Genomic DNA, 72,089 nt, shown 5'->3' on the forward strand with positions numbered 1-72,089 from the left:
ATAAAAGGTCACTTTATTTTTAGAACAGCCAAAGTCAGACTCCAAACCTTGCATTTATTAAATAAACAAACCTTTGTATATTTTACAAAACCTTTTCCCCAACTGGTTTTTGCATCACCATTCCCCAACAATTTCATCATTTGCCAAAACTCCAAAACTGTTTAATACCAAACCAATGTTTTTCCTTCCAACTTTTCCTTTCCCTTTTCCACCTACCCTCCCCCACCCCCCAGAGAGAAAGGATACGTCCGCACTAGACTATCCTATCCCCAAAAACACGCCACCCAGGAAAACCCAAAGTGTTTTTCTGCCCCACCCCCTCCCCCTCTGCAATAGAGGACAGAAATCAAACTTCCTTGCTAGAACACCATAAATCAACCCCCCGCAACTTTGCCAACATATCCCGTAGTTCCATAAGATAATACGCCTGCCCCATCTGCGACAGATGCACCCCATCGCACCTGAACAAATGAAGCTCCTTGCCTGAAAGATTTTCATGAACCAATACAGTAATACCCATTGCTGTGCAGTATAGCTTCATCGTTCTGTTCAATTTCCGGCGAGCTCTTTCAACTGCCGAATGTATACGAGCCCCCTTCCATTGGTGCCTATACACAAATTCTGTCCACACAATCGTCGTTCCCACCCAATTGTTTTTTGGTACTGCTAAATCCAGCTTCATTTGCTTTATCAGGGATATGCCTGATAATTCGACAAGGTCCTTTTCCCCCAGATGAATGATTAAAAGATCTGGAATTCCCCATTCCGTAGCCAGTTTGGACAACAAAGGAAAAAGGTCTCTCCACTTCATACCCCCAACCCCCTTCCATAATACCTCATGGTCTTTTCCATGCAACCCCAAACCCCTTCCACATATTTGCTGTTCCGCAAACACTGATGACCATTTGACCAACGAGTGGCCCACAATCCATGTCCTCTTTTTTCGTGAGAAATGCAACACTCGACCTATGACAAGAAACAAAAATTAACTAGCATAAAAACAAAACATACTGCATTCATTGACGAACATATCTATAACAACAGACCTATTTCCACCGCGCAATGTGCTGGATCTCCTCCCTCCCCCAACCCAATATGTCAGCCTCTGTAGCAGCACCTATTCGAAAAGAATGGGTCCCATAACATTGTGGATTTCCCCCCGCCAAAGATAAAACTTTTCTCAGAACCGCTAACAACTGAAAACAAGTCACCTGACCCCCATTAGCATGACAAAATATGACCCCAGGACGAATAACCGTAGACTTTAGAAATGACCTCCACTCCTCCAACGGACAACATCCCACCGCTCCACTCCCGCCCAACTGTATCCAAGATCCTACCCCTTTTTGGTCTGTCTTTGACTGTTGTAACCTGATCCGTAAAAATTTCTCATTCAAAATTTGTATATCAGACGTCTGGATCCCCATCTGGTTCCTTAAACCCAATAACTCCGAAACCCGGAAAGCACCAAAGAATATCCATACCATGCACAACCTGAACCTAACTAATCCCATTCACTATAGCAACAACTAGGAAGAATACTTAAAAGGCGACGTAAAAGGTCAAACGTAATAGGCTCACGCAAAGCCAAGGAATGAACTTTGCTTCTCCCAAAACCCTTCAGCATCTTGCGCAACAAAAACCTAACTTGTACTACCTTACCAAACATTAACTGGCTATAAAATGAAATGCCCGCAAGTTTGCCCGAAATAGTTGTGTGCGACAAACCCTTGTCCATTAAATGTAATACAAAACGTAACATGAACTGTTCATTTTCAACTGCTGCACCATCCTGATCCTGTGACAAAGCATAAGTCAAAAATTCAGACCACGCTTGCTGGTAACTTTTCCGCGTGGACCTAGCAATGGACTGTTCCACCAATGCCGCAATCCTCACTCCCCCAGGTCCCAGATGTCCGAAGGAATCTCCGTCTTGCAGCAGTCCGCTTTCGGAGCCAACGCTCGAAACTTCTGCCAATTACAACGAGACAGAGCATCGGCTATTGAGTTGTTCACACCAGGTATATGTTTGGCTTTAAAAACAATGTTCAGCTTAAGAGTTTGCAACATAAATGCTCGTAATAAGTGAAATACCCTCACATCTTTTGTCCTCTGCCCATTGACCAAGCTTACCACTGCCATATTGTCAATGTGAAAGAGCACACAGCGGTCCCTGAACTCCTCCCCCCACACCTGCAATGCCACCAGTAGAGCAAAAAACTCCAAAAAGGCGATACTACGGCCCTGCGATAACCAATGTGCCGGCCAACGCTCAGCGCACCAGCGCCCCTCCCAAAACAGCCCAAATCCTTGAGCCCCTGCAGCATCTGAGAAAATCTGGACCTGCCACACTGTGTCATCCTCCACAAAGTTGATAGATACCCCATTAAATTCATCCAAGAACCTCAACCAAATGCGCAAGTCCTCCTTCACCTGTCTAGTCATTCTGATGCGGTGATGCGGCAGGGAAGCTCCTAACATAGCCAGCCCAAGCCTTCTGCAAAACGTTCTTCCCGCTCTCACCACTCTACAGGCAAAATTGAGATACCCTAGCGCCTGCTGAACCCGTCTGAGCTCCAACTTCCGTGCCCCAAGAACTTCCCGCAAAAAGGCCCTGATCTCGTGAACCTTATCCAAGGGCAATCGAGTCACCATGGCCTCTGTATCAATTTCAATACCCAAGAAGACCAATTTCGTCGTGGGACCTTCCGTTTTGTCTGGAGCCAATGGCACTCCAAATTCTTCTGCCAGCTCCTGAAAACAAGACAACACTTCACTGCATTGCTCACTTCCTGCCTGCCCAATAAACAAAAAGTCATCTAAGTAGAGACAAACTGCTGTACGTCCAGAGCTCCTCACCACACACCACTCCAAAAACGTGCTGAAAGTCTCAAAAACAGAACAAGAGATGGAAAAACCCATGGGTAATACACGATCGACATAGAATGCATCCTCAAAAAACATCTCAAGCAGTTCAAAATCCAAGGGGTGGATGGGCAGCAACCGAAACGCCGCCTGAACATCACTTTTTGCCAGCTGCGCCCCCACCCCAGCCAAGTGAACCAGACGCAGAGCATCATCCACTGAGGCATATGACACTGCCGCGTCTTCCGGAGAGATGAAGTCATTTACCGACTGACCCTCCATCCACGACAAATGGTGAATGAGTCGAAACTCGCCCTGTGCTTTCTTTGGAATAACCCCTAAAGGGGAGACCATCAAGTTGGGCAGGGGACACTGATCAAAGGGACCCGCTATTCTGCCCAATTCCAATTCCTTACTCAGTTTAGCTCTGACCACCTGAGGTAATTCTTTGGCCGATTTTAAGTTGTCAGCCCACCGCTGCACACGAGGACCTTGGTATCCAATCCGAAATCCTACTCTAAAACCCCGGAACAACTTAACCGCTGCTGCCCCATCCGTGTAGTCTTCCAGACAGGGGAGCATGGCCTGAAGCCTAACTGGGGTAGGCGCCTTTTGGTATAAGAGGTGGAAGGGTCCCCCTGCCTCTCTGCCCCCTCCCGAGATCCCCCTGGTGATGCTTGGGGAAGCACTGGAATATGGCATGTCTACCTCCACACTGAGCACACTCGTGCTTGAATTTGCAGAATTGCCTGACACCGGAACCCCAATTGAAGTTCCAACACGCTCCTGTGGCAGGCAACTGCGCTCTTCCCATTCCACCCTCCCCCAATGGAGCGTGACGCTGGAGAATGGGCCGATATGTTATAGGGAGACCACTTGCCGTATGTACAGTCGCTGATGACTGATGCACCGACATCCATTGGAGCCAAAGCTCCTGGTCCATATCCCCCCACGGCTTGTCGTTGAACATGCTTACTCTGGCCCTAAACTCTTCGTCGTAATTCAACCAGGCATAGCCTCCCACCTGCAAATGTGCCCGCCTAATAATGTCCATATATTTGAACAACGCCACTGCCCTCTTTGGATACCGCTCACAAAATACACTGGCATAAATTAGAAAAGCGGCCGTCCAGTTTTCTATGGTCTTAGGCACTTTAGGGCGGCGGGACAACTCCAGCTCTTCTTCCTTCGATCCCTCTCTAGCCTGCAGATCTCTATGAAAAAGTCGGAACACATCCACATAATCATGGTTCCAAATTTTCTGCCTCGTCCTTTGCGACAAGTGTGTGCCCAAGGGCATGGCCACACCCATATACGGTAATCGTGTCTGACCACTCCCTTGAACCCCACTCAGCAAAGAACTACCAACTGACGAAACCGGACTTGCCCACCCGCCCCCCTCCACCTGACCACCTGCCCCCGTACTTGCCTGAGGCGTGGCCTGTGGAAACCTATTTAACTCACCCTGAATTGTTGCATTGCCTTCATTATCACCCTCCCCAGGCACCACACTTGAGCCGCTCACCAAATGCCGCGTCCACGCAGCCCACCAGTTCTTCTTACCTGAAGGCAGCTGTGTAGCCCTTTGCTGAAATTCCTGAACATCATCATGCTTATGGTGTCCGCCACGCCGCCCCCACTCTGCAGAGAAGTCCGCTCCAGCTCTCTGTAAGACACCAGAAGATGTGAGATGAGCCCGTCCCCCCACACCAAACTCTTGACCGCCCAAGCCAGGAGCCGCCTCACACGACCACCAATTCCTTGAATTATCCACATTTTCTTTATCAACCCCATCATCATCATTTCCATAATCATCATGTACCGTATTATCCACAAAACTTGTGCCCGGCATTGCGCCATCTCCAATACCACCATCATATCTCCCCCAATTTGACACAGGCCTCTGCTGCGAGCACCCGGCCGTTGACCCGAAATCCGCACCAGATCCGCCTCGGGCAGTCTTTGACTTACCCAAAGCCGCTCCCTGCTTCGCCACCATTGAAACAGAACTCTGAGAAACAGACCTATGACCAGAGTCCGCTACAAAGTTCCTGCGGCCCCGGCGAGGAACCGCCGACAACTTACCCTTTACCTGATCCTTATTTGCTCCATATAATACCTGCTTGGGCAATTCAGCGTGGTCCACCCATATCCACTGCCCCTGCTGCGGACCCATATCTGAGTCAAACTCTACCTGTGGTTGACGAGGCGGTGGCCGAGGCTCCGGAAAAACCGCCACCACACCACCGTCCCTAACCCTAAACCCACTCAAACCTTGACCACCCTCCCACAAAACACCTGCCCCTCCACCTACACCCAAAACCCCCCCATCCTCAGCCTGAAAGTCATAGGCCACAAAGTCAATGCTGTCTTCCTCCTGCATTGAGTCCACGTCCACATTTGCCCTCGGGGGGCCTCTTGGTTGCGGCATTAAAACGTCTTGAAATTCTGCACACTCTGGCTTCTGAATGCTGTGTGCCGTAAAAGCTGGTTCCACACGCTCAGCACCTCCAACCCCTACCAGTTCCACTTGTCCCACTTCTTCTTCTTCACTGTCGGTGGGGTAATCCACCAGAGCATTCACAGTGCCCCACCCCAAACTGCTGGCGCAATATCAATTGTGCTGTTGTCCTGATGTAAAGTATAGGTCCCTGAGGATAAACCTCCTGAAAATGTTGCTTCATTCCGCCTTAATGTTCCTAAAGACTGCGCAGCAACTCCGGCTCCTGCCACATAGTCCTGAAACCTAGCCTCCTCTCTGAACTCCAACTGCTGCTGTCTGTTCTCACAATTAGTGGTGCCTTTACTACCTCTCTTGCCACGTTTCCTCCTTATCTGTGGCGCTAGCAGTACCTGGCCTCCCCTCAGTACACCCGGCACAGATGTGGAGCGCAGCGTGACTTTTTTGCCTCTAGTACTCCTTCCTGAGGAGCGCGCTCTGCGAAGTTTCAAAGCTGTACCTGTGGCCTCACAAACAGACTCAGCCTGACGACTTGCCAGCGGCATACATGCGGCCACAGCACGACTCACCCCTTCTGCTGCAAGCCGCCTCGGATGCTTCACCTCCTCCGCGCAGTCTAACGCGGCTCCGGGACGCAATAAATCTGCACGCCTGACCGCCACCAGCGCTCGCACTACTTCCCTCGCGATGTCATCCGCTGACATCTCCGCTCCACTCGTCCGCCCGCTGTTGACAAGGCAATTACACTTCAAATTGCCCAAATGGTGACAGGACCCGGCAAAAACGACGATGCCACAGCTCCCTCACTCTTCTCGAGTGACGTCACCCTCCCGCTCCCACCACGAGCACAAACCAGACCCTACCACTCCCCAACCTGACCAATCGCGCCGCGTGGGAAGTCCCATCGCGCAAACTATCCCAGAGGGACACTGGCTCGTGCCACGTCCCACCGGGACCCATTCCAACAGACTCACTAAATGGATATGGGTCCAAAACCAAAGTACCAACGGGACAAATCATGTTATAGGCACCAAGCTTCCCATTAATCACGGAGACACTGTGAATAAAAAATGAAGTGCAAAATGTATACAATGCAATGAAACAGTGAAACTGTTAGAGTGTTAAAAACACATGAGGGTACATGAATGAACCTTAATGATCAAGTGTACACCAATGCAGAGCCAAAAATGTCAAGGAGTAAGAGTACAGAAAAAGAATCAATTATCCACTATGGGCGCAAAACATCCCAGTAATCACGACTAAATCAGAGGAAGTGCAAGATGCACAGATTAAAATGCAAATAACGGCCCAGCACAGCAATTAAGCTGTTAGAGTGCTGCGATCAGCCACTGAATAAGAAGGAGGGTACAACAAAATGGAGCACAAAGTATATACTTGAAAGCTCTAAAACCAGATCATAGGTATGGTAGAAACAATACATTATACTCTATAGTCATCTGAATGTCGCCAACGTATGCCATTCAATCAAAGAGTTCAATCCATTTTCCACTGTGTTACATGACCAAATCCATTTGTTTTCTTTTTGTGTGAGCAGTCTGTCAACATTCTGTCGCCTCTTGGTGTTTTTAACAACTTCTAACACAAACCATTTCATTTCAGACGGCATGTGTGACAATTGTTGATAATGTTCAACAAGGGGAGCAGTAATGATGTTACAGCGAATGCGTGACTGATGTTGTAAGATACGTTTTTTAATTTCTTGCGTAGTTTTTCCAATGTAAGTTAAGGAGCAAGGACACTGTATGCAGTAAACAAAATTTTTTTGTCAAGCAATTGGAGTGTTGTCATAGTATTATTTGTCTACCATTCAAAATGCAGCTTTTTACTGTGTTGGTGGTTGCACACGCAGCACAATTGCTGCACAGGTAGTGTCCTACTACTGGTGCTAAGCCCCATAGATTTAAAATTGTGTTGGGTGCTTGTTCGTTATAGGCCCTAACTAGGTGGTCACGTGAATTCCTGGCCCTCTTAAAGGCAAACCGTGGTAATTGTAACTGTGGTTCTACCTTTATAATGAGGTGGCAGTTTTTCTTTATTATGTTCTTTATTTGGTTGGACTCAGTGCCATACGTCATTACACATGTGATAGGTTGTGTTAGGTTTTCAGCCTCGGGTTGACGTCCGTCTTATTGTAAAAGGGCTTGCCGGTCATAACACCATACCCGTTTCACGGCAAGCATGGCTGGTTCCTTCTACGAGTCTACAAAATATAGTGCTGCCATGATTTTTCTCTTGGTGTTATTGAAGTGGGACTCCTCATGTGAGACAGAAGATCTAGCTACAGCTGATGACATGAATCAATAATAATTTGCATGTGCTATCGTATTGGTTTGTACATATCATCTTCTTCCACATCTGCAAGGTCTTGAGCTGGATATGTGCCAACTGGCACTGAATATTAGTGTAACGTATGGATTGTTATGTTAGTGGAAATGTTGACAGACAAGAATATATATGACGTTACATCACATGCCAATACAATGTGGTTGTAACAACGCAAGTGCTGTTACAGTGTGCTACCATTACAACACACTTTTTTACCATACTCACCATGAACCCTAAAATTACACTTGGCACCCCAAAACCCATACCCACCCTGAGCTCTAAATTTACCCTTGACACAGCAGAACCCATACTGAACCCTAAAATTACCCTTTGCACCACAAAACCCTTACCCACCCCAAACCCTAAAATTAACCTTGGCATACCAAAATGGTCGACGTCAAAGCTAGGGAACCGGGTTCAACTCTCCACAACAATGCTCAACATCCTCTGATTCTGGGCAAATCACTTAGTTTCCTTGTGGCAAACAAAATCTGTAACGAACCTGGTGCTCATGTAAAGAGCTCTGATACCCGATGTCTCGTGTCTAGTTCGCGCTATATAAAACTCTGTAAAAAAAATAAAAAATGCTAATAGCCACCCTGAACTCTAAAATTATCCTTGGTGCCCTAAAACCCATACCCAACCTGAAGCCTAAAACTACCCATGGTATCCCAAACCCCATACCCAACCTGAACCCTAAAATTACCCTTGGTACCCCAAAACCCATATCTACCCTGAACCCTAAAATTACCCTTGGCACCCCAAATCCCATACCCACCCTGAACCCAAAATGTCCCCTTGGCATCCCAAAACCCATCCCCACCATGAATACTAAAAGTACCCTTGGTACCCCAAAACCCATACCCCCTAATATTAGAAAACTACACTTACCACCACAATACCCATACCCCTAAAATTACCCAGGTCACCTCAAAACCCATACCCACACAGAACCCTAAAATCAACCTTGGTACCCAAAAACTATGCACACCCTGAACCCTAAAAGTACCTTTGGTACCCCAAAACTATTCCCCACCCTGAACCTTAAAATTACACTTAGCACCCCAAAACCTATACCCACCCTGAACCCTAAAATTACCCTTGTGGTACAAAAGGGGGTGGTTATGGATGGAGCATCTGAACCAATCAAACACTCACACCCAGTCAACAGATCTGGGTTTAATCCATCACCGTTCTTTAGCCCACTCTGCCACCCCAGTTCAGACATGGCCATTGGCAAATCAGTCTGACCCTGTGCCTCATGGGAACAGTCCAGCCCGAACTGCCAAGCCATGCCTTCCCTGGACCGGAAACAAGCTTCCGGGGACCGGTTTCTGGCATTTCAGCCGTCTTCAGCCCGGCTTGCTTGAATCCAGTGGCAAAGTGAGCAAGGGACTCCCGTCCATCACCACCCCCTTTTGTACCGATTCTGAACTGGGGTGGCAGAGTGGGCTAAAGAACGGTGATGGATCAAACCCAGATCTGTTGACTGGTTGTGAGTGTTTGATTGGTTCAGATGCTCCGTCCATCACCACCCCCTTTTGTAACCCTAAAATTACCCTTGGCATACCAAAACTAATAGCCACCCTGAACCCTAAAATTATCCTACGCACCCCAAACCCCATACCCAGCCTGAACACTAAAATTACCCATGGCAACCCAAAACCCATACCCACCCTGAACCCTAAAAGTACCCTTGTCACACAAAAACCCATACTCACCCTGAACCCTAAAGTTACTCTTGGCACCCCACAAACCATACAAAACCCTGAACCCTAAAATTACCATTGGCATCCCAAAAACCCATACTCACACGGAACCCTAAAATATGACCGCTAAACCCCAAAACCCAAACCCACCATGAATTCTCAAATTATCCTTACACCCTAAAACCCAAACCCACCCTAGGCCCCAAACTTACCTTATACTTACATGTAAAACACATATGCCTTTACAATGAAATTTGTTGTAAAGCCATGCGTGGTAGAGGCATAGGCATTGTAATGCCATGCGTTGTCATGGCATTGCGATGTGATGGTACTTGCGGTGTGATAGAATGCTTTGTAATGGCATGCACTTCCACAGTTTCCTTGTAATGGCTGTTTCCTGTCAGTCAAGTATTGGTGAAATGAGATAGACATAGTAGATGATTGAATAGTATGACTTTTTGGGAGTCATGTTTGGGAACTTGAAATGAGCATTACCTACTTCCAAATCACCCATGTTTACACAATATTTTGATGTTTTGTCATTGTCTAGTTATAAGGGAAAAACATAAATGCATTGATAGTGTTGGGATAACACCAGTCCGTGACTTTTTTTACTTTAAATGTAATGTACTAAACGTGATGAAATTAAAGAGGGTGAACGTAACAACAGCATAGCAAATAGTGATGAAGTCAATCCTGGTGAATAAAACCATAGTTGGCGAACTAAGATTATTTGAATTCCAATGTCCAAAAATACTACTAGCATCAGAAAGGCAAATGTATCTAGAAATAGTCCACATAGTGAATGGTAGGCACAGACTGTAGGAAGTTAGTGTTGAGGTTTCTTGCTGGCGGTGGCAGAGGTCTTCCCATCCTCACCTCCTGGTGATCTGCACAGACAATTGGGGGGGATCCACAATTGCAGGGGTTAGTGGGATTGCAGGTGCTTCTTCCAGTAGCAGGGCCTCTCTTCCGGTGGTTGTGACCAATGTAGATGACTCAGATATTGTAGGACCATAGGAAGCTATATATGATGGTGGGAAAGCCGTATACATGAGGGTGCAGCAACCCAACTAGGGAGCCCATGTTTAAGTTATGGGACTCCATCTGCTTGTTGTGCTCCCTCTGCAGCTGCTTTATTTCCCAGAGCTCACTAAGTACCTGGCCCATCATGTCTTGGGACTGATGGTAGGCTCCCAAGACTTATGCAATTAGTGGTCTGGGTGTCAGTGACCCTAGTGTACTCAGTATGCTAGTACACAAACACCATCCCATGACCCTAATCCCTCTAACCTGTGCCCTTTCCCCAGTGTGCCCCATCCAACTGGTTCCTGGGTGAGCTGAAGCTGATGGTGGTGTGGTCCCGGCATCCCCGAGACTGGGGACACTTGATCAGTTTTATAGTGGGAGGTACAGAGGAAGTGCAGTCTTTGGATTGCTGAAGTTTCACAGCTGGGGTGGGAGTGTTCAGTGTGGGCGAAGGGAGTGTCACTGGAGCTGTCTTCCCGGAATAACCAGATGTACTAGGCTCCTCGAGCTCCTCCATATTACCAGGAGTGCGGTCTCTTGATCCAGGGCTGGATTGGAGGTTTCTTCAGTGAGTGGAATCCGCCCATGTGTCCGGCCAGTTTGACTAAAGGAGAAATGCAGAACATTCTTATTAGCAAAAGAGTGTATTGTCATTAAAATCTTCAGAGTCAAACAATGTAGATACCTAGAAGACAAAATAGGTAGAGAATAATGTGATGATAGCTTCCAGGGGTACTGCACATATTACCCTAATTTTTATCAATTTCAAACAGCACAACTTCAAATCAGGAGGTAATAAAAGGTCCTGATTTGTTCATGGAGGGATTATGGAGTATACCTACCATCGCCCAGACATTCAGCCCAACACAGTGGAGAGGTGAAATGCGTAATTGGCAATTTGAAGGCCTAGCTGACTGCAAAACAGATATTTCAATTACTTGGGTGGATGTTTGGCATTAGTCATCATGTGCAGTGTCGAAATTTGCAAGTATCACATTTATTCAGCATGGTAAGTTGCAAACCTGACAATTTTTGTGTCAACACAATTTGATTAGGGAAACTCATGACACCAATACAATTGGTTCTGATCATCAGGACACCATTCAGAAAACAACACAGACCATTTTCAGAAGAGAGCTTTGAAAAAGGACATGACACTTGAAATCTGTTGGGGAAGATAGAATGAGCAACATGACCCAGCAATATTCTTTTGAGTAATAGAAACAGAGCATTCCTGCAAAGACAAATACCCAACACTTGCACAAAGGTTACTGAAACATGCCTGTGGAATATATGCTGTGGAAAATGGGCCAGTGGGTTATTTGGTGTTCTAACACTTACAAGCACCATAACATCATGGGACATGTAATGGAGATTGACACCTTTGATCCCAAATGCAACACAATACATTTACACAAACAATTTCAATGATCTGATACTGATAATTTGAGGTTTGTATTTTTTGTATTTTTTGGAAAATATATGCAGGACCCATTGGCAACAACTGACTTGAGATCAAACAGGCCATTGAGGTTTATTGATACTCTGCAAAGTGTAACTTACTAGACTTCACTCCACCAGGTATTCCTATCAAGCATTCAGGATGAAGGATCGACAAGACATTCTCCTCCCAGGGCATTAATGATATTAAGGGCCTGAGAGAACCACCACCAGTCCTGTTGGCCACCATGGGAAGCATGCAGACCAGGGAACTCACTCTTCCCCCCAGGTAGTTCCACCTCTATCTAATTTTCTCTTGTGAGTGCAAATTGTTTGCTAAAGCATTCACTATGTTGACTATTCTGGACCATATTTGACTTTTCTGGGAAAGGGTATATTTTGGACTTGGGCTCCAAACAACTGTGGCTCTACTCTTAGGATTTCATCCACCATGACTGACAATTCTCGTTCATTAAAACGTGGATTTTTGTGGCCTGTGCATTGTACAAAACATAAGATTGAATTTAAAAAGAATGAGACAGGGTGCTAAGTGAAAGGGGATAAAGGGAAAGGTGAAAGTCAGAATGAAAAATACCAACACCTGAATGGCAAAACACTCTGCTAACAAAAGGCATGGTGGAGTTGAAATGACAAAGGATCGTGGTCTCAAATGAAGTGTGTTTTATAGTGTTGTATGTGGGCGTTTACATTTGGCCAATGGCATCAGGTGTGTTCTACTGGCTTCCATCCAATAGCCACAGCGACGGTGTTGAGCAAGTACTACCACAGACTCACTCTGCTCGGGAACCGCTGCTAGTAGAACGCCAGCACAACTGCTAAATCTACATCTACTGGATTAGACCCCGCCATCCAGATTGGGACGGAGTAGTATTCGGCAGCATTGAATACCACCGCATCAGCAAAGGTGTGAAGCACGGGCAGCAGGAAGCACTCTGTGGATGCAGACTGTGAGGTAGCCTGCTTGCATCTAAACACAGCAGGCAAAAGACTGTCAACTTGGCAGAGTACTGGGGACCGCCACCTAAGTGGGACAGTGGTATGCCCACTAAGATCTAAATCAGCCCCAAATTCTTGTGGAAGACACAAAACTACCGACTTGCTGAAAGAGAAAACATTGAAGGCATTCCAAGGATGAGAACTTGCAAATGAAGCATAGTGAATCAGAAAGAGATCAAGAGAGACAGCAGATTCCAGAAACTAGTGGAAGTGATTCACAATAGCTAAAAGATCAACCAGAAGGAGAATGTTGGTTGAGGTTTCTGGTATTTTACTCATCAGAATGTTCAGCGAAAATCCTTCAAACTGAAACAAAATGTATACAGTGGAAAGTTTCATTCACAATGCACCCTAAGACAATCAACATTTATGTCATAGCACTCTTTGCTCTAGGGAAATTGTGAGGTGAGAAGACTTGCAGTGGGTCACTGATAGGGAGGGGGGATGAGCAGAACACCATCACTAATCTATATTAGTATTAATCGCACTTCTAACCAATATAATTAAGTTGTTTCAAGTTCATCTTCAGTAGTTGCACTTCAGTACTGGCTACGCTGCGTCACTGGGAACGGTCAAGAATGTGATGTATTTAAGGCATATAGAGCATTCAGGACTTTTCAACCTGTGCTGGCATACAATGGCCTGCCTAGTGGCGATGCAGGCACCCTTGCACCTTCCTGCACAAGAACAATCCTTAACCGCATGCGTGCTGCCGTCATTTTTGCGCTGTGCGGCTTTTTTCAAAAAGCCGCGTTACATGACGAGCTGAGCTCGTCATGAGCATGCGAGCGGCGCAACTCATGACGAGCTCAGCTCGTCATGAGCATGGAAGGGGTTAAAGGCATTTTCCTTTTTTTATGTGTTGCAGAAAGAGGAAGTAACAAGGAAAAATAAAAATATTTCTCCTAGTTTCACCTCTCCTGTGGCGGCATATCTTTATGGCACATTCCTGGGTTTACAATGTCTTGTAAATCTGGGAATGCTTCAAAAGCCATGGTAGTTGCATGGGAACATGCACACAAACCCCATAGAATGCCTACCTAGTAAACACAATGCAGCAATGTGTGCTGTGTTGTGTTACTCCAGATTTTTAGAGCCACTCAAAGCCACACAAAGTAGCTTTGCGTGGCTTCAAAAATCAGATTTAAGGTTTGCGTCACTCTTTGCAAGGGCAGCGCAAACTGGGTCATAAATATGCCCATTAGTGCTGCAAACAGCATCAACATGCAAAAGCTCTTTTGCACAGGCTCTCACGATGCACCCTATTCCTTCATTCGTCCATCCCCCTATTAACATATGGAAGAGGACATGCCTGGGGCAGGCATGAGTATCGTGAATCCCTTGCTTTATCAGCTACAGCAGGATGGAGTTCTTGATGGACCTCTTCTGCCTGCAACTTGGCAGACAAATGCTCGGAATTAACATGGAAGGTGAGTGAGTAAAAGGAAGAATGGATGGATGTGTGAGTGAAAGGGTGGATGACTGAGGGAGTGAACGGCTGGATGGATAGATGGATAAATGTAAGCATGGATGAATGCATGAAAGGATGAATATAAGGATGATGAGTGAAACAAATGGATGGATGAGTGAAGGAGTGTGGATGATTGAAAGGGAGCATTGATGGAGGGACACATGAAAGGCTGGATAGATCCATGAATAAAAGGGTGGGAGGATGGCTGGATGGATGGATAGATAAGTGAACAGGTGGATGAATGATTAGAGAAATGATGGATGGGTGAGTGTAAAGATGGATGGTTTAATGAAAGGGTAAATGGATGGATGGATGGATGGATGGATAGATGGATGGATGGCTGCAAGGATCGATGTATAGATAGAGGAGTGAAAGGGAGGGTGGATGGAAGGATGAAAGCATGAATGATTGAATGATTGAATGATTAGAAGGAAGAGACAAGCGAGCTCTTCCAGGGTCCTTTGTGATGAATTGCTTTGTTTCCTTGATGACGTAAGAGCTTTATTTCAAAGTCGGGGTCCTTTAGGTTTTCTGGTTACTCCCTTCAGGGCAGGCCCATAGAAACACATAGGTCATGGTGCAAAACCAAATTTACTTCATCTGTCCACCCCCCCTGTTAATATATGTAAATGGGCATGTGTTGGGCATGCCACACAAAAATCATAGGTTATGGTACAAAACCAAATTTACTAAAGTAGTGTGATCTGGATTTGAACCAATTTCTAATGCCAAAGAAAAGCAGTCAAGGGGTATATCTCTGATATACCTACATCTAAAATGTGTTCTTTACCTTAAAGCACATATCCTTCATGCTTGACTCTTTCCTGAAATCTGCAAGTAGTCATTTGTACTGGATATATCTCCAGTTGAAAGCCTACACAAGACAGTGCAGCCTCACCTTTGCACCACAGTGTGAAGTTCTGCCACTAATGATGTATGTGTCACAGTTATGCTTGTCAAAGAAAAAAAAGGTTTTTGTATACATCATCTAACATGATTTTGATGACATCACAGGATCCTGATAAGATAGCAAGGATTGCTGACATATAACTACCAGATCGGCACCACAGAAATGGCATGCTTCCACTTAAGAACCGAGGGCCATATGTATGAAGGTACCCATTTGCGAATCTCAAATAGCGATTTTTTTTAAATCGCTATTTGAGATTTGCAAATTGGTATGTATGTAGAAATTCGCATTTTTTTTGCGATTTCTTAAAATTCCTTAATTGCGATTAGCAAATTCCGAATCGCAATTAGGGAAAACTTTCCCATTCATTTCTGTGGGCCAGGAGGCCCATAGGAATGAATGGGAAGTTATTCTCAATTTGCGATTCGCAATTTAAGAATCGCAAATTGAGAATAATTTCAAGGGTGCAGTGGTGTCCAAAGGACACCCTGTTGCACCCCTGAAATTAGCATGGGTGCACATGTGGTGCATGTATGTGCTTCACAGTGCACTTTGAAAAATACAAAAAGGTGCATTTTTCAAGGAATTCGCAGATTACCACCAACTTGAAGTTGGTGGTAATTTGCGATTCCTTAAGGCCAAATTGCATTTTTTAAATGCTTCATACTTTGCATTTAAGGAATCGCAAAATTTAAGATTTCTTAAATGCAATCGCAGAATAAGGAATCGCAAATTTTGCGATTCCTTATTTTGCACGCAGATTTACTTTATTTATTTATTTATTTATTTATTTATGTAGCGCACTACGACCCGAAGGCATCTAGGCGCTGGCCTAGCGAAACAAATCACAACTGCCACATAAGAAAGAACACAGATTAGATGGTAAAGAGCCAAGTTTTTAAATTTTTTCTAAAAAGCAAAAGATGTTGAGCTGATTTCAGATGAGTGGGAAGTGAATTCCACCACCTGGCCGTAATGTGATGAAAGCTTTTCCCTCCCCACCTCTGTAGGTGGTAGTTGGGAATCTTAACATTATTGGCCGAAGAGGAACGAAGCGTCCTAGAGGGCAAATACCATTGAAAAAGATTCTGCAAAGACTCCGGGCCAATACCATGTAAAGCCTTAAATGCGATGCACAGGGCCTTAAAGCGAATCCGCTTTATAATAGGCAGCCAGTGTAATTCATTTAAGGCATGTTTTGCAGAAGAAAACGGGAAAGTCCAAACAAAAGGTGGGCCGCTGCATTTTGGAGAACCTGTAACTTAGCAGTCACAGATTTGCAGGCGCCCACCAACAGCCCGTTACAATAATCCAGCTTGGATATGACCAGCTCTGCCAGGAAAATTAGTACCTCGGTCTTATTGGAGTTAAGCTTTAAACAATTGGTATCCATCCATCTGCTGACATCACTCATACATTTTCGAAAATTAAAAGCTGACTCAGAGATATTTCTAGAAACAGACACAATGATCTGTGTGTCGTCAGCATAAGAAACTAAATTAAAACCATGACCTCCTATTAGGTTAGCAAGGGGGGCTACATAAACATTAAAAAGAGTAGGGCTCAAGGAAGAGCCCTGGGGAACCCCACAAGGAAGTCGAAACTCTTCAGACTTAAACCCTCCTGCTTCAACGTACTGACGCCTGTGGGTTAAGAAGGAAATCAGCAGAGCAAGAGCAGTGCCTTCAACACCTACTGCTTGAAGACGATGGGTAAGAACATCATGATCCAACGTGTCGAAGGCGGCCGACAAATCAAGGAGAATCAATACAGCAGTACCTCCTGAGTCGACCGCCTTCCTAACATCCTCAATGGCAGTAATGAGAGCCAGCTCAGTACTGTGAGATGTTCTAAATCCAAATTGAGAGGGATCTAGTTTACGATTTTTCTCGAGATGGAGGGTAAGGTGAGAATTCATGTGTTTTTCCAGAGCCTTAGCCGGAAGGGGGAGGCGAGCAATAGGACGATAATTACCTGTCTGTGCTTTATCCAAATTGGATTTTTTTAAAAGTGGTAGGATCGGGTTTCTGTTTCCAAGCTAAAGGAAACACACCATGTTCTACAGACAAATTCAAAACTGGAGTAAGTTGCTGTGATACCAATTCTGCAACTATGCCAATCACCCTGGGAGGACAGGGATCTAGGGGAGAGCCAGATTTTATCGTAGCTAGCAGGTTGTAAGTTTGCTCAATTGATAGTGTGGGAAACACATTGAACATAAGACCAGTTTCAGTATAATTAAGGCCTCGAGAGGGAAGGGGCATTAAGATAGTTAAATCTATGTTGGGTTTTTTGTAAATTTGAAAGGCCTTGGCTAGAAAAGGTGTCGTAGATATTGGATACTTTCTTACGAAATGCTAAAGCTAGTTCATTACAGAACTGCTGATCTATTGCGTTATCTTCGATAATTGGAGCATTACTTAACTTAAGCACCGTGGTAAAAAGTTCCTTTGAATTATTCTTTGCCTGAATTATCCTTTCCGTGAAATATTTTATTTTAGCATGTTTAATCAGGACGTTATATTCAATCAAACGTTTTTTATAAGATTCTTTGTCACAGTATTTATAGAATTTACGCCAGCGCCTCTCCGCTACACGACAATGTCTTCTAGAAAGTTCTTCTGAGAACCAAGGTTCAATAGGTACTAGTCTGCAATTCTTGCACCTTTTTAGGGGGACTGCTATATGTACCACATTTCTTAACCAATCATGAAATTGCAGTGATGCAGATTCAGTGTCATCAGCCCCTAAAGGTAGGGTAGATGTTAAATATGAAAGAAACAGCTCCTTGTCCAATTGGTTCCAGGAGTAACAACTAGGGGCGATCCTGCTCTTATGTCCCCTAGATTCACTAGGTTGTGAGAGGGCAAAGGATACAGCCTGATGGTCAGACCAGTGAAGAGTCAGAAGCTCCCGAAATTCAAGCCGAGAAGAGTCGGTAAAAACTGCGTCTAATAAGTGACCGGCTAGATGAGTAGGCCCTTGTACTTTTTGTACCATACTTGCCCTGACATCAGATCCAGCAAGGCAAGAGAGTCTTTATCTTCTGTATTATCTAAGTGATAATTTAAATCCCCTAGGATAGTAAAATCTTGAGTCAGAACCTTGGCTTCAAGTAGATGACCTAGGGTATTTAGGAATTTGGAACGCGGTCCAGGAGACCTATATATTAATAAACCGCTGAAAGAGTAGGTGGGGCTAGTTGCGATTTTGAAGGCAAGGATCTCTGCCTCCGAGTCATCAGAGGAATCTTTGAAGGAGGCTCTAAATTGTTGTTTATAAATAATCGCTAATCCTACTCCCCTTTTTCCAATTCTATCCGTCCTGGCAATTCCATACCCTGGTGGGATGGCAATAGCCATGTCCGGACCAGACACTTCGTCCGCCCAGGTTTCAACAACAAAGATCAGGTCAAAAGAAAAAGAACAAATGAATTCATTTAATTCAAACTTATGTTTGATCATTGATCTTGCATTTAAAAGGACACAAGATCATTTCGGCGAGAAGCTAGGATTTGCTGAGCCCCGGCTGTCGTTCGTATGCTCCGTTCTACTGCCTGAGGCTGCCTGAGGCTGCGCAGCTGTTTAGCGTTCAGCGCGGAGGTGGATGCAGTCCTGAGTGAGCTGATCCAACGGGAGGAGCGGTGTTGGAAAACGGCTACGGCTGCGGCTTTTGCTACGGCGGTGTTGGTCTGCTGATGCCCGCTGTTGCTGCTTCGCCATTTGATGAGGCCCGGGCTTGGGCTCCTTGAAGGCTCCCGGAGGTAACCCCGAAATAGCTTGCTGGGGATGATAACGTGGAGCTGAAGTGCAGTAATTGGGCAGCAGTCGTGACTGTGGCTGTGACTGTGTGGACTTATGAGGATTGGTCACGGGGAGAGAGGCTTAATAACTATTTTGTTGCTGCTTGTGGCGGCTTCTGGCTGTTTGTGGCTCACTAAGGAGGCAAAGCGCAGCCACGATGACGCGTAAAAACCCAGCACGGCAGAACCGAGTGATGAAAGGCGCCCCCTTGGGGCAGAGTACAGAAGAAGGAGCAGCTTTGGTATTTAAACCAACTAAACCAATTAAACCAATTTCACCAGCGGTAGTTGCAAGGATGCCGCGGCGTACTGTCAACGCTCCTGAAAGCCCTGGCGACACAGAGGGAAAAGTTAGTAAATCTCTGCCTACTCCCCCTTTTCCACGCCTTCTAAAGATAATAACTTCTTGATAACCCCAAAGGATAGAGATAAAAACAGAAACCTATCTACCGGGATTGCTTTAATGAGTACCATGGACTTAGAGGGGGCAGGCTGTCACATTCCAGCTGCGGCTGAGACAGATATGGTGGGGACCGCTGCCTCTAATAGAAACCTAGGAATAGATTCTGAGGTGGCTTTGGAATATCTGGTGGCCCCAGGGGAACCGGTGGGACCAGGGAGGCCAAATAGAACACTGGTGGAACAAGAGGGAGAGCAAGAGGGAGAATTGGATATATCCCTAGTAAATGCTTTTCCTCCATCTCCTCAATTTCCCGAACTGACTAAATCTACTCAACTTGATAACAATATAATCGCAGAGATAACCAAGGAGTTTATTCCGGTGGAGGTAGGGACAAGGATAACAGTGGTGGCTGGTGTTGTAACAGAAATAACAACCGAAAATATAAACATTTCCCTGCCAGCTCTTGCTCAAACCCTAGCATCTGATCAGACCCTGGGAGAACTGAGAGCAGATAGAGATGGCGCTGCGATGCCAGAAGAAATATTGGATAATGATTCTAATGACGAGTATGAGGAGCTCTTCGAGGAAGAAGAGGGGTGTGAAAAGAGAGAATATGCTACCTCTGAACCCAAGAATAATAACCCCTCAGGTCTTAAGAAGTGGGGAAAAAAAACAAAAAAGAGAATGACAAAAGGAGGAAAAAAATTGAAACCTGCAATTTTACCTTCCATATCAGTACCAATAACTATTGCAGGGAAATTGAAAAGAGACCAAACACCTCTGCTCAAGTGGATGCAACCTTGTGGGGGCATCAAGAATATGGCTCTGTGCTCTTCAGGAACTACTCCCATAGAAGGGGATATATTAAAAAACCAGCAAAATTCTCCAGAAAAAAATGTGTCTTTACTAGACCCAGATTCAAATCTAGAGTCATTGGAGGTACTTTCGAATGCTGCCACTGAGGATAGTATATCATCTACTGGGCATACTCAACTGAATCCCAAAGATAAAGATAAACCTCTGCTTCGTAATGCATCCGGCTGTGAGGCACTGCCTGTGCCATCTGTAACAATCTCCAATTCTCCCAATGTATCCTCTGAAGCTTCTTCCCTGGATCTAATTTTAAAAACTCTAATGATACATCGCCAAGAGACTCAACAACATTTTCTTCAACTTAGGGAAGATAATAGTAAGATGCAACTTTGTTTGCAGGAAGTTACTAATAAATTGAATGGGGTTACAGTGGAGATTGAAGGATTACAACAGAGGGTTTTCGAAGTGGAAGAAACACTAACTACTACCATAGCTCAAACAGGTCAACATAATGAAGCAATAGGGTCTTTACAGAATAAAGTGGAAGAATTGGAAAATAGGCAGAGGCGACAGAATTTGAGACTTTTTGGAATACCCGAGGGATCAGAGGGTTCAGATGCTAGGGCTTATTTGGTCAAACTATTTGAAAGGGCATTCCCGAACCTGTCCGATTGGGACTGGGATTCCCAACTGCAGCGATTGCACAGATTGCCTATTACTCCAAGAAATGAGGAAAGCAAATACCCACAACCAATCATGATCTACTTCGGCAACTATCTGTTAAGACAAGCGGTCTCAATTAAAGCTAGACCAAATACCCCTGTGACACTGGACAATGTGACTTTTTTTGTTAAATCGGATCTTAGCAAGATTACCATGGATAAAAGATGGGGGTTGCGCAAATTGATCGATCCTTATAAATCTAGGGGGGCAACGGTTTACCTTCAAGAACCTGCTCGTCTCAAAGTTATGAAATCTGGTCATACTTATTTCTTCACTGACGTAAATGAGGCTGAGCAACTTCTTGCAAAAATGAAATCTAATACTTAAAAGGACTGGTGAAGGAGGGGAAGGGAAAGAGGGAGAGAGGGAGAGATGAGGAGATGTAAGGAAAACGGAGAGAAAGCAATTTAAGTTTGATTACCAAGTTTATTGAAAACTTACTGGGGCACTTTCCTTTTCGTTTATGATTTCTGATTTTTACGTATGAGTCTAATACGGAGGGATGTGGTTCCCGGGGAGACCTCTCTGATTCGCTGCCCTTCGAGCGGCAGCAGAAGATAGGGGTAGGCTTCCGGGTTGATACTGGGAGGGGTGCTTTAGGGGTGGGGGGATATGGTTAAGGGGTGAATGTGGGGAGGGGAAGGGACAACAGGGGAAAGGGGAGGGTGGGGCAGGGGTCTGGGGGGGCTGTGGTGGGGAGGGGAGGGGAAAAGATAGAAAAGGACAAGACAAGATTCACGGTGACTAATTTTGTAGGCTGCAGACAGGCAATGATGCGGCAATTATTGGAAGATACAGAACGATTTGTTTTATTAATCATTTATAATGTTGCAATTTAGGTGTCTAGCCTGGAATGTTTCAGGCCTGAACAATAAGAACAAAAGGCGTTTGGTGAATGAAGAACTGAGAACGTACGATCCACATTTGATTATGTTAACGGAAACACATATATGTTTTAAAGATAGGAAATTATTGAGCCAATTAGGATACGAGCTGGTGGTGTGTACTACCTTAAATGCTCCCATCTGGGGCGTTGCAATTCTGAAAAAAAAGCAATTGCGGGGCGAAGTGACTAAAATTGCTTCTGATAGCGGAGGTCGATGGGCTATTGCTCAAATGCAGGTTGAAAATTGTAAATATGTTTTCTGTGCTATTTATGGACCTAACACTGATGACCCACGTATTTTCGATTGGCTGAACATCGAGTTACTTTCGTGGGAGGGAGAACTTATTATGATGGGCGATTTTAATTGTGTGTTAAACTATGACCAGGATGTGACTAAGAGAGGCTTATTCCGACGGATGCGCAAAGTTAGGGCTGCGATTTTAGAATTAGCAAGGATACATAATGTAAAAGACGTGTGGAGGAATCTACATCCGGACATACCTGGATATACGTATTATTCCCCACCCCACAAATTATGCTCACGATTAGATCTGGCGTGGGCATCAGATGAGGTTATTGAGTTAGCCTGCATGGAGATTTTTCCAAAGGTCTCGTCTGACCACAATCCTATACTGTTGTCATTTAGCATAGTGCAAAGGGCATTGGCACTTAGACCTTTCACTTTCCCCAGATACTTATTAGCAGACTCAGCATTTGTCATAAGGCTTAAGGCGCATATCAAAGAATTTATTGAAATCAATATTAGCACCGCATCACTTTTATCAGTCTGGGATGCTTGTAAAGCCTCTATTAGGGGACTTGTGCTACAATACAAAGCACAGAGCATAAGAAAGAGATCAAGATGACAACAGCTAGTATTCTGCTACTGGAAAAACAATTAGCTGACAATCTCAGAGCTGGTGGGCTATGCGCGCAACATATTGGGCAACTAGAAACTAAACTTGTTACTGCGCGATCGGCTCTAAAAAGCTCACTTAGGGAAAGAAACAGTCATCAGCTACTTAAATATAAATTGTCCCAATATGAATGCGGGGATAAAGTAGGAAAGCCCCTGGCTTACAAGGTGGCAGATGACCGTGCAACAACATTAGTAAAATTTATTAAAGGCCCCAATGAACCAGCACAAATATTGGGACAGTTCGTTTCATATTATGAAAAACTATACAGCCCCGAGGGTAGCTGCACCAAGACTCAGATACAAACTTATATTAATAAAAATCTACCCGTAGGTGAATACCTAGATCAGGAATGCATCGATCAGTTGGAGGAAGAGGTCACACTAACAGAGCTACGTCTTACTGTCACCTCTCTTCCCTCTAATAAGGTGGCCGGAGAGGATACACTTCCTATAGAGCTGTATAAAATCTGTGCAGACGAAATTTTACCACTGCTCTGCTTAGTTATTAACTTAATTGGTGCTACAGGGAAGGCACCGGATTCTTGGAAGACAGCTAAAATAATGTTTTTTCTAAAGAAAAATAAATCACCTACGGAATGCGGGTCCTACCGACCTATATCCTTGATCAATGCTGATGCTAAAGCTTATGCTAAACTAATAGCAACGCGGATGGCCCCACTTATGCCACGGCTTGTACATGACCATCAACATAGTTTTGTAGTTGGGAGGGATACTACCACTCATGTTAATATGGCGATATCCGCCTTTGACGTGGCAGCAACTAATCTCACCCCACTCGGTATGATACTCTTAGACGCAGAGAAGGCGTTCAACCGAGTGGGGTGGGATTACCTATGGGGGGTGATGAAACAATTTGGCTTCAGCAGACGCTTCCTGAGAAGTATACAGGCTCTGTATAAGGATCCTAATGCTAAGATTAGCTATGCGGGGGCACTTTCATCCAATTTTTCAATCCTAAGGGGGACCCGGCAGGGATGCCCTCTGTCACCCCTGCTCTTTGCTCTTTCTATGGAGCCATTTATCAATGCCCTCCAAACTCAAGCTACGATAGTACCTATGCAGCATGAAGATAAAGTCCTGAAAATTACAGCATATGCTGACGACTTAGCTATTTATACTACCAATGTGGTCGATGCATTGGCAGGGATTTCAGAAGAAGCCAACAAATTTGGTGCCATTTCGGGCTATAAACTTAATGTTAACAAAACACAAGTTATAATGAACTATCAGTCTAATTCTCCAGTCCAAGGACTAGGTCAGGCCGCGGTTTATCTAGGGGTAAAGATATCTTCTAATATCACTGAAATAAATGCATTAAATTATGAACCCTTATTAAAAGAGGTGGCAGTTCTTTTGAAAAAGTGGTATAAGATTCAACTTAATCTTCTTGGGCGAATGAACTTGATCAGGATGAATATTTTGCCTACATTTTTATACTTTTTTCGTTCTATTCCTTTCCGTGTCAATAATTTGTTTTTTTTAAAATTGGACGGCATTCTCAGTAGATTCATCTGGGGCTATAAGAAGTCTCGAAGATCATTGTCAATACTGAAATTATCACTAGAAAAGGGGGGTCTTAATTTCCCTGATTTTAGAGCTTAATTTTTTGCTTCTTTTCTGAGTCGGCTTCGTAGTCTGTTCACCATTAACAATCAATTTTTTTTTCACCAATTTATGCTTGGCAGAGATTCAAAACAATTTCTGGCAAAAGTGCAAGACCCAAATTATTTCAAACGTGTAAAATTTAAGACCGCGAGGGATGCAGTACGTATTTGGAATTTGATAATGATTAATTGCGATACTTCTTTTTTCCACACTGATCTGCCACTTTGGGATATCCAGGGCTCCCAGGTATCTTTAGTGATAAAACCGGGCACGACTGGGCTAAACATGGTATTCAGAAATTGGGAGACCTATACGGCTCAGGCGGCTTTTTACAATTTGAAAATCTGAAACTTTTGTTTAAATTGCCGGAAATGATGCGATTTAAATATATTCAAATAAGGGACTTTTTAATATGTAAGATGAACCTGATAGCAGTAAGCAGTTCAGATCTATGGACTTGTTTCTACTCTGCAAATAGGAAATCATTAATTAGCGTGGGATACAAGTGTATAAGCCAAAATAAATCGGATGAAGCCCCTAGATTAGCATTAAAATGGTCTTCTAGACTAGGACTTAATGTGACTGCCCAGAATGTTACAGCCACCCTAGTAAATATCAACAAAGTGACTCATTCATCTAGCTTAATGCTCCAATCGTATAAGACTATCTGTCACTTATATTATACAACATTAAGAATTTCCAAATGGTCACAAAATAATTTGAGCAGTGACCGTACCAAATGTCCTAAATGTGGTCTGCTGGCAGCAGACCTCATACATATGATTTATTCTTGTCCGTCATTAACTGGGTACTGGTCGGCAATAGAAAATATCTTACTTAAAAAAAAAGCGACTCATTTTGCACTGTCTGCAGCTTCGGTTTTACTGGCAATACACCCCACTAGTAATACTAATACAGATTTGTTAAATATTCTTTTGACCTGTGCCAGATTGGTTATAGCGAGAGCTTGGATCTCTCCGAACCCTCCTTATACGATTGAATGGTGGGCTCATGTTAATGAAATTTATACTATGGAAGGCTCACTTGCAAGGAATCGGGGAACAAAAGCAACTGGGAAGTTTGTTAAGATTTGGGGTAATTTTTTGTAAAGTTTGTACTGTTTAGGACCACTGTTGTTTGGAGTAGATGATGTTCTTGATGACTCAGCTGTGTCAGGAATTTTTGTGTCCTTCCTCCCTTAACTTCGTTTTATTTCTCTTAGGCCTCTGTTTTACTCTATGTTTTCAGGTCCTCTCCCGGTTAAACACAGACTAGTGGCAAAGTTAGGAGCTTGTTGTTATTTTATTTGCATTTTGATCTGTACCTGCATTATATTTTTGTAAAGTGAAACTGCTAATCACCTTGACTTGCTTGTCAATTAAAAAAAAAAAAGGAATGCGTTGTAATGGATGTTGCGCTGTAAAAAATGCGTTGTAAAGGTATGCGTTGTAAAAGTGTGTGTTGTAACGTCATACATCCCCAGGGAACGCCTCCTTAACGCAGAGTAGGGCAAGGCAGCGATTTGCGCTGTTATGTCTTACTACATAACTATGAGTCCAGGCAAAGCCATGCAGAGTGGCTTTGCGTTGCCTCATAGATATGATTGAGAAGCTTGTGCTGCCGGAGCCTCAAAAAAAGTAAAGCTCCTGCAGTGCAAGCCTCTCATAAATAAGCCTCTTAGACTTCAGGTGTAAAGTTGGACTTCAGGTAAAGTTGGACTTTAGGTCTAAACTTAGACTTCAGGTCGAAACTTAGACATTAGGCCTAACTTTACCTTTCTGAATCAGGCCCATAGACTCTTCATCGATCTCAGGTAACTTGCACTTAAAAACTCTGGGGCATATTATCAAGGACCAGTGTTAAAATTATCGCCGTTTTAGCGCCAGGAAACTGCAGCTAAAACGGCAATAATGGGCTTGATAATATGCCATAGAGAATTTCAATAGAAACCCATATTAACACCAGAACATGGGCTTCTATTGGAATTCTCAAGGACATATTATCAAGCCCATTATCGCCGCTTTAAAACGGCGCTAATTTTAACACCGGTCCTTGATAATATGCCCCTTCTTTTCAAAAGTCTTATTTATGTTCTTAGCGAAATGTAATCCAACTTATGAATTTAAACGTTAATGCTTCACTTCCGAAAGGACAAATGGAAAACCTAAGAATAGCTTTTGCCTTGCTTCTTGTATTATGTGTTTTTTTAAAACCAGTTTCTTTTTTTAGTGTAAGGTAAAATTGTACTTTTATGGGTTTTTTGTATCAATTTGAAAACCGAATAAAGAAATTGAATTGAATTGATAGCGTAAGGGAATTAAAGGTGAAACTCAAACTAACCCTATCCCACACTATCTGCATTTAAAAAAAATATTTGCTACCTCAATCCACGACCACACTTCACCATCCATTCTCCCATTTATTTCTAGCTCTACCGATACCCTCTTGTCGCCATCAAGGATTAAACCTTCCAATAGTGATCTTTAAAGGGGATCTGAATAGTTTGCGCCCTGTGCTTTAAAGACAAGATTCTCCTCTCACCAGTCTGAGGTAAGGGTGCGGCTTCACTTGAATGGGTCATTCTCCCAGCAGCCATGCGCTTCTTCCGTAATAAGGGTCGATTAGGATCGCGGACGGACTTGAATCCATCCGCGACCCCAGAGTAGGAGGGAACGTCCGCATGGGCTGCGGCGTTCCCTCCGTGCAGATTAGGATGTGACCGCCAGGGTGGCGGTCACATCCTCTATCTTTAACATTGCTGCGGGTGCAGCTTCAAACTGCACCCGCCGCAATGTTAAAAATGCATGCACCGCATTTGCATGCACAAAGCGGCAGGCACCGCGCGGTGCCTGCTGCTTTGTTCACGCAAATGCAGGGGGGGTACCATAGGTACCCCCCATGTACACCCCCGACCCCCATTAACCCAGGGGGCCCTCAACGGGCCCACAAAGTGAAGGAAGGTCCGTATGCTTTTCCACGGCGGAAAAGCCGCCGCGGAAAAGCATACATTGTACACCATCCTAATATGGCTGGCGGTGTCTGATAGACACCGCCAGCCATGTTAAAGCTTTTCCGCTGTAGTCGGAAGGCAACCGCGGCGGAAAAGCTGCGGACTGAATGCAAGACCCACCAGCCATCCTAATTTGGCGGTGGGTCTTTCTAGGCTACGCGACGCTTTTCCGGCATCCTCCGGGCCGGCGGAAGGATGCGGGAAAACCGCAATCATAATAGGCCCCCAAGTGTGGGAGATGCCAAGAATAGGGTTTTTAAGGAGTATTTTCCCTTGGAGTTCATCCTAGAAGGCTATTCAGCACCTGTTAGAGAACAGCTCCTTCCCAATGACCTGGTTGCCATAGACACCGCTCAGTCAACACCAGTTCGACATTTTGATGCCACCTCACATTATCTTCAGCTCTAGCTAGCACTAGAATCTTTCCTGTATCTTCACACGCATTCACACTCTCACACAGAAAAACTACGTGAACCCTCCCTTAAATGCACCCCAAAAGACACAATCAGACCTCACTTTGAAAACCTACCTGGACTCGGCAAGAGATAATAAATCTTCGCTTCTGTTAAGAAGTTTCTAAAACCAAATGCCATGACTCCAAACCTGGTTGGCGTTAAGCATGGCAGGGTAACATGACAATAATTTTCATTAGATAAAACTCTAGGAACTTTTATAAGACAAGAAGGCTGAAAACATTCAGGCAAAAGCTTTTTAGCTCTTATTTCTTTCAACGTGCAGCTTTCCACGATCTGCAATAACAAATAGTTGGCTCATGAAGAAGAGATGTCAAAAGAAAATAAGTATTCATTTATTACAAAATAAATATTTGTTATATTTAACTTGTCCCTCTTGGATGATCATAACTTTGTGTTTTTAATGAGGCATTTGTTTGTGCTTCCATTGCCTTTTCCAAAAGGTAACATAGAAGAAGAGATAACGTCGCCTTCATATTCTAGTTGCTGGGCACTTTTTCAAACTAATACTGCTTTAATTTCACATAAAATATTCCCTACTTTCAAATAACTACATTTCAAATTTGACTGAGTTTCTAATGCATTTTACATAAAAGGATAATAGAATAATTTGGCACGTGTCAGAGAGTTACACCAGGGGCAAAACAATGACTGACAACGCCATTGCGTTAATGGTGGTGCATATATTATGCATTACAAGAAGAGGGGCTCAGATTGACGACCGTGTTTTTTCTTTCCTTGTGTTATTGTTAACTAAAGCATGCTGAAACCGCAAGTGCAGCTCCGATTATGACACCCTTAATGGCAGCCCTCCTGCAAATTTTAGATCATGTCACACAATGTAAAGTGGTATTAATTGAGAGATATCACATTACCTGTTGGAAGGTGAGAAATGTGACAATATGTGTTAAAATTACCCAGGGGAAACAATGGCCTGACATTTACCACCCACAGCTGAGTAAAATGCAATTTTCTGCATGAGAGCATGCCGAGCTGGTTACTTTGGAAATTAGCGAATTTATTAGATTTTTCTTAAGGCAATAAGGACAAATCCACTCAAATTCCCTTTTGAATAACTTTTATCCAAAATATATCCATACTGTAGGTGAGTTTTCCTGATTTCAATAAACATTTAAATCTATATATATAGAAATATAGGTATGTATGTATGTATGTGAGTGAACAAGGCTCGAACGAGCCGAAACGTTATGGCGGCATCAGAGGAATAAAGAATTGATTTACACTACCGTTTGGTCCATGTCTGTTGTTGAAGGAGGAAACCTGCAAGCTTCACGCAGAAAATAGTTTTATATATATATATATATATATATATATATATATATATATATATATATATATATATATATATATATATATATATATATATATATATATATATATATATATATATATATATATATATATTCATTGAAAAAAACATAGGTTTCACACACATTATAGTTAGGAATTAGCATTTCAAAAACTATGCAAATTCATTGAAAAAACAATAGGTTTCACACGTTATAGTTAGCTGAACATTTCTCTCATACAAAACCTTTGAAATTCCTCCGTTATAGTTATAGTTAGCTCAGCTAACTATAACTTGCACGCCCGCAATGCACTGCTGATGACGTCGCATATTACATCACTCATGACATGGTCAGTGACATCACTCATGACATCACTGATGACATCTCAAATGACATCTTTCTTTCTGGTCTTTCTTTTTACACTAATTTCGTATATTAATATAAATATTTATATATATATATTTTTTAGATTATATTTCATAATGACAAAACTAAATTGCAAAGTATATTGTGGATCAATTATAGCTTGACGTCGGTTGCAAGTATAACACAGCTCCAGCAATTCTCTTGGGGCCCTATGCTCACAATGCTGTATCAATCCTTACACCTGCTTCAAGCACGTGCAAGGTTTTGAAGCAGCATAAGCTCAAAACTCACTGATTAAAATGTTATACATTTCACTCAGTCACTTTTAGGAGGCCTTGCTTCACCCCCTTCTCCACAAGTAAGCCTCTTCTGGCGCAGCGCTTTACAATGTAATACACCCTCCGGATGCATCACATTGTTAATAGCACACACCATGGCACATCTTTTGCAGCACCGCTTTGTCACAAAAGTGACGCAACGTCTGTGTAAAAGAGGCGCAAGGGGATTGTAAATCCGCCCCTAACACATACAAATTCACCCAGGCACTTTCACCAGCAGCGCAAATTGAAGCATACACTTGTAACATATTTATGTACATATGATACATTCAAGTGCTTCGGACATACTACAGTATACTATAGATAAACACCTTATAGATTTATGCTGTAGCAGTTCCTTATAGTTCTGCACTTTCACATTCTCCATACGCTAGTAACATATTCATTCATTCATTTATGAACTACACATTCATTCTAACAATCTTTTACACACTACCATAGAAATATAGTTCTTTCTTCGACCAGTGAAGGTAGTTCTCAAAAGAACAATTTTTTTTCTTTTGTATTTTTTTTCTCAACAAATTCCAAGCGGAACAAAAGAATGAAAAAAAGAACGACTAATGACGAGGACAGCAATGATCATGCATCCTGCATTTCATCAAGTCTATAGACTATTCCCCATAACACAAAAGTTTATCGCAATAAATGCATAGAATTTTAACTTTAGCAAAGCCAGAATCAATTTGTGGGTGTGGACTGCTTGCTGAAAATGCTGCTGCTGTAAATTGTACTTACATAATTAAAATATTTCTTTATAAGTCACGAGGTCCTATACACACCTAATCTTAAAAATTGTGAATGCATAAATTTCTGTTTCGTATTTCTGTACTACTCCACGTGCTTAGGCCTCTATTATTATTTATTGTGCGTCAATGATAGTATTTTTTTTTCTGCATCACAAGGCTGTCCCAGGCCTCTATTAACTTATTCATCTTCCTTTGTTTGCTGGAGCTGCAACAGTCTAACTACGAAATATTAAGAACCCACATTAAAATTCACTTTTGATAGTAGTTACACAACTCGGTTTACAATGACTAATCAAAACGTCCTTTTGTTTCCTTCAGCAAACATCCTTCAGAAGCAACCACGGTCTATCTAGCAACAGCAATGGAATTCTCTGCAACTTATTGAATATACTTTGACGTATAGAAGCAGAGTTCAAGTCAAATGGTGAACTCCGGTGGCCGCATTCTTTATACAAGGTAAGCACAGCAGCCTAGATCTACAAAGCCTTCATTGCAATGCGTTAGAAATCAGTCGCCATAACGGGCGTCAATAACGCAATAGGCACTTCCATATAGACACCACTTGAACGCGGCACTATAACAACTGAAATATACCAGGTACACTGCACTCTTAAAACTGTAGTGTTAGCTTTATTTGTGAAACGAGAGAGGGCCATATTATCAAACCTTGGCAACAAAATTATCGCCACTTTATCGGCAGCAAACTGCCGCTAAAGTGGCCATAATAGGTTTGATAATATGCTCTATGGAATTCCAATCGAAGCTGATGTTAGATGTGAAGGACATCTAACATGAGCTTCGATTGGAATTCCATAGAGCATATTATCAAACCCATTATCACCACATTAGCAACACTTTCCTGCCGATAAAGTGGCGATAATTTTGTCCCCCAGGCTTGATATTATGGCCCTGAGTGCGTAGTGTACAGCAGCTTCTCTGTAAAATCTATAATTACCTCCGAGCAGTGACAACAGATACGTTACAACAGTCTGTCAAACAGATCCACAACCTTATTACGCCACTTTTGAGTCACTTTTAACATGGGTAAAGTGACGCAAGGAGCTAGTAAATATACGTCCAACTTTTCTAGTAAAAATCTCAACTCCAGACTCTGCGACACAGTTTTAATGTAGTTTTCTCTCTCTTTCTCTCTCTCACTCTCTGTGACATCCTTTCTCTTTCTCTCTCAAACTTAGACACTGCTGTCTCCTTAGACGTGTAGAAGAACAGCCCCAGTGAAGTTGTGAAGTCTACTTCCTTATGTGTTTGGCCGCAAGGTTTATACAACGGTAAGCACAGAGGCCTAGATCTACAAATCCTTCATAGGAATGCATTAGAAATAATTCGGCATAACGGGCGTTAGTAACGCTGTAGGCACTTCCATATAGACACCACTTGAATGCGGGACTATAACAAGTAAAATGTACCAGGTACACTGCACTCGTAAAACTGTAGTGTAACTTTTATTTATGATAGTAGAGAGATAATGGGCTTGATAATATGCCCTTGTGAATTCCTATAGTAGCCCAGGTTAACACCAGAACCTGGACTGCTATGGGAATTCACAACAGCATATTATCAAGCTCATTATCACTGTTTTAGCTTCAGTTTCCTGCCGCTGAAATGGAGATAATTTTATCGCCGTTCTTGATAATATGCCCCGTAATGCTTCAGCTCATTTACTCACATCTACATAATTCTAAACTCTAATTTTCTTTTTTCTTTTGCAGATTACCAATCGGACACCTTTTGGAATCCATTTCACAATTTGTTTATAACATTGTTTAAGTTATTTTTCCAGTTCTAATATAGTTATAATTGAGTTTTGTTTATATTTATTGTTTAAAAAGTTAATTAAAAAAACTACATACTTCTTTTATTTTGTGGCGGAGGGGTATGACGGCCCACAATAAAAATAATGTTGAAATACTATAGTAAGATATTCAAGACTAGGATTGAAAACTACTGAGTTCTAACTAACAGATACAATAAAAACAAAGGTGAGAAACTACTAAAATGGCGGTGGACGGAGTACGTAATCAACGTTTGGCGCATCGGCACTACCTTTCAAATAAATATATAAAAAATATGACTATTAATACTGTACAAAAATACAGCAGCGGATGACACACACGAACCGGGAAAAGAAAGCGACAGATTTACTAACTGATATAAAGAAAGGTTTGCTTGTTGAACTTGAAGAAAAAGAAAACGTGGGCTTCGAAACGACGCTGAGCATGCGAAGAGAGAACAACTGCTACACCCAAAAAAAAAAAGGAACGCTTTACATGCTATCATAGAAATGAAGGAGCATATTATCAACAAAAGGCGATACATTATCGCCGCTTTTATCGACAGGAAACTGCCGATAAAACGGCGATAATGTGCTTGATAATAGGTTCTTGTAACTTCCCATAGCAGCCCAGGTTCTGGTGTTAACCTGGGCTCCTATGGTTATTCACAAGGGCATATTATCAAGCCTATTATCGCCGCTTTATCGGCAGTTTCCTGCCGATAAAAGCGACGATATTGTATCGCCTTTTGTTGATAATATGGCTCATTCCTCTTTTTTTGATCAGTAAACTTAGGTGCATATTATCAAGGATCGGTGTTACAATTATCGCAGTTTTATTGGCAAGAAACTGCCGATAAAACGGCGATAATGACCATGATAATACGCCCTTGTTATTTCCCATAGAAGCCCATGTTAACACCAGAACATAGGCTTCTATGGCAATTAACAAGGACGTATTATCAAGCCCACCCTCCCAACATTAATAAAAAACCTTAGGCCCTTGTAAATTCCCATAGCAGCCCAAGTTCTGATGATAACCTGGGCTGCTATGGTTATTCACAAGGGCATATTATCAAGCCCATTATCGCCGCTTTATCAGCAGTTTCCTGCCTATAAAAGCGACGATAATGTATCGCCTTCAGTTGATAATATGGCCCATTGCTCTTTTTTTTGACCAGTAAACTTAGGTGCATATTATCAAGGACCGGTGTTAAATTTATCGCAGTTTTATTGGCAGGAAACTGCCGATAAAAGGCAATAATGAGCTTCATAATACGGCCTTGGTATTTCCCATGGAAGCCCATGTTAACACCAGAACATAGGCTTCTATGGGAATTTTCAAGGACATATTATCAAGCCCACCCTCGCAACATTAATAAAAAACTCCAGACAATGCAGGTACCCGGAGCTGAAAGGTCATTTTACATATCACTGCCCCAGAAATGTGGCGTTCCCCGCGACGTGTACAGGGAGAGAGAGAGAGAGAGCTCAAAACATATTTATTTTTAAAAAAGATCCGAGGGGTGCCGCTCATCGAGACTGCGGTGAGTAGGGCCGTAAGCCCACCGCATACTTCAAAATAAAACCAGAGGAGTGCCGTTCCCAAGTGCTCGGGGCACCTTACAAGCCCCCATTATGCAGAAAAATTGCCCCCGTAATTTTCCCCCCGGGACCTAATGAATAAAACAGACTTCTATTTTTTTTTCACCTTTTCCACCGCGTACAAGTACTGCACTAGTCCCCCGCCATTTTTTATTTAAAAAATAAATAAAAATTGAGCCTAAAGATCCATATACCACCCCCTGACCAAGACTATAGGCTCAGAATGTTTCTACCCTACCCCGTTTCCTTATTTCTCAACTTTGTTTTCTTGTGACTCTGCTCTCCCAACAAACAACATGGCTGCCAACACTTCCCGGTTCGGAGTATTGACAGCCAATCAGCATGCAGCTCCTGCTCGTAATTATTTGTACGTATTTCCATATGCGTACACCGCGATTTTTCTTTAAAAATAAAAAAATTAAAAATAGAGCCTAAACATTCATGTACGACCCCCTGAGCAAGCCTAGAGGTCAGAATGTCTCTACCCTACCCCTTCCATTATTTCTGGACTTTGTTTTACTGTTTTCTTGTGACTCGGTTCTAGCGAGGCACAAGATGGCCGCCAACACTTCCTGGTTTCGAGTGTTGACAGACAGTTCACAGCTAATCAGCATGCAGCTCGCGCTCGTAATTGAACAGATTTCAGTACGCGTGCTGAACTCCGTCTCTAGATATCGCTATGATTTTACTTGCAATTCTCAGAAACTACTGAACCGATTTACACAATTTTATAAAAAGCCCATTCTGCAAACAGAACTCTACCTTTTTGCCAAGTTTTGTGTAATTCCGTTTTAGCCGTTCGGGTAGTTCAGTAGTGTATTTGATTATTGTTATATGTCTAAATATCCAGACAGTGTCACATGGTAGGCTATTTTTTATAAGTTTTTATTATGGCCCACTTGGGCGTATCAATCATATGTTTACTGAGAAGTGCACTGGTATGTTTAGGTATTTACTCATATCGGCTGTACCCACTTGGGTTGCACGCTTGTAAACCGGTCTATATTGGCTATCTGCCTGCTTTTCATGTCGAACAGGGGCGTAGCTCAACCAGTACGTGCATCTTTTGCCGTGGGTTTCAGCTACTGACAACAGTTCACGGCTCACCCAGAGACTTTTTGATAATATTTCACACTAATTTATTATTACTATTATTTTTTGGCACAAATGAAATTATGATGCCACACAACAAGGTGATCATATACCGTACACTATTTATGTGTTTTCTTTATGTATTAGACGCCATGACAGTCAGCAAGCCAATGATTTGTAAACATTGTATTTACTTTTTGTTTGCAGCACACATGTCTTTATTATTATATTTGCACACACTTATAATGATGATGATATGAAAACAGGAGGCTCTCTAATGAATATGAAACTTAATGGCACTTGTTCTATGGCCCAGAATTTGAGACATTCCCACCATATGTTTCGCTATCGCATTGGATTTCATCTCTTTACTACCCAAAGAGCTTGCCCTGTACGTACTATCCTTCTTAGAGCCCCAGGACCTTCTGCGAGCCGCTCAGACCTGCGCTGTTGGAGGATCCTGGCTGAGGACAATTTGCTATGGCGGGAATGCAGAGATGAAGGAATTGAATTGATGAGCCCCTCAACCTGAGACCGCGGAGGTTCCTAACACCTGGTTTCATGTACAGTCTATGGAAATTTGGTTTCATGAGGCAGCACAAGATAGATATGAACTGGCGAAGCGGGGACATCAGGCCCCCTAAGGTACTAAAGGGACATGTTGATCATGTCATAACTTGTCTTCAGTTCTGTGGGAACCGGATAGTTAGCGGGTCTAATGACAACACGCTAAAGGTGTGGTCTGCTATCACAGGAGAGTGTGTTCAGACATTGGTGGGGCACACAGGCGGCATCTGGTCCTCTCAGATGAGAGATTATATAGTGATTAGTGGCTCCACAGATAGGACACTGAAGGTCTAGAACGCAGACTCTGGCGAATGCATCCACACCCTGTACGGGCATACATCCACAGTGCGCTGTATGCACCTCCACGCAAGCAGGGTTGTTAGCGGCTCCGTGATGCCACCCTGCGGCTCTGGGACATTGAGACTGGACAGTGTCTGCATGTACTTATGGGTCATGTGGCTGCTGTTCGCTGCGTGCAGTACGATGGCAAGAAGGTGGTCAGCGGTGCTTAGGATTACACTGTGAAGGTCTGGGACCCGGAGACAGAGGCTTGCATTCACACTCTGCAAGGACACTCCTTGCAATTTGATAGGGAACATATTGTGAGCGGCTCCTTGGACTCCTCTATCCGTGTGTGGGATGTGGAAAGTGGAAATTGTTTGCACACGCTTGTGGGTCATCAGTCCCTGACCAGTGGGATGGAGCTGCGGGACAGCACCCTCGTCTCAGGAAATGCCGACTCCACTGTGAAGATCTGGGATATAAAGACAGGACAGTGCTTACAGACACTGCAAGGCCCCAGAAGCATCAGAGTGCTGTCACTTGCTGTCACTTGCTTACAGTTCAGCTCGAAGTTTGTGGTAACAAGCTCAGATGATGGCACCGTTAAACTTTGGGACCTGAAGACAGGCGATTTCATCCGTAACCTGGTGGCTCTGGAAAGCGGTGGTAGTGGAGGAGTCGTACAGGCTTCCAAAACTAAGCTAGTGTGTGCAGTTGGTAGTCGAAATGGCACAGAGGAAACAGAGGAAACAAAGTTGCAATAGTAAATGTGTAAGTTGACTGCCAAATTCCGTTCCTTGTGCCTCTACTATTGTGCCTCTACTATTGTGAACCCCTCCCTCTCTGCTGTCACTCCTAGACCACCAATTGCCGATATCCATCCGGCAATAATTAAATTAAATCAATGACCAGCACTGGGAGTCGGAGCCGAAAATATCCCTCATCACATTTCCGCTTCCAATCTCTCTAGCTCAAACTTCAATCATCTCTCAACCCGAAGAAGGATTTGTCAATCTATCCGGCACTGTTTGCATTCCAAGCCTCGCTATCAAAATTAGAGCAACTCTCATTGGCCAAACGTCACCAGTGAAGAATCACATTTGCTGTACTTTCTAGGGGGACTGACCTCTGTCTTTTTAAAATGGTGCTGCTCTGAGTTTCTCAGTAAATGCTAGAACTGCAGCCCAGTGTTGCCAGATTAGTTGTCTGTTAGTTGTGAAGTGTCTGTAGGTACCTCACAGTGTGTATGCACGGCCCTGCGCAGAGTGTGAAGTGTGCCATGGGTGTCTTCGTCTGTGAGCCCACCCCATAGCTCGCTAGTTCTGTCCTAAACCTGTCCTAACTCCTGCTGCGGACACCTCTCCTCTGATGCGGACACGCTCTCCTCTGATGCTCTGGCAAACACGGGCCTCTGTCAGAGGAGTGCCCCTCAAAGTGAGCTTTGTGACAGTATCACGACATACCGTAACCAAATGTAATAATTCCCAGCCTATTTACAACGGAAGGATGAAGGGCTGAGATGGTCATTGCCAGATTCAGGCTCGACATCTGCAGACCACAGTGAGCCCTGAAGTCACTGAGTGCTATTGCCGGATTCAGTCTCGTGATCTGCACTCCCGCCACAGTGGTCACTGAAGCCACCGAGTGACTTTGGTGGATTCAGTCTCGTGATCTGCAGGTTACAGTGAGCCCTGAAGTCAGAGTGATATTGCTGGATTCAGTCTTGTGCTCTGCAGGCCACAGTGAGCCCTGGAGTCACTGAGTGATATTGCCAGTTTGCACTGACAGCCCTTGTTTGCCTGCTTTAAATGGGCTGGTGTTGTCAGACACTGGGTGTTTCCAGTTCTTTCGTTTGAAATGGAGAGTTTCACCTCTTCACTGCAGTGACACACTACTTTGAATTGGTGACTACAGGCACCTCTCAATAGCGATCAGACCCCCTGGGACACCAAGTGCTGGCACTGTTAAATTTCCGCTTCAGCCTCGGGGTCTCAGCAGCACTGCTGAGTTCACCAGCTCACCCACCCTGTCAGGCCAGGAAGATACAGTGCTATTTTGAACAGCATCTCAATGCTTCCCTTGCTGACCTCCTTCGGGTCAAGTAGTTGCCACTCTTGCTTCTCTCAGTTATCTTCTGACCAGGTCAGGAATGTGCCATTGACCTCCTTGTCACAGGTTTCAATTCCGGACGTGACCACTCAGCCCTTCATCCTTCCGAAGTCGATAAAGTAAGTGAGGACCACCTCTGGTATTCGGCACCAAGATGCCCCCAGGGGTTAGCGTGCTGCACTCTATCTCCTACCTCCCATCCTTCACAACTATACAGAACTGTTGCATGTTTCAAAATCTGCAGAACTGCTCTCGCATCTTTACAAACTCTTTCTACCCCTTCTCAACTTCATAGCACTTCCCCATCCTTCAAAAGTGTAGAGCATACTTCCTATCCATCACAAATCTACACCTTCAAAATATACAGACATTTTCCCCCATGTTTTACAACTATGCATAACTCCCCCTAACTAATTTGCAGAATGTCTTCTGTTTTCCCACATCTGCTGCCTTTTACAGCTCTTGAGTCACCTCCATTTGTTCAGTTTCCTTAACAGTTGCACAGAAATCCCCCATCCCTCGCAACTCCACAGAACACTGTTAGCAGCTTTCTTGAGCTCCTCTTGCATCCTTCCTAGTTCCATAGACCTCGCTTCTATTCCTCACAAATCCAAATAACTCTTCTCACATCTTTCACAACAATACAAAAGTCGCTTGTGTGCTTTGAGACTACAGAACTTGGCTCCTATCCTTCAGCAACTTACAGAATTGTTACACTTTTTACAATTCACAGAATATTACTTCCACGCTGCATACATGCTCCTAATGTTGCATACATCCTCCACAGCTTTCCAGAACCTCCACTATCATCCACAGTTTCATAGAATATCCCTTTGTTCAAAATGTTGTCCATCCAATCTCTCATCTGAGGAACATCCTTCTTGTACTTCGCTACTTTTCAGACTTTCTCCATATTTCACAACGATGTAAGACTAAACTCTTATCCATCCTGATTCTTTAGATAGTTGCTCCACCCTTTGCAAGTCTTGGTTTTGGGCTGTCATCGATGGTGAGTCGTTCTCCTCTCTGTTCTTGCACTACCTGCTTTGAGCAGGGGCTCGTCATTACGTGCAATCTTACATTTTCACCTCTCGCCTTCGCACCACCTAGTATACAGCACGTGTGGACATAGGCTGTGTGTTCCTACACACCAAAAAGATGATGCTGCTACCGTTAAGAACGTTTTTCACAAAGAACATAAGCAGGCACGGTCTCAGGGCGTTCTCTGGGTCACAGCAGAGGCACAACAGTGAGAAAAAGGTAGAGTGAGTTAACAGTGCACAGGCTAACATTGAAAGGTTTCACATGGAAATTTTTCCAAGTGTGGAGTTTTGGAAGTTAAAAAAATTCCTGTAAAATCAGCCGGACTACGAATTCCGATTTACTCACCTGTTATCACGAGAGAAGTTAGTGCTGCATCTTTGAGCCCAGGACAGACCCTAAAAAGTAAATGTAACCATATTTACAGTAACTTGAATTTCCTTCCATAGGCTGACATTGACATGTTTTACTTGGAAATTCTTCTAAATGTGGAGTTTTGAAACTTTAAAAAATTCCTCAAAAATCAGCCGAACTACGAATTCCGATTTACTCAGCTGTTTTGAGGAGAGACCTCATTGCTGCATTTTTTAGCCCACTACTGATCCAGAAAAGTAATTCTAATCGTAGTTACAGTAACTTGAATTTCCTTCCATAGGATATCATTGCCTCCTAAATTATTTTTAGGAAAATGAAGATCAGTCTCTTTCTTTGCGCTTCGTTTACTAGAAGCCCCGGGGTGGACCAGGTCCCAGGGGCAATGCGTATTTATAATGCTGGGGCCGTGGGGGCTCAAAGCCCAGGGGACCTCCACCTCCCCGGGGCATCTTTTTGATTATGTGCGGGGTGCCTAGCGCCTCCCCCATATCCCGGGGCCCACCACCTCCCACGGGCTTTGCTGATAGCGCATGGGGCCACGTGGCAACCCTGCTGCATCGGGGACTGCAACCTGCCCAGGGCTTTGTTATTGAAATGCGTGGGGGGCTCCTTCCCTCCATTCTGCCTCGGGAACTGTCACCTCCCCAATGGTTTAAATTAAATAGGGTGGGGGGCCCCTTCAATCCCCGGGGGCCACCACCTCACCGGGGCTACTTTATGTAACTGTGTGGGGGGCTAGAGACCCCACAAACTGCCCCAGGGACCACCACCTCCCTGGGGCACACTTTATTCAAGTATGGGGGTCTGTTGCGGACCCCGGCCACAGGGACCACCACCTCCCCGGGGCTTTAAACTTGTTGTAGGTGGGCCACTAGGCCCCCCTCATGGAGCCCTGAATGGCGGCGGGGACCGCCACCCCCCAGGGTTGGCTCCAGCACTGTCCCTGTGCCTAACCCCAGAACATTGCAGTTTACTATGGCAGGGCAGGAGCACTGCTCCCGCCCTGTCATAGCAAACTTCGGCTTTGCCTCATGGAAAAGAGAGCAGAAACTGCTCTTGCTTTCATGAAGTGAAGCCAAATTGCTTTTGGACAAAGGGGGCTGCATGTTAGCAGCTCCCTTTGTCCAACAGCAATGCTGGCTCCCACAGGAGGCGGGGAGCCAGTTGGGAGAGCAAGGTCATTGGGGCTCCCTGAGGTCCCCAACATGAGGACAGGCCCCGGGGGATGGAGTCCCCTGGGCCATAATTGGCCTCAGGAGGGGGGCCAAGCTGCCCCCTCCAAAATACTTTTTAAAGAAGAAAGGTTAGCCAAGCTCCAGGAGATGCGGTACCCCGGGGCCAAAATAGACCAGGGAAGAGAGGCCAAGCAGCCCCCCCCCCCTCCTGTAAATGTAAAAAAAAAATAGGAAAGCCCTGGGGGATGGGGCCCCTGGGGCCAAAAAAGGCCTTAGGAGGGGGGCCGCCCAGCCACCATGCTTTACATGTAGATTTGTTTCTTTTTTTAATACAAAATTAGCTATGCCCCAGGGGATGGGGTCCCCAGGGAAGAAATCAGCCTGGGGGGCCACTTGGCCCCCTTCTTGTTTTTTTTGTTGAATTAGAGTAATGGCTCAGGCCCTGGGGGATGGGGTCCCCAGGGCCCAAAAAGAGTAAAGGGAAGGGGGCACACAGCCCCTCTTCCACAAAGAAGAAAAAAAAGAGAAGCCTGCATCTCGCCGGAGGCTCAGCCCCCTCCCTGCACCACTATGCAAACTATTCTCCTTGTGTGTTTTGGGTTGGGGGATTAAGTCCCCTTGAATTGTAAGGGTCTTTAGGGGCCAACTAGCCCACCAGGTACTTCTAGTAAGCCCCACACAGTGGGTTTGCTGAGAGGTGGTCTGAGCCAGGCCCCTTTTTATACCACTCTGCAAACACGCCTCTTGACTTGCTGCTGGTAGGGCGATGAGGTCCTCTTGTGTCCTGAGGATCGCAGGACTGAAGTGGACTTCTTCCTCCGAGCAGCAGTGCCCCAGATGGCAGGTTTGCAGAGTGGTGTAAAAAGGGAGCATGGCGGTGTACCACTCTCATCAATCCAGCTGTGTGGGGCTTACTGGAGGTAACAGGAGAGCTAGTTGGCTCCCAGGGACCCTCAGGAGGCAAGGGGACTTCACCCCTCAACCAAGAGCATGCCAGGAGGTACGTTTGCAGAGTGGCGGACAAAGGGAGCATGGCCTGTGTCCACCTCTCAACAATCCCACTGTGTGGGGCTTACTGGAGGTAACAGGTAGGCTAGTTGGCCCCTAATGACCCCCAGCAGTGAAGGGGACTTTAATCCCCATCGAAGAGCATGCCAGCGAACACGTTTGCAGACTGGTGGGCAAAGGGGACGTGTCCTGCTATGAGACCTTACTAATGGGCTGTGTGGGACTTACTGGAGGTAAAAACAGGGGTACTTGGCCCCCAAGGTTGTCCTTGGGGCCAACTACCCCTTCTGTTACCTCTAGTAAGTCCCACACAGTGGGATTTCCCAGAGGTCTTCAGAGGCCATGCCCCGCTTTCTCCACCACTCTGCAAAGGCGCATCCTGGCACACTACGGGTTGGGGGATGAAGTTCACTTTTCTCCTGTGGCACTTTGGGGAACAAGAAGCACTCCTGGTACTTCCTGTAAGTCCTACGCAGCAGAAATCCTGAGCGGTGGTCAGAGGCCCAGCCCCCTTTCTCCATCCATCTGCAAACGTGACTACTAGTTAAAGAAGCACTTGCAATGTCATAGGTTTCGCATTTACGAGAGTTAGAGCTATTGGTGATGTAAATGTGAAAGTGTTTTACTAATGTTTCTTAGAGTGGAGTGGATGTAGGTTGTGTGTAGTGGAATTATGTGGTATGTTGTGCAGTGAAGTTATGTGGATAGAAAGTATGTGGGGTTTAATGTTTATGAATTATGTAGAGTGGGATTATGTGTTATGGAGAGTAAATGTGTGGTGTGATAGTCTGTTTTGTGGAGTGATGACCTCAGTTTTAGTCTTCTTCGTTTCCATAGAAGCTAAACTATAAACTCAATGAGACAAAAAAAGAAGGAACCATTGAAGAGTACTTCTGGACCTAGTCAGAGGTATGAGCAGGGCCACTGGAATTATGCGACTGTTTGGCAGCACCGACTTTTGCACAATTATACATTTTCCACAATTGCCATATAATCCATCATTTGCAGCCTAATCTGAAAATTTGAATTTTTTTTTGTTTTACCCGCTCAAATGCTAAAATGTTCCCAAAAATGCAGCTATAAGTGTTATAGCGTGATGGAAGGCCCTTTGCAAACCTAGAATGGTCACCTGTTACTTATTGCTAAATGTGGGATTTACATTGGTACTAATGGTGTTCAAACCACTCTTTCTTTTTCTGTACTTCTTTTGCCTCTTTCTGCTCATCACTTTCACTTTCTGCACCTCTCTTGCCATTTGCTGTCCTCTCTTGCCTCTTTCTGTACCTCAATTGCCTCTTTTTATACTTCCCTTGCATCTTTCCACACCTTTGTTGCTTCTTTCAGTAATTATCTTGCCTCTTTCCACACTTCTCTTGCCTGTTTCTGCACCACGCTTCCCTCTTTCTATACCTCTCTTGCCTCTTTCTGCACCCCTGTTCCTTCTTTCTGCTCCTTCCCTGCTGTTTCTGTGCCTCTCTTGCATTTTTCTGTACCTCTGTTGCTTCTTTCTGCACTTCTCTTGCCTCTTTCTGCACCTTTCCTGCTGGTTTCTGTACCTCTCTTGCCTCTTTCTGGACCTCTGTTGCCTCTTTCCTCCCCCCCTTGCCTCTTTCAGCACCTCTCTTGCTTCTTTCTGAACCCCTGTTGCTTTATTCTGCACTTCTCATGCTTCTTTCTGCACCCTCTTGCCTCATTCTGCACCCTTCTTCCCTCTTTGTGCATCTCTCTTGCCTCTTTCTTCACTTCTCTTGCCTCTTTCTGTATCCCTCTTTTCTCTTTCTGCACCTCATGCTTCTTTCTGTACCCTTCTTCCCTTTTCTTGCACCTGTCTTGTCTCTTTCTGTACCTCTGTTGCCATTTTCTGCACCCCCTTGCCTCTTTCTGCACCCTGTTGCTTCTTTCTGTACCTTTCTTGTAATTTTCGGCACCTCTCTTGCTTTTTTCTGCTCCCCTCTTACCTCTTTATGCAACTCACTTCCTCTTTCTGCACATCTCTTGGCTCTTTCTGCACATCTCTTTCCTCTTTCTGCATTTCCTTTGCTTCTTTCTGCACCCCTCTTCCCTCTTTCTGCACTTCTCTTGCCTATGTCTGCACCCCTGTTCTCTCTTTCTGCACCTCTTTTGCCTGTTTCTGCAACTCTCTTGCTTTTCTACAGTTCGCTTGCCTCCTTCTGCACCTCTGTTGCCTTTTTCTGTACCCCACTTGGCTCTTTCTCCAACCTCTTGCCTCTTTCTGCACCCCTGTTACTTCATTCTGCACTTCTCTTGCTTCTTTCTGTACCTCTCTTGCTTCTTTCTGCACCCCTCTTGCCTCTTTCTCTACCTCTCTTGCCTCTTTCTACACTTTTCATACCTCTTTCTGCACACTGTTCCCTTTCTGTACCTCTTTTGCATCTTTCTGCACTTCTATTGCCTCTTTTTGTACCCCTCTTGCTTCTCTCTGTGCCTCTGTTGGTTCTTTCTGCACTGCGCTTGCTTCTTTCTGCACCTCTCGCAAATTTCTGTTCCCCTCTTGCCTTTTTATGTACCCCTCTTCCCTCTTTCTGCACCTCTCTAGCCTCTGTATACACCCCTGTTCTCTTTTTCTGCACCCCTTGTACCTGTTTCTGAAACTCTCTTGCCTCTTTCTGCAGTTTTCTTGCCTCTTTCTGCACCTCTGTTGCTTCTTTCTGCACTTCTCTTGTCTCTTCCTACACCACACTTGCCTCGTTCTGCACCTCTGTTGGTTCTTTGTGCACTTCTCTTGTTTTTTTCTGCATCTCTCTTGCTTTTTTCTGCACTGCCCTTGCTTCTTTCTGTGCATGTCTTACCTATGTAGGCATATTTAGAAATTAGCATTTAAAAAAGCCTTTGAAATTCACTGAAAAACCATAGGTTTCAGTGATGTTATTGTTAGTAGTTAGCATTTAAAAAACCTTTGAAATTCACAAAAAAAATATATGTTTCCGGGACGATAAAATTAGAAGTTAGCATTCAAAAAACTTTGAAACCTGTGGAAATGGTCAGTGACATCACTGATAACATCACTGATAACATCTCAAATGACATCATTGATGACATCACTGATGAACCCATCCAGAGATTTTTAAAAGCTTACGAATGTTATATATAGATAAGCAAAGGTGTATTAAAGAACGAGTGGGTGTGTGTGTCTGAATGGATGATTCAGTGGGTTCATGACTGACTTTATAAGTGAGTGATTAAACGTGTCCAAGTGAATACCTGGGTGAATGACTAATCTACGTGAATGTCTGTATCAGTCTGTCAGCTGGTATGTAAGTGGCTGCATGGGTTGATGAGTAGCTATATGAGTGTCTATATGGGTTAATGATTGGTTGTCTGAGTATCTGTATGGGTGCCTGACTATCTTCGTGAATGGGTGGGTGGGGGGTGTAACTCCCTGCATGGATGTGTGACTTTGTGATTCAGTGGGTGTATGGGTTCATGAGTGCATCTGCGAGTGCCTGTCTGGGTGAGTAAGTGAATGTGCGTATGGCTGTGTTGGTGAGTGAATAGATGTCTCAGTGGTATATGTGTGAGTAACTACATATGTGAAAGGCAGTATATGTGAGTGCTAGAGTATATAACTGACTATATGTGAGAGTGAGTGATTGTGAGAGTGGCTGTATGAATGGGTGTGTACTTGTGTCAGTGATTGTATAAGAGAGTAAATATGTGTTAGTATCTGAATGAATAAGTGTGGTGGTGTGTGTATAACTATATAGGTGAGTAAATGGCAATGTTATTGATTCTTTGGATGACTGACTAGGTATGTGAGTAACTATGGGTGAGTGGCAGTATGGAAGTGTCTGTGTGGGTATATGAGTGCATATATCAGAGGCTGTATTGATGACTGACTGTGTGTGTGAGTGACTGTATCAGTGAGTGAGTTGATGTGTGTAGACCTATGAATCAGTGAGTGGGTATGTACTAACTGGTTTTGGTGTGTTTATGGTTTTGAGAATGGTAGTCTGTATTTTAGAGTGGGTGTATGAAAGGCTATATTAGGGTGTGAGGAGGTGCATCAGATATTACGCAGATGATGTCATATATTTATATATATATCTATCTCAAAAAATAAGTTGCCTGCAGTGAGGAGCCCACAACAGGTAGGTTGCAATAGCCACTTCTTTAATGAAAAAAGGCATCACAAGCAGCCAGAGTGACTCAGCATCATTGTAGTCCTGCCCAATGTGTTTCATGAATAAACACTTCCTCAGGGGCTATGGGCTTTAAAAAGGGTGTAGAACACAGCAGTTTAATCAGCACTCATTTCAGGTGATAAGTCCTCACCCATGTCGACGTGGACACCCGTGTGGCCTTATGGATCTTGTAGTGCTGCCAATCTTCCTACAGTGAGTCGTCATGTATAAACACCTCAATATTCACTTTAAATCCCAAGTGGGTTGTGAGAAACAACTTCGGCCGCTTGAAGTGCTCAGTGAATTTTTCAATTGGGCAACCTGTCACTCATGCTGTCACGTCGTTTGGCGTAGCAGCAGGACTGTACCAGGGTACAGAGGGCTTCACTCGCGGCTCAGGCTGCGTCGCTTACTATCCAAAAAACAAGTTTCCTGCAGTTAGGAGCCCACAACAGGTAGGTTGCAATATCTTTTTTAATGAAAAAAGCCATCACAAGCAGCCAGAGTGCCTCGGCATCATTGTACAGTCCTGCTGCTATGCCAAACGGTTTGACAGCATGAGGGACAGGTTGCCCAATGGAAAAATTCACGGAGCACTTCAAACGGCCAAAGATGTTAAGCGATTACTGAAGTATTATAGGTTGTGGCACATAAGTTAGCTTTTAATTTTCAACAGCCATTCATTAGAGCAGGCACTGGCCATAAGCACATGTAAAATGATGTTACATGCTGCTACTATTTACAATTGCATATGAATTATGTACCAACTGTTTTGAAAATTAGAGCGTGGTAAAACTATAACTAAACAGTAGTCTGTTTTCCCGTGCTGCCATTGATCTGAGAATGTATCAAGTTCATGGTAGAATGTCTTCTATGTTTATTATCATGCATTTAGGTTTGAAGCACCTCCAGGTGTAGGAAGTGACATTGACACAGACTGTTCAGGTTGAAATGCATCAGTCATTAAACTAATTTTCTTCATAAAATCCCCTAGTGCGGTTTTACTTGCGCTGGGACGTAAGGACTTTTGTAGAAGATATATATAGAAAGCCCTCTAAATACAAATACGCCATTGGTGGCTTCAGATGTCAGTGTATTACAGGACCTTTATGCTCTTCAAAAAGAGGATTCAGGGCAGGAAGAACAGGAGTCCTCACAATCATGTATGCAAATGCAGGGAATAAACATAACGGTTACCCCACTCACAAAATTCAAACCAAAGTCCAAATTTGTGCCTGTGATGCCAAGGGACTCTATTGATTCTTTCAATGAAATCATTACATCTACAATACAAAAATGTAATTAAAAAAAAAAAAAAGAATCCTAGAAACCGTAACGCACAACAGCATAAGTACCAACAATTGATTAGAAAACTACAGGAAAATGACCCAATAGTGGTGCGTAATTCGGATAAAGGTGGCAACGTGGTCATCTGGCCAAAGAAACAATATATGGAAGAGGCACTCCTACAACTGGGTGATCATAACAGCTACAAGCTAAGCACCAAACCAGCGACCAAAAAGCACAGAACAAACTATTTGCCAAACTCTTAGCATAGAAAAGTATGGGTTTAATTAATTAAGATGCATTGACATTTTCTAAAAAAATGACTATCCAAGTATACCTGTGATTTGTTTTATTCCCAAAATTCACAAGGATAACCAACGACCGCCAGGCAGGCCCATTATGTCCACTAAACATAGTTTACTTGAAAATGTCCCAATATACATTGACTCCTTCTTCCAATATCATGTAATGGTTCTCCCATCACACATACGGGACACTATAATTTTCAAAAACAAATGTAGGATTTCCATTGGCAAAAAGACTACTTATTGATAGCAATGGATGTCTTTAATCTGTACAGTTTAACACACCACCATTACGGGATAAGAGCACTTGAACATTTTCTTGCCACCAGACCTATTGAACTTTATACGCACAATAAGATGTTAATTGACCTTACAAAATTTTGTGTGTAAAATAAAAAAAAAGTATTCCAGCAACAGGTCTATCATCAAGAAAGGGGCGTTGCAGTGGGGGCAAGCTTCTCACCAAGCTATGCCTGCCTTCACATGGGATGGTGGGAGGGCAAGATTTTAAAAACCCTGTATGAGAACATAATGGCAAATTATGTGATAAAAAGGGTTTGTTTTATTGATGATTTGTTTGTTGTTGGAGGGGAGACAAACATAGTGCAGAAGTTTTTATAACTAAACTAAACTGCAACAATATAAATCTGCATTTCACTTATAACATCAGTGAAAGTTCCATCTGTTTCCTACATGTAGAAGTATACGTGGTAGATGGTAGGTTAGAAACCAAATTACATCGGAAACCTACAGCAGGGAACACGATATTACATTCCAGCAGCTTCCACCCAAAACACAGCATCTGCTGCATACCATATGAAGAAATGCTGAGAATACGCAGATTATGCAGTAAAGAGGAAGATGTAATAATAGCACAGGAGGAATGCAAAAACTGCTTCCTGGCCAGAGGCTACTCAGAATGGTAACTAGACAAAATATCGAAAAAAATATATAGAATGGACAAAATATCGAATTCAAAATATAGAATGGACATAATATCGAAACTCAGGTAAGTAATATCCATTGTTAAAATATTGAAGTACATTATATAGGCATTAAATGATATCACATTTATAATATCAATTTTATTTAGGGGTTTTGTATGTTTGTATATGTGTTAAAAGTGTATATTATTTTTGTAATGTATCTTTAATTTTTTTAAGTAATGAATTTTATGTTATTTAATTTTTGCGTATTTGAATTCCGTAGCTGGTTGTGGGTTTATAGGGGAATAGGGTGGGAAGTAAATGTATTATAGTAAATTAAATATACATTTTTCGGAATTATTCATTATTTTTCATTTAATTTTGCGTTATAGCCCTGTAGCGGGCTCTGGGTTTAAAGGGGAATATGGTGGGAAGTAATTTAATTGTGATTAAGTAAATATTTATTTTTATTTATTTGTATTGATAATTATTTTATTGTTAATTAATTATTAATTGGTAATTTTGTATTACTTATTACATGTTTGGTATTGAAAATTAATTGGTTGTTATTTAATTATTAACAGATAATTAATTCTTGATACATAATGATTATTGGTATTTATAATGAATTATTTATTACATATTTTGTAATTAGGTTTTTTATTGGTATTGATAATTAATTTATTTTTATTTAAATATTAAATCATTACTTCCCCTACTGTTGCACTCACTGGAGTGGGAATAGTAATTTTTACCCCTACGCCATCCAACACTTTCCCTACTCTTGCACTCTCAGCAGTGGGAATAGTCATTTTTACCCTCCCGCTATCCAATGCTTTCCCTACTGTTTCACTCTCTGGAGTGGGAATAGTAATTTTAACCCATACGCTATCCAACGCTTTGACTACTGGTGCACTCTCTGGAGTGGGAATAGTAATTTTTACTATTCCCGCTATCCAAAGCATTCCCTACTGTTGCACTCTCTGAAGAGGGAATAGTAAGTTTTTACCCCTATGCTATCCAACGCTTTCCCTACTGTTGCACTCACTGGAGTGAGAATAGTAATTTTTACCCCTACACTATCCAACGCTTTCCTTACTCTTGCACTCTCTGGAGTGGCAATAGTAATTTTTAACCCTACGCTATCCAACGCTTTCCCTACTGTTGCACTCACTGGAGTGGGAATAGTAATTTTTACTCCCACGCTATCCAACATTTTCCCTACTGTTGCACTCTCTAGAGTGGGAACAGTAATTTTTACCCCTACACCATCCAACGCTTTCCCTACAGTTGCACTCACTGGAGTGGGAATAGTAATTATTACCCTCCCGCTATCCAACGCTTTCGCTACTGATGCACTCACTGGAGTGGGAATAGTGAATTTTACCCTCCCGCTATACTACGCTAAAAATATTGATGTTTGTAAAATATTAAGTTAATATATATATATATCAATATATATATATATTAAAAAATGCATGTTTGTTTAACTTACATTAATTATTTATCAATTTTAAGGTTATTTAAGTATTTTTAAGTATGTTTTAGTTGATTATATTTAATATTTTATTAATTTTACATTACATTTAAGACATTTCAAAATGTAGATATTTTAACATTCTATATTATTTACAACTATATTTTGGATTTGATATTTTTGAACGTACCTGTTTGTAGATAGGAATTAGATATTTTGGTTTTCTATATTCTGTCAGTGATCCACTCAGAACGCACCATTGAGGAAGCAATACGCCGCACTAGGGACTTATCCCGAGAAGATCTATTGCTAAAACCATCAGGCAGAAAAAACAGAAGGACAGATAGAGTAGGAAATGGTGAAAACAACCCTAGGTTTATTTTCACATATAATAAACAAAAGGATAATTTGAGGAAAATCATCAAAAAGAACTGGCACTTAGTGAGCAGTGATCAGATTATTGTAGAAAAACTTCCAACTACTCCAGTGATCGCATTCAGAAAGGCTCCCCGTACAAGTGACTGTTTAGTCAGTAGCAGTCCTGAGATTCGAACAAGTGACAATTGGATGACAGACGGCAAAGAATTTGTCCGATGTTCAGTGTGCAAGGCATGCAAACATGGAGTGAGCAAAACTTCTTATTGCACCCCTTTCAGGGATGGGCCCACCAAAATAACCAAGTTTCTAACATGCAATTCTGAATTTGCCATCCATGTGCTTGAGTGCTCCTGTGGACTGCGGTATATAGGTAGTACTAAACTGGAGGTCCGCAAGAGAATTCTCCAGCACCTTTGGGCCATTTAAAATAGGTCGATGCCAACAATCTGGACCATTTGAAATATTATGTGGTGGATGCTGTTCCACCACTAAGACGAGGAGGCAAAAGAGAGGCAATACTGAGAAGGTTGGAAACCAGGTTCATCCTAGAACTCAATAGCATAAGCCCACATGGGCTAAATACTACCGAAGATTTGTACACCTGGCTATAGCTCAGGTCTAGCAATACATATCAGTTCAGGTCCTACAAAAACAGAAATATTCCCAAAATGTAGTTTTAATAAGTTGTTTCCCTTTCCGACATGAGAATCAACCCCCCTTCTTTTTTTGTCTTATTGTGAACATGGTTTCGCATTTGACAATAAAGTATTTTTTTATATTAGCACTTTAAGGCACTTTTGCACTTTATTTGCATAGAAGTGATCGGGGAGCTACAAGAACATGCAAATCAACACCTTCTTTTTGTAACTTTACACATATTTCTGCATTTCTCTTAGTAGCAGGGTAGGGGCCCACATGGGCAATATATTTATGTGCACGCTTATGACATAACTCATCCTAGCAATATTTGCCAAAAGACAATTAAGGAGAATGCAACAATCTAACTATTTAAAACGGATTAGCAGTGTCCTGTCACAATAAAAAGATTATGTTACAGGTGTAATTAGCACACATGCTAAATTTTGTTTAGTATGTATACATTACTTCAATGTATTTATCCGAAAAGAGCCTTGCGTGATGGTTTTAAAAGTCATGACATTTTGCATTATGCTTATATGATGTTTTTTAACTATGTATATATTGGGTATGACAAGTGTGGATTTATATGGAAAAAGCGTGTATTTTGTATAAAGATTGAAAAACTACAAATATAGATGAGTTTCATGTCAAATGCACAAATCCTGCAAAAACTTGAAATGTTGCAATGTAGAAATCAAAAAGATGGGCACTGTGTTTTCTATATTTATTGAGTTTACATGCACTGAGCACTTTAAATGGGGGTGGCAACGTCAGCATGTCATGTGACCAATGCCTCTGGTGGGTTGTTCCCTTTCTGGTTCTGGGCATATATAGTCGCCAGTAGGTAGTTATAGTTAGGACCTACTTTCCATAGGAAATCTACAACATTCTATTTGGAATAACTTTGGCGCCGGTGGACGAATCTTCGCAAATGTCTCCAAGAGAATGGCTTGCTCTGTTCCGCTCCTTCCCTGAGAGTTTGGGGGTGATTCGTCAATTGGGGGCCGAGAAAAAAGGGGGTCCCAAAACGTGTTTTTCCCATGCAATTTTCCATAGGGACCTTTAGCCAGGGCTACAGCCCGAACAGCTGAACGGAATTACACCAAATTTGGCAGAAAGGTAGAGTTCAGTTCGCAGATTGTGCTTTTTGTTAAATGGTGTAAATCCTTTTAGTAGTTTCTGAGAAAATTACAAGTATATTCATAGCAATATCTAGAGACAGATGTCTACACGAGGATGGAGATCCGTTCAATTACGAGCGCGAGCTGTATGCTGATTGGCTGTAAACTGTCTGTCAACACGCGAAACCAGGACGTGTTGGCGGCCATCTTGTGCCTCGGTAGCAGCGAGTCACAAGAAAACAGTAAAAGAAAGTTAAAAAATAAGGAAAGGGGGCAGGGTAGAAAAATGTTGACCCTCTAGGCCTGCTGAGGGGGTCGCACATGGATCATTTAGGCCCCTAAAAAAATGTTTTTAAAAATTTTCAAAACCGCAGGGTACGCGTATCATACTCGTACGCAAAGGAAAAAAAAAACTAGCAGTCCGTTTTATTCTTAATTAGCTCTCGGGGGCCAGATCCAGGGGGCAATTTTTTTCTATAATGGGGGGGTTGAAAGGTCCCCCGAGCCCCGGGGCACACCACCCCCGGGGTTTTATTCTGAAGTATGTGGGGGGTTCATGGCCCCCCTCCCACGTGCTCCGGGGACTGCCACCTTCCTCGGGCAGTAATATTTAAAATTGGGGGGTCCGTGACGGCACGAACTCCCCAGCTGCGGGGACCACCATCTTTCAGGGCTTTTTAATGTTGGGAGGGGGTCGCGCGGCCTCCCTCCTGGAGCTCTTGATGGCTCTGGGGTCCGACACCTCCCTGGGCCAGCTTCTGCGGTGTCCCGGGGTGCCTACCCCCGGGACACTGCTGATTGCTATGGTAGGGCGCGAGGGTCGCGGCTTCCACTTTAGTACAGCAAACCGCTTGCATCTTTCTCGTACGGGGCGCAGTACGTGACGTCATACGTAAACTTTAATGTGAGGCGTAACGTGAAAGCATATTCGTAGCGTATGCTGAGAATGATTAGCAGTACAAACTATGGTGCGATCACTCTCTCACTGTCAAATCAGAGCAGAAGGCGGGCTATGAGAATTGTTACAAGTGGTAACTCATTGGAGATCCGATTCAGCTGTGTGGCTTATCCACGGTATCATAATGTTACTTTTTAAGACTGTTTAAGTTTTAGGTTTGTATGAAATACTATGCTATAGGCAATTATGGATCTTTAGGGAAGCGCTTATCTCCATGAAGGTTGGTTATTACCATTTATATATATAGGTGCTTGAGGGAGGGAAAATACAATTGCATGGCTCTTGTAATCAAGATCCAGCTAATTTGTCCTGAATTTTGAAAGGCCAAATGATGTAATATGTGACATTATCAGCAGTGGAGTGCGGGCGCGCGAGATATAGTTAGTACAACTAACTATATCGGAGGAATTTCAATGATTTTGTATGAGTGAAATGTCCAGCTAAGTATAAAACCCCTAAAATCTACAGTTTTTTCAGTGAATTTCTAAGGTTTTTTAAATGCTATTTCCTAACTATATCAGGCCTGAAACCTATGGCTTTTTCAGTGAATTTTAAAGGTTTTTTAAATGCTAATTCCTAACTATATAAGGCCTGAAACCTATGTTTTTTTCAGTGAATTTGTAAGTTTTTTTTCAATGTTAATTCCTAACTATAACGTGTGTGAAAACTATGGGTTTCTTAAGGGAATTTCAAAGGTTTTTAAAATGCTAATTTCTGTATCAATTTCTATATTTTTTATATATTTATTTTTCAACAAACTGCCTTTGTATATTGTAATACATTGACTGTATCCTATAATATACAACGGCACAGCTAGTTTTTATGATTTGTATAAAGTTGAATAGTATAGTCCACATGTTCAATAAAAATATAAACAGTCAAATTTGTCAATTAAACCTCGCGATTTAAAAAAAAAAAATTTTTTGCCCTTGGGGGTCCTTTAGAGAACCCCTGAGAAGGCCTAGGGGGTCAAGGAGTCTCTACCCTGCCCCCTTTTCACGTTTTCCACTATTGTTTTTGACTCACTTCTGTCTCGAGGGTGCGTAAAAGTGCGCGCACCTCGCGGTTTTTCTTTTTTTTAAAAATGGGTTTTTTTGCTCTTCCGCGTCCTTAAGGGACCCCCTGAGAAGGCCTAGGGGTCTGGAAGTCTCTACCCTGTGCCCTTTTCACGTTCTCCACTTTTGTTTTTGAATCACTTCTGCCTCGAGGGTGCGTGCACAGTGCCCGCACCTTGCGAATATTCAGTGACCCCATGAGAAGGCCTAGGGGGTCAGGGAGTCTCTTGCCTGCCTCCTTTTCACGTTTTTAAAAGTATTTATTCATATGCGACGGTCGCACAACGTGCGCGCACGGGTACGCACACGGGTGCGCGCACGTAAAGTCATGTGACTTGAAAACAACACTTTTGATTGGTTTATAGTAGTTTCTTTTCCAGAATCTTCAAAAACCCCACCCACTTCCCTCACTATCTCTTTGAATTTCTTGGGAGAAGGACCTTTGCTGTTTTGTTCCAGCTTTGGCGTTTTCTTCCAGGATTTGGAGTGGAAATATGGCAGAGCAACAGCAGCCACAGGATTCCTCCTCTTCTGAATCAGATGTGGACCCACGTGCCAAGAAGACGAAGACATCCTTCATAGGGAAGTTCTTCACCTATCCTGAGGGTCAGAAAAAAGCGAATGCTCCAAAGGTAACATGTACTATTTGTGGGAGTGTGCTGTCGAGGGGAAACCCACAGAAGAAATACTCCTTCAGCATTCACACCATGTTGCGGCATGTGAAAAATGTGCACCCTCACCAATATGCACAGGCTTCCACAAGAGCCCTTGCAAGACATCTTCCACCTGCTGTCCCCAGCACCACATCAGGAGCACCATCTGCATCTCCATCGACATCAGCTTTAGATGTCCGCCCACTTTTGAGCAATGTACATATTAAATATAACTTTTGCACTGAAATACTATGCTACGGAGAGCAGCGTGTTAACCTAATAGAAAATAAGATTAGGCAGCACCAATGCTCACGAAAATAATTTTATTTTATTTTATTTAGTTTGTTCCTGTTGAACAGTTTTTCGTTTCCTGTTTATTTTTTTATACAAAACACACAAAAAATATATAAAACTGTTAAAAAAAAATGTATATATAAAAAAAAGACAAAAAACTGTTTCAGAACTAACTTCGCTTCTCCAAGAAGAGCTGTATTTCTTATATACTGTGTCATTCTTTTTTTTGAATGAATGTGTAGTGTATAAATGAATGACTGAAATGTCTAGGTGACGAGGAGGAAGGGACTGAGAGAATGAGGGAGGAAAGGGGAGTATGATGAGTGAGGAAAGGGGAGTCAAAGAGTGACTGAAACAAGGGGACTAAGGGTAGGGGAGTGAGGTAAGGGGAGTGAAACAGTAAGGGAATGGCACTAAGGGAAGAAGAGTGAGGGAGAGTGAGGGAAAAGAGAAGGGGGTGAGATACAGACAGGAGGAAATGTAATGGGGGAAGGGGAGTGACAGTGCATTAAGGGCAGTGACAGTTAGTGAAGGGGTGTGAGGGTGAGGGAAGGAGAATTAAGGAGAAGAAATAAAATTAAGAGAGAAGTAAAGGAGTGAGGGAGAGTGGGGGAATGGTAGAAAGACAGAAAAAAGAAGATAAAGGGTAAGGAAGAGAGAGGGAAAGAGCGACAGAGAGGGAGACCAAGCGACTGAGAGGGACACAGGCAGTTAGAGTGAATGAGACAGAGGGAGAATGGGAGAGAAACATTGAGGAAAAAAAGAGAGGGAGGAAGTGTACGAAACTGAGTAAGTGAGATGGAGTGAGGGAGTGACTAAAGAGGAGTGAAAGAAAGGGAGTGAGGTAAGGGGAGTGAGGGAAAAATACTGAGGAAGAGTGAAAGGCAGTAACAATGAGAGAAAGGATTTGAGAGTGACGAAAGGGGATGACAGAAAAGGAAGGAGATTGAAAGAGTGCAAAAGGGACTGAGGGATACAGTAGGAGTGAAGGAAACAGAAAGGGAAAGAGAGGAAGGGTGAGTAAGAGAGAGCGAGGAAGAGAGTCAGAGAGAAAGAGAGGGAGAACGAGTGACTGACAGGGAGTGAAGCTGTTAGACTGAGTGAGACAGAGGGAGAGAGGGAGAGAGGGAGAGAGAAATGGAGTGAAGGCGAGTGAGGGACTAAAAAATGAGTTAGCAAAAGTGAATGAGGAAAGGGGGGTAAGGGAAGGGGACTGACATATGGAGTGAAATAAAGAGAGTGAGGTAGAATGAGAGAAGTGGAGTGAGTGATTGAGAGTGAGGGATGATGTGAAGGAAAGAGAGTAAGGGTAGAGTGAGAATAGACAGAGCGTTACAGCAAGACAAGGGTAGTGATGGAGGAAGAGAGGAAAGAGAAGTGAGGGACAGAGAGGGGAAAGAGGGAGTTGGACAAGGTGAGTGAGGGTGAAGGAAGAGTACTGATGGTGAAAGAAGGAGTGTAAAGGTGAATGAAGGGGAGTAAGGAGAAGGAGGGAAGGGAAGTAAGATGAAGAAAAAGAAGGTGAGTAAGAGAGAGAGTGAAGAAAGGGAATGAGAGAAAGAGAAGTAATAGAGTGATGAAAAGGTATTTTTTGTTTGTCAATATAGTATCTGTGGAAGACAAGAAGAAATTGAGTTATAATATATATTTCATAATACAAAAGGAAGTAGGAGTGAAGGAAACAGAAAGGGAAAGAAAGGAAGGATGAGGGAGAGAGAGAGAAGGAGGGAGTGACAGAGAAAGAGAGGGTGGGCAAGTAACTGACAGGGAGAGAACTGGTTAGACTGAGTGAGACAGAGGGAGAGAGGGAGAGAGGGAGAGAGAAATGGAGTGAAGGGGAGTGAGAGACTAAAGGAATGGGAGTTAGCAAAAAGGGAATGAAGAAAGGACAATAAGGGAAAGGTATTGACGGATGAAGTGAGTGAAAGAGAGTGAGGGGGAGTGAGGGAATGGGAGCAGGAGAAAGGGAATGGGACTGATGCACAGAGAGGGGAACACGAAGTGGGGGAAGAGGACTCAGATTGAGTGAATGGCAGTGTCAGTGAGAGAAGGGATATAAGGGTGAGGGAAGGGGAGTGAAGGAAAAAGAAGCATTGTAAGAGAAAGGAAAAAGAAGTAAGTGAGAGAGAAGGATTTATGGAAAGAGAAAGAAAAGATAAGGAAGAGTGGTGGAGAGAGAGGGAGACAATGAGAGAGACAAACAAACGGAAAGTAAGCAAGTGTGAAGGAGTAAGTCAGTTATAGTGACTGAGACAGAGGAAAAGACTTAGAGACGGATGGTGGAAAGGAGAGTGAGGAGAGAATAAAGGAAGGGGAGTGAGCGAAAGGGACTGAGGGAGTTATAATATATAATTCACAATACAAAATAATATGTACAATATGTTTTCTATTTTATTTTGCTGTTCTCAGAATAAATTGAATTTCACTGAAAACAGTGAGGTTAACAGTACTCATCATATATCAATAAGATTGTCTTTAAAAAACCCATTCAACATTATCATTAAGAATGTAAAAATTAGAAAAAAACATATCTTAAATGTCTTTTTCGAACAGCAATTTTTTACGTAAGTAAGGAATGTCACCAACAATCACAAAGTAACAAAACATTATTACTTCTTTCTTATACACTCTAAATAAAGTAATGTATAAACATATGCTAACAACATTTACCCGAAATAGTCATTTTTTTTGTTTCACATACAATTACTCATGGCCAAATAGTATGTGTGAAATCCTTAGTTTAGAAGTTACTTAATAGTACTCTTAAGCGTCCGTTTCCCAACCTTCTGAATCAAAAGCACCAACATCTTTTGGACCATCTAACAATGGTTAAACCTCCACCCGATGCTATTTATCATGTACATAAAACCTTAAACAACTAGCATTCTATGAGAACCTCAACATCATCTGGTATGCCGATCACACTCTGCTCATTCTTTATCTTACCAAGGAGCTGTATACCATTAAAAGAAACCTCTACAAGGGAATGAAAAATGTCAGCAACATCTCCAACAACTACAACAAATCTAAAACACCTCTGCATCACTGATGATCAACATCTCCTGTGATAGCCACATCACCCACTATCTGATACACTTACACTACCTCTACGTCAACTACAAGAATTTTTTGAAACTCATCACCCTCACTCTCAAAGTACTTTTCAACACCAGTCTACCCTTTCTTAACAGCAGTAATTTTCCCAGGCCAATTATTTTTCCTAAAATTTGGGTTGTGAAAACACTAGGGGCCAGATGTAGGTAGGCGTTTACCGGGTGGTAACGGCCGAATTCGGCCGTTACCGACCGGTAAAAGCAATTTGACATGTAGGTCCCTGTATTGTCGCAGGGTTTCTGTTCTCACACAGAACTGTGCACAGAGGAGTGGAACCTCGGCAAATTAGGGTGTCCCAAAACTTACCTTAGCAACCAACTCACCCCTTACCGAGCTAGCTACAGTGTCTCATTTAACATATCAAACTCCCAATGTTTAGACAAACCAGAACATGAACTTACAGTACCTCAGGGTACGTGGAACTCATGAACACTCTTTCGTTATATTATCATTACAAACCAGAACATGGAGTAAAGAAGACACATGTGCATTTGAAATGTTTATTTACTAATGCCATCTTCTCAGGCGCAGTATCTTAGATAATACAAGTATACTTATTATCAGTAGCAAAATTATCAGCATAGTTACTAAGACATAAAAAGCGAATGGTGACAGCATGTTAACATGCTGTAATGAATAAGAGTTAACAACACTTATATCTCACCCTCCCTAACACATATATTATATTATTAGCTAAGAAGGTCTCTTTGGGTTGTTTTAGGGCGGGCCCATACCTTAGTGTCCTAGCATGAAGGAATCACATCAGCATACACCAGCTCTCTCTGCATGTGCACCGCATCAAGTGTGTTAACAATTCTCGTGCAAAGCAATATCAATCCCGCCTCAAGCCCAAGTTGGCAAAGGCTGCACTTGTGTTATGACTATGAAGGCGTGGAGATCAGACCTCATAACAATTCCATATCGTGTTGCTCCTGAAACTTCAGCACTCTCCGTGCAGACATGGTTTATTAAACAAAGCTGATATCAGAGCAATAACATATTATTCTCACATACACCAAGGCAAACCACTAGGTCGAAAGCTAAATCAACAATTTAGGGTCGTGTGCAGAAGTTGCAAGAAAGGAAATGGCGTTTAAACCTCAAATGTACCTATGCTAACTTAACACGATATAAGGATATATAGGAGCTATATAACACCCCCCCATGATCCGAGAACGGACTAAATAAGATAACAGAAGTGCCATCACATGAGAGCAGAATCCAACAATAAATGAGCATGAATAAAAATTCAATTATAAAAACTAATGCTAAAAAATAGCCCAAAAGTATAATGTGGCTCAAGCCAATAGGCAAGCAAAAAATACAATGTCTTGACCAAAAGTCAATAAAATCAAGGAAATGCTATTAATCAGCATGTCAATTCGAGGCAGTGTTTATGATAAGACTGTATATGAAAAGTAAGCTGCAACAGCCTCCAGGAGGAAGTCACTGTCCTCATCCGAAAACAGTTCAGCCATCCAATTTAAAAGGTGAAAGGAACATACGTGGTCTCCCAGCACCGGATCCTCTATAACCATCAGAGGACAGCTCGGTGGGTTTTCAAGAAAACTTCGTTCCAAGAAATTCTGCGCTGCCGACAATACATCCCAGGGACCCATTAGTCCATGCGCCACCGCCAAGGCCATAATCCTCTCGTCAGAACAAACCAACTCGTGAGCAATGATAGGACTCATCAGCTGATTAAAATCGACGTCAGAAGAAATCGGTCCGCAGAGACACAAATCAATGGCCCAAAGGAAATCACAGGTCAGGCAACGAAATACAGGCTGGACACAGGTGAAATAGGAGAACCGAAAAGATAATCCAAACGCCGTGCTTAGAGTCGCCAACGGCAGTGTGCCATAATAATCAAGCATGCGGTTGCGAAACCGCGTCAGTAGCAGTTGCGCGTGGTCTTGCACAGGAAGGGCATCCATATTTAAAAAGGCAGAAAACCACCAAAGCGCCAGCCGCTAATGCAAGAAAAAACGGGAACCCTCCAAATAAGGATGAAAAAATAGAATGGAAGAAGGCAGGGATGACTCCAAAAATCTTCTCAAAGGAAGTCACAAGACCACTGCTAACAACTTTAAAAAAATGTGCTAGGCCCGTTGTGGAGGATGCGTTAAAGATAGAACGAACCATGGCTCCGAAATGCAAAGGCAAATCAGTATTTAAAAGAGCCTGAACCTCCGTACGGGTGTTAGCAATGTGAAGCACGAAAGTTTCACGGGCTGAGCTCAAGGCCACCTCTTTCTGGGACAAAAGAGCTCTTATTCTAGCCATGCCGCTGAATTCTGCTCCCAAGGTCGGTATCTGTGGCCAAATGGAAGACTCCCTATGTTCACGTGTGGGAGGATAAAGAACATTTCTGCAGCAAATAACTCGCTCACTTACTGTTACTATGAAAGCTATACCTTTAATTAACCCACAACAGTTTTCATTATTGAGCATCAAATAACTACCATTTTCTAACAATTTAAACGTGGGGATGACAGCAGGAACTGGCGTGCCCTGTAAAACGCAAGCCATATTCGGTCGGTCCTTGTTACATGCACCGTATAACTGTATGTGTCTGCACATTAAAGAATGATCTGGCGTCTCAGTACACTCCTCCCCTGTTAGATAAACCTCCTGTTCATCCTTAAAACATCTGTACGTGTATGGGAGTGACCAGACTTCATGAAGGAAACCGCTACCCAAAGGTTCATAACGACCTATTGGCACATATTTCATACAATTTGAAAACTTATATAAAGCAAAAGGCAGTGTTATTAAACCGTGGATAAGCCACGTTGCAGCAGAGGCTTCTGCCACGGAAAAAGGCAAAGATTCCAACCTCTCAATATGTAACATAGAAAATGAAGCATCCCGCATTGAAAGCAAGCGTTGTTTCTCAGTCAAATTAAAAGGGGCAAATAAAGAAGAAACGTTCATGTAACCCCAGGGAACTTTACCCATTTTCAGAGTTTGAAGGGTCCACGCAAACTGCATGATTGATCGTAATTGATTCTGACCATGGTACAACACAGATATTTCATCATGCACAATATCGACAACTGACGACACAATATTATCCAATGTGTAAATTCTAGAGGAAAGCACATTAATGCTATTGTCAACAACTGCAAGCACTTTCTCAAGATTAGCCTGATCAATAGCCCTAAGGCGTGTAGCAGCCTCAATCTGTGATAGCTTCCAAATTTCATTGTAAACCCCATATAACCACCTTTTCGACCTGCCACTAGCCGGGCCTTTAATGAAATCATTCAAATCCACTTCTGCATTCAATTTGGAAAGGTGATTCTTAACCGCAGGTAAAGTTGAATGCTTCAGCCAATTTTGACACAACTTGCCTACGGAATACGAGGTGACAGTATGACCTAAGTCAAACCGGGGATCAGATCTAACAGTCTTAAAACCGTCAGTAAAATTTAAAAATCTACTTTGACAAGAATCTGCACTACGGTGCCAAAGCAGCCAACCCTTAGGATTCATACTGGAAATGTTAAAGGAGGAATTGAGAAGCAGAGCCTGTATATCTTTAATGGACAATTGAGTAAAATTACTCCAATCCTCATATTCCTCCAACTCCGGGAAAGAAGGAGTGTTCAATCTTTTAGAAGTAGCCAATCCAAAGCATGTGGTCTGGGAAATCGTTTCATTTAAAAACAACATATGATTCGGGATGAGACATGCACGGTGCAAAGCCTCAATGCCTTGTACCTGCCAGGCCCTCGAACCCCAAACCGATTTAAGGTCGATTGTATCCTTCCATAGCTCATAGCCTCCAGTAACTAATTGATCTAGAAAGGCCTTCGAATATAACAATTTAGTATCGGTAAGTCTAACCTTGGACAGTGGCTGTTTGTGGAATTTAAAATAAAAGGACTCGGGATTGGACTGATTAAAGTCAGTGAAATAAGTATACTTTTTCAGAAATGTTTCTGAACTCCCTTGATTAGGTGCTGGGCAATGTTCCCACTGAGTGAAATTAACAGTTTCCCTTCGGGATGACGTTTTATGTAAGAAGTGATTGCCATATTGTTGGTAACAGAACAATTCACCATAATTAGCAGATTCTAAATATAAATCCTCAGCATCAAAAGCAGCATAGTATTTCAAATCAGAAAACAAACTTTCCACAGCATTAACATCCCAATCATCAGAACGAATGTTTTGTTTCACCACATCCCCCATATTCACTCTAAGTACATTAGGAACATTAACGACTTCCGTTGGGCCATGAATCTGAAACCGAACTGCATCCCACACGATTCCATCAAGGACAGGCCATGCTGTGATGTTAACCAAAGTCAAGTCTCTTTTTAATCTGTGTGTAGAATGTGAAGAGGAGAGTGGGGCCAAAGTTCCATTTAAATGAGTAATGCATGTTCTTTCCTCGACATAGTGTCCATTCATAAGTCGAAAAAAATAAAACACAAAACCAATTGACATAAAAAGGTAAACTGAAAAAAGGACCAGCCAAATGTATGTCCAAGGAGGTATCAAAAAATGTTTTTTAAACAGGCTAGCATAAACTGCAATTTGAGAGGGTTTTTTCGAGGCAAGGGAAGCAGAGTCAAATGAAAATCTGGATTCCGTGGCTAAACGAGCTTGCAGGTCAGGCATGGACAAATCAGTGGGGTATGTATAGTCCAACTCATCAACGTTAGTTCCGGGTAAATTATTTAATAATGGACTGGAAACAGCAGGTAATTCGATGGCCACTTCAGGTTCAATAGTAGAAGCAGTGGGCATAATTGAATTTCTCACAATGGAAGGACAGGAAACAGCTGGTGTCATGCTAAGAAGAATCGGCCACTCTGTGTATCTTGACATTGTCAATAGAAATAAACCTGTTTTCTTTACGACCAGGAAGAGGTGGTAAAATGACTGTTCTTGTGCCCTTCACTCCAACGACGGGAACCGGAGCTCGATAGGAAGGACCAAATTCTTTCTTGTTATCGATCTTCTCCCGAACCAGTTCTCCAACTTGGGGTAGCCAGCCAACTACCGGGATCTGCAACGCATCATCCGACGTGGAGGGCAAATGTTCCTTTGCAAGACTGTCTCTGGTTTTTTGTAGATTCTGTAAAACATTGCAATGTTCATCTGCGTCAAAGGAAGTGGCGCGAACCACATAGTCTAGACCGTCAAGGTCAGGGACGTACATCTTGATTCCAAAGAGCATTTCGTATGGGGTCCGCCCACCCAGAGACCTTCTAGGGAGATTATTAAGAGCACGCTGCACGCCATAGAGGTGAGCCAGCCAGTTTCTGCCAGTGCCTATAACTCGGGCTGTCAAAGATTGCTTCAAATCACGGTTCATTCGTTCAACTACACTATTACCCTCAGGTCTGTAGGGTGACGAAAACTTGACTTGGACCCCCATCGAAGTCATGGCATCCTTATACGCCTTAGAGGCGAAAGCCGGACCCTGATCCGAATGGAAGGTACCACAGGCAAAAATCCCTATAAAGACACGCAAATCTCTAATGACAGTCCGTGAATCAGCGCTGCGATGTGGCCAAACCCACACAAAGCGTGTGCATGAGTCAACTGCTACTAAGATGTACTTATACGCAGTATCAGATGAAAAAGGACCGCAGTGATCTAAATAAACACAACCTAGCGGTTTATTAGAAATGTACAACTGAGTCTGTGGCGGACGCGCAGCAGTCGAAGGTTTAATCTGCTGGCATATGTCACAAAGCAGGACATAATCACGCGACTGTTTGTACAGTCCCCGCCACCAGAAACGTTGTTGTAATTGAGTTACAGTGGCTGAGACGCCCGCATGCGCAGACGCCACACCTTCATGTGCCGCTGTAATCAAGTCTGCTCTGCGATCCGAGTTGGGGATCAGCCGTTCCCCAACATCAGGAATTGTCACAAAAGGAACCTTTTCGGGACTTAAGTGGTATTTGTACTTCGAAGGGAATCCCGCAGGATGTTTACTTCCCTTCTCAGAGGCAGCAATCGCCGCCAAGATGTCGCTATCAATCTTGGTTTTAGACCTAGTAACTGCTGCAACTAAGTATGTAGATACTGCTGATTTCGCTGCTTCATCAGCAAGCGAGTTGCCAACAGCGTGAACTCCTACGCGCTGATGACCGAGAGTATGAATAACAAAAACGAGTGGCAACTTAGCCTTAAGCTCTGCCACTCGAACCCAGATCATTTTATGTTTTATTGTGCTACCCTTTGAATCATGAAAATCATTTTGAATCCAAAAGAACAAGTTTTCATTGTAAGACTGGACACAGTAGTAAGAATCACTTACAATCAGAGTAGTAACACTTGGATCCGCGTACTCTAACGCTAGTAAGAGTGCACGAAGCTCTGCTAATTGCGCGGTGCAGTCACCCAGGGGCAACGTGTGCACTTCCCTGGAAATGAACTCATCATTCAACATAGCACCGACCACAATGGCACATGCGGAAACGTAGGCATGTTTAGAGCCATGCGCAACCTGCGCCGACCCATCAGTGTAAATGATGCAATGGAAGTCCTCCAAAGGTCGCATAGCCAGAGGAGCAGGATGAACGAATTCATACTGCAAGTACTCTTGCGACCGTAAGGAGGCGTCAAAAATAAACGTGACATCCGTGGATGTCAATGACGCAGCCCACTGAATCCACCGAGGGTGCAAAGCTTTTGAATTTGGTACACTGGCTTTCGTGACTGCCTCCAAATGAGGACAGGGTGTTACCACCAACATGCGTTTCCCCTGCGACAGTGCTCGTTCTTTAAGAATCGCCATCTGAACAGCTGTCAAAACTTTCTCCACAGTGGGAAACCGCAATTCAGCCGAAGTGTACAAGTGTGACTTGTAAGCAATAGGTACTGTGTCACCTTCATTAAAAGTCAGGTACGTGAAACCCACCGCCCCTGGAATTATCCTTATCACCAGGTTGGTGTGGTTATCACGAGTCAGTAAGTATTTAGAAGCGAGCAGATCAGCCTGCAAAGATTGCAAAATGGCCGAATGCTCAGGCAGCCAGCATGATTTTGAAAAAGTTGGTTGTATCAAAGCATACAAAGGCTTGATACGCTGGGCATATTCCGGAACATAAGTTCTGCCGAAATTCAAGAAGCCCAGTAAAGACTGTAATTTTTTCAGTGTTGTAGGAGCGCGCAACTGTGCGCATTTCTCCAGGAAGTGAGGGGCCAATCCTCGACCTTCATTGTTCAGCTCATAGCCGAGGAACAACACTGTGTGTTCTGCAATGTGCGATTTTGCAAAATTAAACTTGTAACCCATATCCGCAAAGTTACAAATTATTGAATTCACTCGACACAGATGCATCCAAATTTCGTCGTCTGTGAGATAAATGTCATCCACATAAGAACATGCATCTGGATCGATATTCTCCAATAGAGTGACTATTCTTGAGGTGAAGACACCAGGACTATTTTTGTAGCCCATTGGGAGTCGCCGGAAGCATTTTTGCACACCAGCGGACGTAAAACTTGTCCATTGGGAGCTAAAGCCATCCAGTCTGTGGGCATAAAAACCGTTGGATATGTCAAGCGTTGTCTTGAAACGCTTACGCACTAGACTATCCACTAGCGCAGAGCCGTGAGTATTCTGTACTGCACAGTTACGGCAATGCGAGTTCAAATGCCGGTAATCCAATACCAAACGATATGATCCGTCAGGTTTGGTCACAGTAAAAAGGGGATTATTCATTGGTGACACACACGTTTCAATAACTCCCTGATATTCCAATTGTTCAAGTATTTCTGCGACGGCTGCTTTAGCTTCACGCCGTATGGGATATTGAGGCTGAGGCTGCGGCTCAGACCGCAAAGGAATTTCGTGGCAAGGGGACAATTTGTCCCAACCACATTGGTTGCGGTAGAGAGCCGGTGCAAGAGCCCGAGCCCACTCTTCTGCAAAATGCTGCGCATGCTCAGTCGAGACAGTGTGCGCGAAACTGGGAAGGATTACCTCCTCCCCTCGCGGCGCTGCGAGCACAAAAGGTGGGGGCCAGTCAGCCTCGGAAAGCAAAATGTCGTACGTAGACGAAAGGTTCTCCCAAAATACCCCTCTGACAGTACGCTGTATGTCACCCTCAATTAACAGGACAATTTCAAAAAGTCTTTGAGGGGGAGCTAATCTCGTATCGGCTGTTTCTATTACAACAAACACTTCAGTCGCTGTCACCCTCAGTAGTGGACGGAGCGCCTCTCTGACTATGGTAATCTCCGCCGCGCTGTCCAGCAAGGTCAGAGCCCACGTCAGATTCCGAAGCCGCGTTCTCACTATCTGTGGCATATCTATGCGCTGTTAAGGCTGCGACTTTCTTTTTCGCAAACTGCGGACGCTTAGGCGTAGAATCCTCCTGCTTCACTGCGCCGTCCGTCTGGCGGGACTGACCACGTCCTTGTTGGCCACCACGTCCACGTCCACCCCCTCCTCCAGTGGTCTTCGGGGCCGATGTTTCCTGAAAGGAACGAGGAGAGCGTTGATCAGAACCCTGAAATCGATCAGGTGATTTAATCATCGCGCGATCGCGCAAATCATAAACTCTTTCTGTTGGCGCAGGTGCTTGCACTGCAGGAAAAGAATCCTGAGTCTGTTTATTCTGCTTCCCCTGTGTCTGTTTTTTAGGCCAATTTTGTTTTTTGGACTTGGGCTGGACATCTGTCACTGCAGATTGTCCCTGTGGTTGTTTTTTCTCCTTTACTGGAAAATATTTCAGACCTCTACTTGTGCGGCCAATTGTCTTATAAGCGGCCACCACAATCTTTGCTAACTGTCGGGGTTTGTCGGCATCGGGCAGAGCAGCCAAAGCATTCGACACCTGAAAGTTAACTGCATCTCCTTTAACATTGGAGAGAATGAGATCACATACAATCTCAAAAGAACCACACAGGCGCATACCCAATTCAACCGCTGCCTCCGGACCGTGATCATTCTGAACACGTCTAATGATGTCAGGCAGGGCAGTCATAGACGGGGTGCCGAAGCACCTTGTATAAACTGCCGCAAATGTTTTTCCCCAGCTTTCACAGTCAACAAGTTCAGGAGTTAAATCCTTCGGTAGAGTAATCGTTAACATTCTATGTTTATCAGCAGGAGTAGAATTCGGAAAAACCGCCTCCAGTTGATCAAACTTCTCTGCTAGCCAAAATGGGAAGTCATCGTTGTCAACTGGACGAGCACCAAAAACCGAATTAACCATCACTGGATTGAGACGCATTCCGCCTCGATCGATGGGAACGGCCGCACCCCCCTGGGGACCACCAGGCAGGTGGCGACCGATGTATTGCACTAATGCACGAATCACGGAAATGGAAACAACATGCAGCCTACGAATTTCCTGCAGGGTACAAGCGCCGTGATTCGGGTGCGGGGTAAAGCCACCCAACGCAGGCCAATTTGTACCTGGAATTGAGAGTGGACCTAACCTCGCTGCGGACAAAGAGTGGGGGAGGGCGCCATCAAACCAAACTCGATGCTGCCAATGATCAATAGGTATTTCCAATGCCCTGTACGGCGTATATTCAGCCGGGACATCCGAGGCGGTGTAGGAGTGGAACAAACCAGAATTAGCGTCCACAGCCGGAAACGTAACCCAAGAGTAAAACAACTCGTAAGGAAACGCCGGATCTGCACATACCACGAAAATCACAGCCATCCCATCTACTGGGACCTGGTACGTCTGAAGATGGTTGCGTACCGCTACGCGACTATGCTGCGCAATAGCCACCGCCGCCATGACAACACTGGAAACAAGAAAACACAAAGAATACTTTGTAGCACAACTGGGTAGTAATTCAAAGAAACCGTTTAAGAAAGAATCAAGCTTGAATAAAGACCTATTTCAAAAAATAGGTAGGTTTCACCGACACCCCGTTTTCCGGAAACGGATGTGAAGGGGTTAAGGCATGAACGATAAACTACTCGAGTGTCATGATATAAGACCACCGAAACCGTTGGGCGCCATGTCGCAGGGTTTCTGTTCTCACACAGAACTGTGCACAGAGGAGTGGAACCTCGGCAAATTAGGGTGTCCCAAAACTTACCTTAGCAACCAACTCACCCCTTACCGAGCTAGCTACAGTGTCTCATTGGACATATCAAACTCCCAATGTTTAGACAAACCAGAACATGAACTTACAGTACCTCAGGGTACGTGGAACTCATGAACACTCTTTCGTTATATTATCATTACAAACCAGAACATGGAGTAAAGAAGACACATGTGCATTTGAAATGTTTATTTACTAATGCCGTCTTCTCAGGCGCAGTATCTTAGATAATACAAGTATACTTATTATCAGTAGCAAAATTATCAGCATAGTTACTAAGACATAAAAAGCGAATGGTGACAGCATGTTAACATGCTGTAATGAATAAGAGTTAACAACACTTATATCTCACCCTCCCTAACACATATATTATATTATTAGCTAAGAAGGTCTCTTTGGGTTGTTTTAGGGCGGGCCCATACCTTAGTGTCCTAGCATGAAGGAATCACATCAGCATACACCAGCTCTCTCTGCATGTGCACCGCATCAAGTGTGTTAACAATTCTCGTGCAAAGCAATATCAATCCCGCCTCAAGCCCAAGTTGGCAAAGGCTGCACTTGTGTTATGACTATGAAGGCGTGGAGATCAGACCTCATAACAATTCCATATCGTGTTGCTCCTGAAACTTCAGCACTCTCCGTGCAGACATGGTTTATTAAACAAAGCTGATATCAGAGCAATAACATATTATTCTCACATACACCAAGGCAAACCACTAGGTCGAAAGCTAAATCAACAATTTAGGGTCGTGTGCAGAAGTTGCAAGAAAGGAAATGGCGTTTAAACCTCAAATGTACCTATGCTAACTTAACACGATATAAGGATATATAGGAGCTATATAACAGTATTTTACAGACTCAGTAAATTTACCGATAGGTAAATTTACAGAGTATGTAAAATACCGAGTCGGTATCATTACGGATTCCGGTAAATTGGTATGTAGGTGGGACTCTTCTGAGTCCCATAAGCAGTACAAAATCGGTATTTTACCATCAAATACTACTTGATGGTAAAATACCGATTCTGGTGTGCATGCACATGTGTGCATGCACACCTATGCCATATGACAGGCAGACCTGCCCTTAGGGCAGGTATGCCTGCCACATGGCACCCGAGCCTCTTTTGGGGGTGCCAGAGGGTGTCAAAGTGACACCCCCTGCACCCTTGTGACAGTCGGTATTTTCCGATGCAGTAAATACCGACCGGTAAATGCCCAACCAATCCTATGGGCTTCAAAGCCCATAGGAATGAATGGGCATTAACTGGTCGGTATTTACCGCATCGGAAAATACCGACAGTTTCCGATTCGGTAATTGCACATCTGCATTTACCTACATCTCGGTACTTTTATTTTACCACCTCTGAAATACCGAGTCGGTATGATGCGGTATTTAAGAGGTGGTAAAATAAAATGTACCTACATCTGGCCCTAGGTAAGAATTTGGTAAGTCATAAGGCAAACGTCGTTTAAAAATCAATTGAGTATCATTACAATGAGTCCAGTCTTTCGTACATTTTAAATACGCTGTGTAATGTCCTGATGTTGGAGAAGGACCATCATGGAAAAGAATTGCTACAGTTACAAAACTTTTTCCTGATATTGATAGTTGAGAAGCCACAACATTTTTTATTATAATTGTCAGTTTTCTTCCATCAGGTCTGCATCGTTGCCGCATTAAAATTACATACTGTCCATATCTTTGTATAAATAATGTTGATAACATTTGAGAGTTACATTGGGTACAGACCATGTTTTGATTTGTTTCTTTAACTAGATTATTAAAAGACACTGATTTGCAGTCTGGTAGAGTCAAATATATAAATCTTTCATTGTCTATTTCAGTACTACTTGAAAACGAACAATTGTCACAGTCATGTTGCCATTTATAAAAAAGGCTAAAAAGATTTTCAATTTCTATACCTTCATCTTGCAATATAACAAGCATATACATTAGAAATTCCTGACAATCTTGCTGGATATTCTGTGAAAATTGATTTAAACCAGAACATATGTCTAAAACATTTCGAATATCAGAAATGCTTTCTATTTTAGTTTTATCACTACTACATTTTTCAAACACAGAATTCAACAAACAACAAAATCTTTTGTCCCGATTTTCAACAATTTGCTGTAGTAAAGTTTCAAGAAAAAAAAACATTAACAACTACATTAGCATAGCAGTTGACACCAGAACTGTTTTCAAACTGAAAACCAACAACTTCTTCAATAGAATCCTTTTTCTTTTTGCTTACTATCACTGGTTCATCTTGTTTTTTTCTTTTCTCTGCAACCTGGCTATAATTTTTCTCATATCTTCTTTTTCGGCTTACCACACGCTTTTCAAATACTGGATATTGAGGTAAATTGGGAGCATGTTCTCTTCTTAACCTATTATACTCTCTTACCCAATTTACATCTGCACTAATCTTTGTGTCCTCAAAATCAATCAGGTATAATCCAGATAAAGTTCTGACTCGAGATAAAGCAACATATGCCATACCCTCTTTAAACACAGTACTTTCAATATTCACCAAAGCACTATCTACACTTAAACCTTGAGATTTATGAATAGTCACCGCATATGCCAAACAAACAGCAAACTGTTTTAGGCGGACATATAAATCTTTTACAAGCAAAAATCGAGCTGAACAACGATTCAATTGTTGTACATTACCCATTGCTCCATTTACTAAACCTCTTTCCACATGCAAATTACGTCGTAAAATTATCCGACAATTTATACATGCATATAGATTCTTTTCTAAACCAGCAGTTTTAGATATTGATTTTCGAATTTTGACTTCAACTTTTCAGACAAAATAATAGTAGCTCCTTCATGCTCTATTCTATCAATAGCTTCCAGTTACATAATTTCTTGATTTTCTAACTTTAGCATTTTTTCATTGAATATTGAACATTCCTGCAGAGTTGACATCAAGCATATCACTGATTTCTTTTCTGCAATTTTTCTATATATATTCTCTGGGAGAATATTTTCGTCAGGAAACAAATTTGTAAGTAATCGTGCCTGTAAAGCTTCTTTGCCGTGTTCACTCAATTTTCCAATTCTTATATCTTCAAGAATACTTTTATAATCAGTGTCCTTTGCCTGTCGCATATTTGTAATGAGTTCTGAATATTCGAAATATGACCAAATATTTACATTTCCAATGCTTCCGAGGCACTTTCTGGTGTCTTCTTGTGTAACTGTTTTAAATACTGGCTGTCCTTTCACAGGAGTTAGTTGTAGTAGATCTCCAAAAACTATGACGTGTTTTCCTCCAAATAGCACATCATACTCTGTTTTAAGGATTTTTTGTATTCTTAAATGCACAAAGGCAAGCATTAAATTTGATACCATGCTTACCTCATCAATAATGAGAAGTTTCATTTTTTTCAAGACTCTAGTAACTTCACAACAAGCTTCTCCAGAAAGCTTGTGGTATTCTAATTTATTTTCATGCTCTACTGGCAGCATCAATAAACGATGTAAAGTAATCCCTTTAATGTTATGTGCTGCCAACCCAGTTGGAGCAGTAACAACACAAGAGAATGACGACTCAGTTCTTTTCTGTAGATAGGTTGCAATTGCTTTAATTAGAAAACTTTTTCCAGTTCCTGCTTCTCCACTCACGTACAGTCGGACAGGTTTAAATGACGTACATGAGCACTCTTTTTTCTTGTGAGATAAACCATGCTCAATCTGTTCAGTCACTTGATCATATATTTGTTTTTGCCCAACATTTAGTTGTTTTTCCAATTCTTCTAAGTTTATTACATCCTCTTGAGCTTGTTGCATTGCTGTTTCCACCTCATCCATGGCAGTCGCTGCTTCATTTTGAATAATTGGTTCTCCTAGTGGATCCTGACTCAACGAAGGAGAACTTTGACTGTCTTGAGAACTGTATATAGCAATCTCTGCTGCAATTGTAGCTTCTTGCTGTATTTCGTCGTTCAACATTTTTAGATAATTAGTAAAAACAGG

At 43.0% G+C, this 72,089-nt stretch overlaps 1 pseudogene; it reads left to right on the forward strand.

The window, feature by feature from the left end:
- Window positions 1-22,737: 22,737 nt before the first annotated feature.
- LOC144824284 (uncharacterized) lies at window positions 22,738-36,765 on the forward strand (annotated as a pseudogene).
- Window positions 36,766-72,089: the final 35,324 nt, after the last annotated feature.

This window comes from Lissotriton helveticus, chromosome 3_1 (assembly GCF_964261635.1).
Source record: "Lissotriton helveticus chromosome 3_1, aLisHel1.1, whole genome shotgun sequence".
Classification (NCBI taxonomy): Eukaryota; Metazoa; Chordata; class Amphibia; order Caudata; family Salamandridae; genus Lissotriton; species Lissotriton helveticus.